Genomic DNA, 53,843 nt, shown 5'->3' on the forward strand with positions numbered 1-53,843 from the left:
TATATATATATATATATATATATATATATATATATTATTCAATCTTTAAATACTTTGATATTATCTCAATAATCATGTACAATAAATTTTAGATATAGATAAATTTAAATATTTGTAGTTAATTCATTTTATAATAGTTAATATTTACTTATATTCTTTAAATTAAATTTATATTTTCATAAAATACCAATGTAATTTAACATTAAATTATTAAAATTTATTATATCTAACATGTTATTAAATGAAATAATTTTAATCATGATTCTGAACTGACTTCATCCCCACTCAGTTAATTCTTGCATACAATTTTAGTCTCCTTTTTTATTTATATCCAATTAATGTATTTAATTAGCAAAACAAGACAAGTACCGGCCAAAGTTGTTTTGTGTGTGTGTGTGTGTAATGATTGTATTTATGCTTCTTCTTTTTTTCATACTGCGGTTGTATGTAAAATAGGGAAAAAGGTATTCAATCAAATATTAACTTTTCGTAGTGCTTATTACAAATTCTATTTTCAATATTTGATAATTGATTTGAAATATTTAAAGTAACAATTTATTATAATGGCATTATGATTTCAAGTTCAAAATTATGATTGAATAAATATGAATTATGTATAATTTAATAATTAATTGTTATAAAATGCTTGATTGCAGAGGCTTAAATTTAGAAAATGAGTAATTTATTAAATCTAAAAGAAAAGTCAAACTATATGTTTAAAAAGGGATGAGTGCATTTATTGTGATTTATATCTTCAATATCAATATGATACATTAACTGGAATTTTGAAATTAAAGTCAATTAAATATCAAATAAAAATGCTTTCAAAAAATCAAATAAAAACAAAAAAATGGGGAAAAAGTAGATGTTTTATAATTTTGAGAATAGATATTTGAATTTTCTGATGTTATAACAAAATAATTAATTATACGAGAAAAAAATTGTTTTGTTTGGTCATTTGATTTATTTACAATGTGCTTGTTATTACAATGTATATTTGTCGAGATAAAGAAACATGTTTATGAATTTAGACATTTCGTATTGATAATTTTTTAAAAAAAAATCACAAATATAATAACAGGGTTACTGCATTTTTTTACTTATCATTAACGGCAAATTCTACTGTGCCTTCAAATTTTAAAGGGTTTATGAATGAAATTGAGTTCGAAATCCTAAAACAGAGTTTTAAATTCAAATTTTGTGAATAATTAAAAAAAAACTCATTAAAAGTTAAGTTTCTCAACAAGTCCAGTAATATTTTACACCAAAATTATGGTAATCTAAACAAACAAAAATCAAATCACTAGAAAAGAACAAGAAAAGACATTCGTGTTACGATGTAAAACTTCAAAAATAACATTTGAATTTACATGCAACACTAAACTAATCTGACTATGGTTGACCGCAATGGAGATGTCATTAGCTTGATTGTATCGAGTTCATATATTTTTTTACCAATGCAAATGTAACAAATCAGTTGACAAAATATTTAATTAGTTATAATACCACAAAGTGAAAACAAATCAAAATGATAAGACAGGAAAAAAAATTTAAAATTATATAAAAAATCATTCACTTATTATAATCAAATTAAACATGTTTAAGTTATTGTCTGCTCACTAAGCATTTCATAAAGGACGTTGCTCTCGCGTTTGATTCATAGAAAAAATAGACTAGGCTTCATCACAGAAATGTAACTTGATATTCAAGTGCCTCTTGGACCCTGTAGATAGAAGGAAGGAGATTCAGGGTACCATGCTTCAATTCAAATCCTTATACATCCTTTAAAAAAAATGCAAAAACTAAAATAAATAAACACTTTTTTTTGCTCGGCAAAATAAATAAACACTGACTAATGAGAGCATCAAACCTCAGGAGTACAATACAAATAATGACCCGGATAAACCATTTCTCACTCAATCCTTGAATCTCTGAAGTAAACACCAAATCAGCTCCTCTTCCTAGCAATTACACAGATACAACACGAGCCTTGTACATGATTATATACGCCATGTGCCAATCACCTACAGACAAAGATGACAGCAAATTTTTTTATTGAATCATCTGTCTGTCTGTCTATCTATCTATCTATATATATATATATATATATATATATATACACACACACACAACAAATTTGAAGTTGATAGAAGTAACAGATATCCTTGTAATTTTCTAATATTAATAAATTGGCTAATCCTTAAAGGGGGGGGGGGGAGGGGGGGAGGGGGGGGGGGGGAATACAAGATATGCATATGCAAATAGGCGATCATGGCATGCTAGGCTCAATTGGGGAGAAAGGAGAAGGGAGAGGGAGAAGTAGTAACAACGATAATTTCATATTATCAATATCGGCAAATTAATTCTGTATATCCTCACCTCCTCCGGATAGTCTAGTTATGTCTTCTTCGAGTTTTGGTTTGGGATTGTCATCGTCAAACTCTATCCATTTCCCTGACAAAAACAAAATCAATATTATTGCTTGGAAGAGACCAGGACAGATAGTCAGATACTACAAACACAAAATTCTGTTTCCTAGAACCAACCATTTTCTTGCTTGACCCAACCAACATAATGTCCTGAATCAGCACTTCTGCCCTTGTGGGTTAATACAGCAACCAAATCATAAATTCCAGTCATCTGTGTTTCCTTTTCACCTATAGACAGAGAATGGAGTAAAAAGCAGAAAGCGGATTGAGAAAACAAAAAAACAAAAAATAAAATAAATAAATGAGTAGGCATAATGTTGCAGGTTTTTACCCTCCTCCATGGGAACTACAGATGGCTCCCCTCCATTCAATGATCCCTGAATCAATAAAAGAAACAAAGTATAAGGGATTTTGTTTATTTACCTGTGGTAGCATCTAGCATGTAGTATATGCAATGGTGATTCAATGGAATAGACTTACTGTAACAAAATGATCATTCCTATTTCCCAGTTTGGCAGCTTTAGGAATGAATGGCAATGTAAATCTAAAAACAAGGTTCAACTTCTCATATACAATATGGATCTCGCTAACCAGTGTCTTAAGAAAACTGGTTAAGAAATCAATAAATCTAAGGTTTATATTGGAAATCATACTGGAAGTGCATTGAAAATCATGGTAGGAGAGCATTAATAATACTTTACAAAAAAATTATTCCTTAACTAGTGTCTGAGAGTATTGGTTAGATGGGATGAAATTACTACTCCATACTTATGCTAGCAAACAACAAGGCAATCATTGAAGGGTATCACAATTACTGCATATCAAGCACGATGTTAAGTTTGGCTGTTTCCTCACCTCAGCATCAGACATTTTTACATCACTTTCCTTCTGAACAGAGCTTTTCTCATTCACTTTCAGACCAAGCTTTTTGCCTTCCTCATTTCTTAGGATCTGAAGGTACAATATCCAAAGTGAGAATATAAACCCACACATTTTACAAACCAAGCACATTTTTCTTACAAACAACCATAAGATTTTCAGGTCAAGACAAAGAGGATACCTGTCTAGGAGCATCCAATTTTTTACGAAGATCATCTGAACAAAAATCATAAACATCCAACTCCAGGGGATAATCTACTTTCTGAGATAACCAAGCACGATGACATTGTCAAATAAACTTTAGAAAGCAAACAAAACTTTCCAAGGATAATTTGTCCAACCCAACAATAACTATCCAAAAACACACACACAAAAAAGACAGTGAGCTCTACCCGCAAAATCTTAGCCTTTTGGTTGGATTCCCTCTTCCAAAAGAAACGGACAAACTGAACAGTCAAGTACCTTGAAAAGGAAAAGGTTGAAAATCATATCACTCATAGCAATTACCAAGGAAGAAATAACACAACAAAGAAACAACCAAACTTCATCTGAACAATTACAAGGCCAATATCTTGAGGTCTAATTTTGTCAAACTCAAACCAATATTTTAATTCTGAATTCTGATACATGAGAAAGATCGCAAGTTATACTATAGAATCTTAACAACTCTTTCAAATAGTTATATAGATATGTAAAATTTCAATTAGTAATTTAAAGAAGATAAAATAAGCTCACAAGTCATGACTAGAATTGTTACTTAACAATATCCACACTTAATCATAGGAATTCCAATGTACATCCAAAATTAGACCGACTCGTTTTCACTATAGACCGGAGAAAGATGGTCTTGACACAGTCAATTTAAAAACCCAGCATTTCTAGTATCTACTATTTAAACCAATTTTCTTTCATAGACTACAAGAAATTATTAAAATTATTATTATGGTTTTGACATTATATTGTGCGGGTGAACAGGGAAAAATTAACACAAAAATAAACAACACAATTGAATCCCACTCACTGTCCCAGTTATTACAGGGGGGAAATTCATTATTGGGCCATTAACAAACACGTTAAGCTTTTGGATGGATTTATTAGATTCTTCACATGGTATCATAACAACTATATGACCAAGCAATTAGGAATTTAATCCCAGACACCTCTGTTCATAAAAGTTCCATTAAATTTCAGCACAAGTACAATGGGCTTATGCATTATCCATGCTTCAAACCCAAATGACAACTGAATTAAGGGATGAATAAGAAATTAAAATTATTCATAAACCAGCACTTGGCAGCTTAAAAATTTGGATTGATTTGGTAGCTAATCTTCAAAATCATTAAATCGAGTCAAGATATAATCTCAAGATATCAAATACATCATTGAGTTAGCATTGAATGGTCTCCTAACAACACCTCAGATGCAAGTTATACTATAAAAAGGTAGCTTGAACTTTGTATAGTTTAAAAACTCCATCTGAAATCGCATGACAACAAAGAAAAAAGGGTCCAGAGAAATTTCATTTCAAAAAAGAGAATATCAACCTTGGCAAGGCATTGATGCGTGATTCCTTCAAGTATGTAGCACTACGGCCCAATACAGGCGAAGCCTTTTCTAACTCAGATTTTAACCCCTACAAAAGTCAACAGGTTAAATAAAAGTTCATAAAAAAGTGTATTCATCATAAGGAATATGCTGTTACACATTAACCACTGAATGAAAATCATTAAACAGTTAATTGTTTCTATATAGGAAAAACTTTACCAATAATTCCTTATTGTAAATTATTAAGTTTAAGTAAATTTCAGCAATCCAACGTATTATTGCACTTTCACTGACATAATAGCATAGTTATACAGCTTTATCAATACAAAATTATAGAGAAATCTTAGGAATGAAATAGTGAAAAGGTTGGAATAGTAGGGAGAAGGATGGACAGATTAACAGAGCATGAAGGATGAAAAAGTTAGGCAAGCAAAACAAAAACATAAAAATGGGGGGTTAGACTTGCAAGGAGAAAACAGCATCCTTAGTAAACAACCCCCAACCCCAAAGGCCCCAACACAAACACACGTGTTGTCAATGGAAATAGAGATGCCTTAGCACTTACATGTTTTATCCCTTCGTGCAAATGGTTCACCTCCTGTGATATGTGGCATTTAAGTGAATAAACAGACTCTGTTTCTGAGCTTTCTTCATTACTCTCTTGACAATGAATCCTAACAAGTTTTTATCAAAATGACTACATTAAACAGGATACAATTTCATGGGCATCAATGAGCATTTTAATAAACTTCAAAAGTAAGTGTGGATTGTCTCTTTTTTTGGTAGTTTTTTTTTTGTGGCAGACTCTCCTTTAATTCATAATAAATTGAACTAACCAGAATTCTCCACAAAGCAAGGACTACAATGCTACACAAGGAAAATGTGCATACATAGAACAAAATTAAAATTTTCTCCAGCCAAGACTGACAGCATGGATGCAAAAATATGCAAAGAGGTTGTTTCCAGATTTGAACCCATGACTAACAAGGCACAACTTTACCTCTATGCCAGGGTCGCCCTCAATTTAAATATGCATTAAATATTTATTTATCAAATATATAATCTAGACTTATAAATATTTTATTAAGCAACCGCATCATACAACAACTAGTTTCTCTTGTAAGTTGATATGCAGCTGTCTTAATTCCTGGTTGCATTTAATTCAAAAACATTGTCAGCAAAAAATTTCTTCTTTAGCATAGTTACCACCATCCCCAGACAGTGAATAAAAAGTTGTCTTTATATTTATATTCCATGAGCTTCCATACTGTAATAAACTAATAGGTTAAATCTCTAAAAACATAATACGTTGATAATATGTCACCGACACAATTTGCTAGAGTAAATAGGCATTTTGGACTCTGACTTTTGACCCATTTTGTAAATTAGTCCCTATCTTTTTGAAATGTAAAAAATAGTCCTGATCTTTGCATAAGTTTTGCAAAATATTCCTTGCCGTTAAATTTAAAAAGTAACGCCGTTAGTGAGGTGCATTGTTGGCAATTTTAGTGACACATAGACTATCCAACGTGGCAAATTGTCCCTGATTGTGACACATAGACTGGACTTTGATGCAAAATTTAAAAAGTTGTCAACTTAAAGCAAAAGCAATCCATTATTGGAATACATAGAAAAAGAGAAGAGCTTATGGTGGAAGGTTGAAGAAAGAGATGAGTGGAACTGGAACATTCTTCTACGGTTCGGTAATTCAGTCGTTGATTCAAGTTCAACAACAACGCTACCATTATCCCCTCTCATCACCTCCATTCACTCCAACGACACCGTTTCTCCGTAAAACGGAACGCTTTGCTTCGAGACAAAGCATCAGCAGCATAGCGAAGAACCGCTTCCCGTTCCCGTCACTCTTTGCCGTCGAAGAAAACAAAGCAACAACAAGATTTCAACATCGAAGAGTCTCTGAGCGAATTGTCACAATTAGCTGACACTGCTGGATTATTGGTTGTTGGTGAAAACTTGGCATCATGTAGAATGTAGATGTATGGAAGTGGAATGTCTGATTTCGAGAACTTTGTGCTCAGAACAATGTTCCTGTGAATTTATGCTTGTTGTAGACTTTGACTAGGTTCTATTTAGCTATTTATAGTGCCTTTAGGATGTTTGCTGATTCCAATTCTACGATAATTGTTGTTCATCATATGTTTTATAGAAAATTGAGCGTTGTCGACATTGATGAGTATTAATGTTGGAAGTGTATTAAGTTTGATTGGATTTGGATGCTATCGTTCTCATTCCCTGCTTAGGTGATTTGAGCTGTTGTGTACTTTTTACTTTAGATCCTTTTGAGCCTACTGCTAATACTTATAAATCTCAGACAGCCGTGCACGCTATAGTGGGATGCTTGCTGTGTTGAATGTTGTAGACACAAAACAAATAATTTATACTATACATATTCCAATGCTAAAAAAATAAAGAATTATGACATTATCTAACGTTAAAGACATTCAAAATAATAAAAAGTCATATCCTAAATGGACTGTCACCATAAAAATGGAAGATGATGGAATTAATTGAAATAAAAAACAGAACAAGAGAAGGAACCAAAGTCTAGTCTCTAGATAAGGGTCAGATTCATTATGGGTCTATCATAGGCAGCCTTACCTTGATGTCATAATGAGCCAAAATCATTTTGTCACTTCTACTTCCAAATAACAATGCAATCACCAAGGTACCTTACAAACATGGGAGAAATGCGGTAGTTAGAAGCAGAGGGAACCCAGAAGTTGGGGGAATCACCGCACCCAGTCCTCCTAGCACTTGAGTTGCAGCTTTAAAGTCCTGAGATTCATTTGGCAGTTATAAATCCAAAGTCCAGACTTCCAGTTGAGCTCATTGCAATTCGTATCAGCCAATGGCTTAGATTTTTCTTTTTCTTTTTTTCTGTGTTTAATTTCAGTTGCTCTCTGGTATAGATGAAGGATTGATTTTTGTAGATTATCATTGGATTTGGGCTGGGTTATTGCCAGATTTGGTGCATCGGATCTCATGATTGCACTGAGTTTGAGCGTGCAAACCATCCATGTTTGCAGATCAAATTTTGAGATTCAAACTTGCAGAACATGCAGAATCACATGTTTGTATTTTGATAATCATGATGACATCGTATATCATAATTTGAACCTAGTATCAGACTGAAGATATTATTGGATGTTTAAAATTAAAGAAATCCTTTATTAACCTGTGTGCTTTCAGATAACAGGATATGATTTTGTTGGATGTTTTAAAATTGAAGAAAGCCTTTATTGTTACTTGTGTGCTTTCAGATGATGGGATAATGTTTCCCATTATTCATTCTCACTTTTAAATAGTATAGCGGCAACTACTTCCAGAACCATATATTAGGAGTACAACTTTCATAATTCATATAGCTGAGTTCAAAAAACTTGCAATCTAGCTGCTAATGGAAATCAAATTCCCTCTGTAGATTTACAACTAATCTATGTTCTCATTATATCCAATATTCCTGTCATGTATGATTCTATAGAAATAGTCAGGCTTCTCAACTAGTTCATCACGGCCATTCTTAATTTTTCCTGAAGCTAAATGTGAACATAATTTCTTGTTTGGTTGAAAGAAAAATACAGTTTGTTTGCTAGAGATGGGTATGGTCATGGTCTATGGACTAATGGAGGTTTTTGTTGTCCTGCATGTGTCCTTGTTATAGTCCATGTATCCTGATTGCACTCTTGCTTGTAATAGTAGCAACCTTTTCTTTGATATTTTCCTCTTTTGAAGCTTCATATACAATGCTATTTTCCAGCTCAGCTGTTTAGTACTTCGTATGTTGATTGATTTCTGTTATTTTCTTTGTATCAGACACCCAAAGGATATCCATATGACAATCTGTGAGTGGAGCTTGGTGGTGAACCATAGGTAGATCCAAGGCAATGATCGGATGGGAAGTTCTTGTTTGATGTATTTTTCTTTTTACGTTTATTTGTACTTTTGTGTAGTTCAAAATAAGGGATCGTGGAGGACTTGCAGAAACCATCTAAAGGAATGGAAGAGTCGTCTCTGGTTGCCAACAATGGAAGAGAAGAGTCGTAGTTCAAAATAAGGGATTGTGGAGGACTTTTTAAATTTTGCATCAAAGTCCAGTCTACGTGTCACAATCTGGGACAATTTGTCACGTTGGATAGTCTATGTGGCACTAAAATTGTCAACAATTTTTTTTTTTGGTCAGCAAAGATAATATATATATATATATGAAAGAAAACCAAGTACCAGAGGTACTGTGATTACAATAAAAACCAGTGGGATGGTTCCCAAGACAGACTACACAGCAGTCTCGGAGGGAACCAAAACTGGAAACAGATTAATATACTAACACTAAGCTATGATTTCTGCCCTCAACTAAGTACAAAACCATCTCTAAGATTAGATGACCATTGGTTGTAATGAACTGCAAAGTCTTTCTCAAAATTTCTAAGCCATGTCCAAAGTAAAAATAGTGCATCCTCCAGCAGTTTGTTGCCATCGTAGGTGCCGTTTGAAAATATAATCTTGTTCCTCAGCTGCCACACAGTCCAGGTTAAAGCCACCCACCATAATCTCCATCTATTACCCCGAATACCTTCCGCCATGTTGTTCACATGTTGGGAGAAATGTTGCCTTGGAAGCTGCGGGAATACACTGAGAATATTCACCCAAGACATAGATTCCCCCCAAATAGGTGTAATTTTGCTGCAATGTAAAAATAGGTGTGCTGTATCCTCGTTCGAGCTCCTGCAGAATGGGCATTGTACGTCACTGATTTCCACATGCCTCCTACGTAAATTTACCTTGGTTGGCAATCTGTCCCGAAGTAATCTCCAAACAAAGACTGCAACTTTAGATGGGATCCTTAACTTCCACACTTCTTCAAAGTCTGCCACATCAGCCCCTTCTGTTATACTTCCCCTCAATGCATAGTAAGCGCTTTTTGCGGAGTATTGGCCACTTGGATCTAGCTGCCAAATCCAATCATCCCTGCTGTTAGGTTGGATCCGGATGCATCCCACCTCATTTAGAAAGCTGTCAGCCATATGTACCTCACTGTCAAACAAGTGTCTCCTCCATTTGAAGTCCCATTCCCATCCTATGTCTGTATGTACTCCCCATATGCTGGATGAGATGATTCTGTTGGCATGAATTGAGATATAGCCTCGGGTATTTGGCTAGTAATGTTGTCTCACCATCTATCCACCTATCCTCCCAAAACTTGATTCGATCACCACATCCCACCTTCCACACTATTCCGTTATGAAGGACCGTCTCTTGTTGCGGATGATGAGTAGCCAATTTCAGATCCCTCCACCAAATAGAATCGTTTGAATCACGTGATGCTTCATCTAAGTTCCTCCAGCCGCCATACTTGGACTCCAACACTCTAGCCCAAAGGTCTGAATGATTTTGAAACAAGCTCCACTTCCATTTGCCAAGCAATGCAAGGTTGAAGCTATTGACGTCCTTAATTCCTAAACCCCCTTTTTCTTTTGGAAGACATACAGTCTCCCATTTGACCCAAGCAATCTTGTTTTGATCATCTCCTCCTCCCCATAGAAATCTGCGCTGGATGCCCTCCAATCTTTCCACCACCCTTCTTGGAATCCTGAAAAATGAAAGAAAATATATAGGAATAGAGGTTAAAACAGATTGTATAAGTGTAACTCTCCCCCCAAACGATATGTGTCTCTGTTTCCACTTTGCAAGCTTCCTCTCACACTTTTTAAGGATAGGATCCCACAGCTGACATCTTCTCGGGTTATCCCCAATGGGGATCCCAAGGTAAACAAACGGAATGGGCAGCAGGCTACAGTTCAAGAAATCAGCTGCATTTCGCTTCCATGAGTCCGACATACCAAAGGATCCAAAACTGCTTTTAGCAAAGTTAATTTTGAGACCCGAGGCAAGTTCAAAGGTCCTCAAAATTGCTTTAATTGCCTTAATGTTTTCCATTGACGCCTCCCCAAAAAATATAGTATCATCTGCATATTGTAACAAACTAACGCTGACTTGTTTGCTCCCCACTAGATACCCTCTAAAAATACTTTTCTCCACAGCTTGTCTCATCAATCCATTTAGTCCCTCAGCAACAATATTAAAGAGAAGAGGCGCTAGTGGGTCACCTTGTCTAAGGCCTCTTTGTGGGGTAAATTCAGCCAATGGACTCCCATTCACTAAAATCGAGACAGACGCAGATGATATGCACCCCTCAATCCATTGAATCCATTTTGGGTGAAACCCCAACCTTCTCAACATGTATTTCAAAAATTCCCAAGAGACTGAGTCATATGCCTTCTCATAATCAACTTTGAACACAAGGCAAGGTTTTTGACTTCTCTTAGCTTCCTCCACCACTTCATTTGCTATAATGACACTGTGTAACAGATGCCTGCCTCCTATAAAAGCGGATTGTCGTTCATCTATTATGAATGGCATCACCTTCTTCAATCTATTTGCCAACAGCTTGCTCACAATCTTATAGACGCAGCCTATTAGTGAAATGGGCCTGTAATCATTCAGAACTTGTGGGTCAGCCTTCTTAGGGATTAATGCAATGAAAGATGCATTACATCCCTTAGGAAAACGACCATTAGCATAGAACTCATCCAGGAAGCGGAGGACATCAGGCTTCATGGTATGCCAAAATTGCTTAATGAACTTAAAATTGAGACCATCAGGACCTGGGCTTTTATCGCTCCCACAGTCCCACACGGCCTTTCTAACTTCCTCCTCTCGAAAACTCCCTATCAACATATCAGTCTGTTGTTGATTAAGGGTTTGAAAGCTAACTCCATCTAGAGTGGGTCTGTGGAGGTCAGGCTCTTGGAATCTGTGTAGGAAAAACGATCTTACCTCCTCCTTCACTTTTTGAGGTTCATCAAACCATACTCCATCAATCATAACTCCTTTCAATAAATTATTCCTACGAGTCGCATTCATCAGCAGATGGAAAAACCTTGAGTTACAATCACCTTCCTTAATCCACCTGGATCTAGCTTTCTGTCTTAGAAGGGACTCGTGTGACTGAGCGGCAATCCACAATGCTTCTTGAAGCTGCTTTCTAGACGAGGCCTCCAAGGGGGATAATTGTCTGTCAATAGAATTTTCTTCCAACCTACTAAGCTCCTCCTGAATCTGCTTGACCTTCTTAAAGGTGTCCCCGAAATGCTCCTTATTCCACTCCTTTAGTCTTCTTTTGAGGCGTTTTATCTTTTCTTTAAGCACATAGCCACCCCACCCTCCAAGCTGCATAGACGTCCAACATTCCTGAACAAATCTTTTAAAGGAGCTGTCCTGAAGCCAACAATCCAAGACCCTAAAAGGTTTAGGTCCCCAATCAATGAACCTTGACCTCAACAAGATAGGGCAATGGTCGGAGAAATTCCTATCCAAGGCGGATTGGGTGGTATCAGGCCATTTAGCAAGCCATTCGTGGGAAACTAAACATCTGTCAAGCTTGCTTTTAGCGGACCCATTCGGTCTAAACCAAGTGAATTTTCTTCCCACCCATGGCGCATCCTCTACCTCCAATTCATCAATCCAATCGTTAAACTCCTTAATGCTAGTATCACCGTCCCCTCTGTGGCAAGTCCCCATCCTCTCTGCTGGATCTCTTACATTGTTGAAGTCACCCAAAATACACCATAGTCCCCCACTGTGTGGAATTCTCAACTGCTTGATAGATTCCCATAATAGTCTTTTATGCTGAATCTGGCATGGTGAATAAATGCAGACTATGTGAACTTGGTGGTCCTCCTTAAGCCATTGACCTCTCAGATACATAAAACCTCCTCCAATGACTTTGTCTTGTAGTTTGAAAGTTTCTTCGCTCCACATACACAATATGCCTCCTGCTGTGTTGTTTGCAGGCTGCGCTTCCCACCTCACATTGCAATCCCCCCACAGTGCTTGATATAAGCTCTTATCGATATTCTCCTTCTTTGTCTCTTGGATACACATCATATCAATGTGTTCTTTCTTGATCATTCTTCGAATTGTAGCCCACTTGACCCCCCTCCCTAGGCCCCTAACATTGTAGGAGATAATGTTCATGGGGTATGACTTCTATCTCCCAATCTCTCCGCCTCCTTCCTATCTCTTTCCTCCATTTCCTTAATTTTAGTAATTACCAATCCCTGCTCTATGTCTGTGGTTGCCCCCAACTCTTGAGCTATGTTCCAAATGTCTGCTGCCTCCTCTAGTTGACTCTTTCCACTCTTATCATTCCCCACTTGCTGTGACATTTGAGAGCAATCTTGTTGAGATATATACCCACTGCAGTCAGCTCCCCTGGTATCCTGATTCCTCACGAGTTGTTGCTGCCTGGTCAGTATTTTTATTTGTGAGTCTGTTTCGTTGGTAGACTCATTTAGGGAGCCCAAATGCTGTTTCTTTTGACACCTCCTCATTCGAGAATATACCCTCCAGGTGCTGCTGGGTTCGTTAGTATATGATTGTGGGCTGTTACTGCTAACTCCATTGTGATTATGGGGGGTATGAATAGAGAGGCCCATACCCCTACTATCCTTTCCCACGTTTGTGTGCACCTCACGTGACTTCCCCACATTCAAAATCTGTACCTCTGCCACATCATCATCTATTATAACTGTTGACTTTTCTCCCTCCTCTGGACTTTCACGACACGTGCCTTCTTTTTGATAAAATGTGGACTCTTTATACTGCCTCTCACCCTTCGCTGCATTTGCTAAATTTCCTTTTTCGTATATGCCCTGCTCCTCCGTGGTCTGACCATCTTTCCTAATGTCCTGCGCCCCTCCCTCTTTGCACCAATCTTGTACTAAGCTTGCAGCCTCTGGACCCTGCTCCTGACGTTCCACCTTGTCGTTGCCCGAGTCTGGTCTTGCGGCCGTTGGTCCCATTATGGGCATATGGGTCTTTACCCGCGGGTTAAAATTGTCAACAATGCACCTCACTAACGGCGTTACTTTTAAATTTAACGGCAAGGACTATTTTGCAAAACTTATGCAAAGATAGGGACTAATTTGAAAAAGAAGTCAAAAGTCAGGGACCAAAATGCCTATTTACTCCAATTTGCTAGGAACTAAATACAAGAGAACACACTTTAGGATGAGAAATCACAAAAATAACACAACAATGAGACGTCTACATGTTAAAATCAAGAAAAGAAAGAATTTACTTGATTTTTCATACATTCAAGGCAAGCCTGTCAAATCACTAGACTAGCTACAAATAGTAGCTAGAACAATGGTACAAATGAGAACAAAAAATTAAGCATAAAGTACTTCGGGGATGTAATTAACATATTGCACATTAGTAGCCAACAATTGGGGAGAAAGTCTTTAGACTGTACCTGCTAATAAGTTCTATGCCAAAGAGTGCCTTCACAGCATCGGGATTTTCACTGAAAATAAAGAACAAAATTTGTTAGATTGAAATTAACATTCTGAATGCAAGGAAGTGGATGAAAAATATTTATCATATAAATCAGGAAAGTTCATAAAACCTAGTAGAGTGTATTTTAAACAAAACTAGATTGACCAAACAGTATGTCAAGAAGAGAGAAGTGAGAAGTGCAGAGAATGGAGATCAAATGTTTAGTAATTCAATTCAAATTTGTCACATTTTTCTAAACAAAAAGTAATAATTGCAAGATACTGCCACAATTGCATCCAGTTACCAAGAAATAGACACTAAGTTACCTAATTCCAAGGGATCTGAGGGACTGAGAGAGAGTGTATAGAAGTTGTGTCCAACATTCTTCAGCATCCTGTTAAGACATGAAAAATAAAATAGATAGGTATACATATTCACTACTAGAGCAATAAAACTAATTCCATAAGGTGGCATGCAACTTAAAAACCTGTTGCATGAAAACTCCATTATGCAGCTGGCCAAATTGAGGATATTTTTTCCGCAATACCTGGCAATCCAGGGCAATATCAGAGCAGTAAGCAACCAATAAAAAAAATACGAAGATAAAACTTTTCAATATACAATGACAGAGAATAGCTATCTTACTCAAATGGCATAAAAGCAGTAAAATAAAAGTGGCAGAGGATACAGATTAACATATTCTTAAACCACATTCTAATAGTGACAAGTCTCCACTTTGGAAGGTAAATTCAGAAGGACATAAATATGTTGGCACAAAAAGGGACATGAATAAATTTTTCAATAACGAACCAACAATATACATCAATCTACATAAATGAAACATTGGGTGGTAGAAGACATTCAGATGGCCAAATAGCACCAAGCCACCAACAGTCAGCAGAGATGGCTGGTTGCCAACACAGGGCTAAGGGGTCACAATAAAGGGTAGACCTAAACTCCATATTGTCGTACTCCTAAGACCTTGTCGAATTGAATTTAAAAGATGCCACAAAAGGACAAAGTAACAAAAACCGATGATAATTTAACTGAATTCCTGAAACCATAAACGTGTGCCAACATATTTATGCCCATTTTTATGCTAACATATTTATGTTCATTCAAAAGGAGGACATAAATATGTTGGCACAAAAACAGGCACGAAAAGAAGTAAAAAAGATAATTGTTATTATAAAATGATGCATTGTTTTCAACTGAATTCCTGAAACCATAAACTTGAGCTAGAATTTTAATTTAATGACAATCTAAAACTACCCCATACTACATGTTACTAAGAAATTTTAAATGTACCATTGTATTGTTTTACTAAACACTATGACATTTCAAAATTCAAAAAAAAATGAAGTCTTCCCACACAAAAACATACCACATCATATAAAAAACAAATTAACAAACATAGATAATAATTAGTTATATAATGAACACTATATAATGTACCATCCAAAATTGCATTGGCGCCACAGGCTTCACACTTTTATCAAGCTCGTTGAACAAGTCACGGGTTGCAATGGTCAACAAATGAGAAGATTGATCGACATCGTTGTTTCGTCCTGAATGTGAATAACTGGTTCCAAGAAAGTTTATGTCAGCCTCAAATGCAGCAAATATAATGTCAATGTGTCTTAGAAAAAACTTACTTAGTCAAAGCTGACTTTAATTCAGGTACGGAATGGAGGCATTGCAATGTTGAATTCATATAACATGTGTTTCCCAAGTTGAAAAGACCAGCAGTATGTCCCTAGGAAAACCAACAGAAAAAAAATTCAAATGCTAAAACAAAAAAAAATTGCATATTCTTCCTCTAGTTATCAATGAGATAAAACTAGCCATTCAATGATAATTAATTAAACTACGTCAGTGTTTCATCCTTTCAAGACCAAATTACTGCCAATTTAAGGACCAAAGTGATGGAAAAATATTGAATTGACATCATGTATACTATTGTTAAGATTATGTTTTGATATTATTCCTGATATTATATTCATTATTTTTTTTCTGCAAAAATAATATTCTATTAATTGAGTACCAGTAGTACTAGAATTACAAACTATATTCATTATTAGAATATTCTATTTTCTATTAATAAGTAATTGATTGATCTTGTAATCAGTACTGATTACCTTTTCCGTATTATAAATAGCATGAGGTGTGGTCTACATTGACACACACACAACTCAGTAAATAACACCGTTATAACTATAAGAACCAAGTTGTTGATGTTTAATGGATGACCAATGCAACGCTATGTATATCTTTAGAGGATCGAGCAGAACCTAGACCCACTGAACACGTTAATCAAGCACTATAGTATCTCCAATCAAAAAAACTTCGATGGACAATACACAAAATATGATATGGACAAGACAATAAAGGTCCATTTAAGCTGTAAAAAATGTGATTTTATAACAGTTTTTTTTTCATAAACTGCTATTTTTTAGCTTCTAAGATAAGCACTGCAACATCTGTTGAGGTATTGCCTTTTTGAGGGTGGGAGCATAAATAATTATTATAAGTTTTTTAAACATATTATTCAATTAAAAAATACTTTTTTCTCTCAAAAGAATACCTAAATCAAGTAAACAGCAATCCTAAGAAAAAGTTAGTGCAGACAGCAGAGTCTGAACACCGCTGCAATAAGCTCATTTTCATGTCCAATGCTAGACCTCACATCAAAGTTCAAAAGTATAGACCATGCAGTGTTTGACATGCTCAAGCTTCTCATCCATCTCCCAAGATGGTCCATTGAAGAAAAAAATGAAGGGAAAGAACAACAAAAATGAAGACAAAGGGAGTATTGTCAATCTGTTTCTCGGATTCAAGAGTTTGTTATTGGCAAGTATTGACTTTTAAACTAAGGAAAAAATTATTTTTCTTCTGTGTTCTATAAATGACTGACAACATAATGAAAAAATACAAGATTATTAGATTATACACCAGTCAAGATGCTTATGACTCATGCCTGTTATTTTAGAGCTACACTTAAAAACACAACTATTTGCAGTTTACCAAGTAACATGTGTGTGTAATTAAGAGTTGAAACTTACAACAGCAACTACTTGTTCTTCTTCTGGAAGATCTTCAACAAAAACAGTTCCCTTCTCAGGAGTCTTCACAACTTCATCAGCTGTACCCATCATCATTAGCTTTTGACCCTGGAAAAGAAGATTATGTAGATCAATTAAATGAAAAGGCATATGGAATATAGTCGAATGGTAATGAAAAACACATTCTAGCACCGCTCAACCTCTTTCACCCCTACTGTTGACCAATCAGCATCATCCTGCATTGTAAGAGGAAATTAAAGGAAGAAAAAAAGAGTTCTGAAACAACTTCATTCCAGCTTATTATTATACAGAAACTTCTTATAAGATCTACTAAGGTCGAGTCACTGATTATTAATAATGAAATATCAAAATCAAATTGGATAAAGCATGGTTAGGCTAAGTTTGGTTATTTCTTACAATATCACTTCAACAATCTACTTACCTTCAAAAGACCACCCTTGACCATAATTTTTTGTCTTTCAGGAGGCACACCAGTCAAATCATACAATTGGCATTTAAAAACATAAGCAGACTGGGTAGTGTCAAGTTCTACATCTTTGAAAATCTCCTTTTGCCATCTTACGCTTACTGCAATGAATGATCAGTTGTACTTGTGAGTACCAGAATAATAAAATCAGATTAAAAAAAAGCAATCGAAAAGGCAACAATACATACAATAGCAGTAAAAGGAACTCCACATTGTATAACAAAACCAGAACCTCCGTATTTATCTTTAAAAAAATCAAATTCAGTTTATCGCTAACATCCTTTAAGAGATGTAAAACAAGGCAATACTTCATGCACAATGAAAAATATTTAAAATTAGAGACCCCACGTAATTTTGTCACTATTCATATAGCATAGTTAGACTTCAAAAGAAGTTAAATGCACCTACGTCTCCACTTTCAAAAGTTCCAAGGATCACGGATAATGATAATAACAAAGTGTAACGAAACACGAAAGTACGAAACTTAAAATCAGCATATCCAAGCCAAGATAACACTGAATCACCCTAGCTTACATAAAATAGATTAATTTCATAAAGGAAGTCACAAATCAAGCTCAACAGCTAACATGTCAGAATTGTCAGAATTGCAAACGAACACAAATTGCTGATTTCCTTAGTACAAACCCTAAATTACCAACGCCGCGTCTCTTGGATAGATTTCGAACACGCAGCAGAAATCAAAAGGAAAGAGCAGCAAATAAAATTCAAATAATAATAATGCATCGAAATAAGGGCGATGAATGCGTAGAGAAGAAAGAAACAGTAACATGTTGAGAATCGAAGCGAGGAGAGAGAAAAGATGTGTGACCTGTGATCATGGTGGTAGTGAGAGGAAGAAAGGAACAAAGAAGAGTTGTGAAGAGGTTGGCTTGAAGAAAGGGCAAAACGAAACGAAAGATATTGAGGCCTTTCCTTCTTTCTGTGTGTTGGGGTTTTATATTTGGGCCGAGGCTGAGAGCGTGAGCGAGAGGAGTGTCTGGCCCACTCATTCGTGTTCACTGCGCCAGCTGACCAACCCAACCCCACGAGCCTTCAACTTCCAGAATATTTTCAATTAATTTATAAAAAAAAAAATAGATGAATTAAATTCCGAAGATTCATCAAATCAGGACAGACTGCCTTAAGGTTCAGAAGAGTACATTGATATACTCAAGATTACCTACTAACAAAATATAAAATTCTAACATTTTTATAAGATATGAATTTGTTTCTTATTAACTAAATAAATATTTAGTAAGATAATTATCATGTTATGAGCACAATATTAAGTATATTTTATAAAATAGATGAGATTTGTTTCATGCAAAATTTTCTTTTGTCCAACGGCATTTGTGATGAGATTGATAAGGTATCAATGAACTTTCTTTGGTCTTGTGGAAATATGAAGGGTTGGAATCTTTGTGAATTGAGACATGGTCACTTCTATGAAGTGCCAAAGTGGTTTAAGGGTGAGGAGTGTTTGTTTTACTAACATATCTCTTATCGGGAAACTTGTGTGGAATCTCCTTACAAAAAAATATGTTTTTGTGGATTCATATTCTTTCTTATAAATATCTTGAGAATAATACTTTATTTAATGCTAAAATGAAACTAGGTGACTCATATATTTGAAGGAGCATTGTGAAAGTGGAAAACAAGTTGCTAGAGGATTTCAAGTTTCAAATTGGTGATGGCACCTCCTTAGTATGGTATAGGGACTGTAGCTTTTTAAGTAATAAAGTTCTTTTATGTTCACTTTTAGAATATTGAGGCTTACTTGCATGATATTGTTCAAAATAACACATGCAACACACTCATCCTCCACAGCACAATACAATCATTTGGAGAAGTGGATTGGATCACAACTCCCCCATTATGGAACAAGTGGGTACGATGTTACTTGTCAAATGGTAGTTACTCTAGTACTACAACTTATAAATGTGTTGTGTCATCTACGACCCACACTTCACCTTATAATAAATGCATTTATATGGGTGTGGAAGCTCCATATTCCAAAGAATATTAGACTTCTTTATTGTCTCGTTCTCCATAAATCACTACCCACAAATTCTTTGAGGCATCATAGGAACATGTCATCTTCTCCCATGTGCAACGATTATTCCCAACATGGATTTGACAATGGAGATTCAATCATTGTTTTGATGCGAACCACTAGAAAATTGGCCAAGTCTTGAGAAAAAAACCTACGTGCTTTATGATATCATCTCATCCTTGCATGACAAGGGTATAAAGGCTCGATCTTATTTGCTTTTTCATTGTTGGTCTTCTCCTAATTTTCATCTGTTGTAACTAAATGTAGACGGTAACTTTTTGTCTTCATCTTTGAGCATTGGGTCGGGGGTGTTTTGTGCAATCATAACTCTTCTTGGATTATGAGGTTCTTCTCCTTTGATGACAAACAAGAAATATAAAAAGTTGAACCGATGTCTATTTTGCATGGGTCATGGATTTTGCAATATTGGTTGTGAAATGGATAATTCACATATCCATGAAACCTTGCAATATAAGGTTTGCCTTCCCTTGCATAAACATGCTTCGTAGGCATTATTTTTTAACTCAGTGGTCTATATCTTGGTATCATGTTATTAGGAAAGCCATTAAGGTGACTCACTTTTTAGCCAAGGTTGGACTGCATGCACCAATCCCAACCTCGTATTTTGGAATTCTCCTTGCCCTCGCCAATGCTAACGTGCTTACAGCATGTATACAAAGAAGTTGATACATGATCATACCAAAATCTTCTAATACCTATGGCAAGGTCTTTAAAGAAAACAAAAACAACTAGAAACACACTAACACAATTGAGAAATCCCATATTAATTATTACATTAAATTAAAATAAAGTTAATTTGATTAACTTTATCAACATGACTGCAAAACTACACAATAACTTGATTATGATAAACACGTACTAATTATGATTCACTTCATAATTAAAATTATCATCTATTTTGGTCGTTTTAATAATGTCATCCTACATTGTCGGTCTCACATCACAATACATATTTTTATGCTAAACTATACAACAAAGCCAAAAAAAAAAGACAAAAAAATCATTTTAATTGAACATCTTACCAAAATAAAAAAATTATTTTTCTTCTTTGTTAATTTTCAACCACTTAATCAACGGACCTTACACTTATACCTCCCTCTCTCTCTCCACATACACATTTAATCATATTTAATGTAACTAATTATATATTATATTTAATAAATATAATAATCTATCTCTATATTCTATCTCTATATAGTAAATGAATAACCTATGGAAGTTACAAATTATCCTATGTTAGTTTTTGACACCTGTCAACAAATTGGACTATTTTAGACATTTACCTGTTGATTATTTCTTACTTTTTTTTTCATTTCTTTTATTTTATATATTTTTTTTCTCTCCGAAGTCCAAACCAAACCTCAACTACCCGTCACTCCGTCAGACCCGTCCCCCTTTTCTCTCTCCCTCACACTTTTTTTTTCTCTCTCTTCCGAGACCACCCTTCCTCGTATCCTCTTTCCATCTCATTTTCTTTTCCCATTTTTTTATAAAAAATCTTCCATTTTTCTAACCTTCACTTTCTTTTATTTTTTATTTTTTTTATTTACACACAGATTTTTATAATAATTGTAAATATTCATTTAATTATATTATATTAATATTTTATGTACTTTATGTAAAACTTTTATATTCTGTAATTTATATTAGGCATATACAACATAAAACAATATTGTATTTATATAATAAGATTACAAATATATTTATATCACATATCATATATATTATAATCATTCCTATATAATATATGTTAGCATTATATTGGTTGAATGATAAAATTGTGTTATTATTTATTGTTCATTAATTTCTATAATTTAATATTATCATATATTTTTCACTTTCTTTTTGTTGATTTAATGTATGGATCTAACTTTGTATAAAAAAATTGTTGATTAATGTTTATATAATAATGTAAAATTTTTATATACCTACATAATAAGATATATTAAAATTGATTGATTAAATATATTTCTATGACATAATAGTTTTAAATGATTCATTAATAATAATATAAACAAAACTTGTTTTAATTTCTTTATTGTAGAGATCATAAATTTTATTCACTGGGAATAACTATTTTCGTGTCAAAATCTATGATAATATGAAAATTAAAATAGTTTGAGGTGAATGGTCTTAATAATTAATTAGTATATATATATATATATATATATATATATATATATATATTTAATTAATTCCAAGTGATAATTAAATATTTATTTGAGATTTCTAAATATACTCATTTTTAAATTATTCTTATGGTATAAGTATCTCTATAAAATATAAGTAAACTTCCTTGAAACTTTTATAATCATTTGATTAAAATTTACACTTTATATCAATCTTTGATTTAACAAAATAATCTAAACTTGAAACTTGGTCATTTATTAAAACCTGAACTATATAATAACATTTGAATCAATTTAATATAATATTATTGGAGGATTAAATAACTCACATTAATAATATTTATTATACAATGCACATATTTTTTTTATACAACTAATAAATATCACATGCTAAAATATCTATTTATATGTTTTCTTTTGAAAAAAATATTTATATAATTTATGCACATATTTATAATATTTTTTATCATCATCATCATCATTATTATTATTATTATTATTATTATTATTATTATTATTATTATTATTATTATTATTATTATCTATCTTTAAACAATTTAATAACAATATACTATTAATTTTTTTTAACAAAATGAGAAAAGTATCATGTTATAACTACAAATGTATCAAGTGTCTTTTATTATATAGGACATAAGCAGGTGTATTGCAAAAAATAATTTGGAAATTTGATTTAATAAAAATATTTTTTTATATTAAATAGAAATAAAAAAACTAATAAAATAAGAGATATTGTACCTACTACGAGTAATACTATTCGTTCTCACTTATTCATTGATATTGTTTCACTACTCATACTTTTCTTACTTTTTTGAATAACAATAATAATGATAATAATAATATTATACATTTTTAATTATACTAAATATAAGTGTTCAATTTATGATGGATCCATGTTAGTCAATTCAAATCTTCAATAATACCAGATAATTAAAATTAAAATTATTAAAAATATATTTTAAAATAATTAACAACTATATCTATTTAATAAAAATTATGCTATTTAAAAAAATTTAAAATAAATTTTAATTTTTATGATAAATAAATTTAAAATTACTACATATTAAAATTATGTCAACAATAAATAGAAAATTTTGAAAATCATATTGTATCATATATTCATATTTATTATTTTTAGATTTTTTAATTTATACTTTTCATATAGAAAAAATAGACTTGAAAATGATAAATAATTTTTTATCATACTTTTTATTTTCCTTATTTCATATTAATTATATAAATGAGAAATTATATAAGTGTAAAATTACTCACTATTGTTATAATTTTTTTTTTCAAAATCATTATTATGATTATGTGATATAAAACTACACCTATATCTTCAATGATTTTAGAGTTAGGTTAACTTTTTTTTTTCTATTTTTCTCTTATTTAAATGTCAATAAATATAGAATATATACTTCATAAGAAAATATTTCATAAATTACTTTAATAAACAATAATATTTGATATTTTTCAATTTTTTAATGATATGCTTAGATTTTCTTAAAAATGCTTATATTTAAATATCTTATGTATTTAATCTATATGCTTATATTTAAATAAACTTGTGCAAAACAAATGTTTGATAAAGTTTAATGTAATTAATGATAAATTTATATTTGTTATTTTTATTTTTAATTTATAAATTTCATATATGTATTATATCATTATTGTTACTTTTCGAGGAAGAACAATAACTTATGATAAGAATCAATAGACTTAGTATTTCATAAGATAACATCCACTCGGTTAAAAATATAATTAATCTCTTTACTTAATTTTAATGTAATTATATTTGCTAAATATTTTTAAAAAGACAAATTTATTTATTTACTTGCATTTTTTAATAATACTAGATACAAATGTAAAGAAATATAATTTGATTAAATTCAGTTCATTGCATGAGTATAAAATCTAATTACTTTATACAAGAAAAACTGATATACTTATATATTAATATAAATACTACATTAATGGTATATTACATTAAATATTGATACTTAGTATAATTATTAATTTCAGTGATACATTCCTTGTAATAATTATAATATTTAATTATATTATACAAATATCGTTATAAATAATTCTATATTATATTCAACAAATATAATATTTACTATTTTATAAGAAATACCTATTTACAATACTATATTAATGATATCAAATATTATATTAGACATTAATACTTAGTACAATTATTAATTTTAATAATCTATTTCTCTGAACAATTATGATATTTAATCATACTATTAATTATATTATTTTAATTAATTCTATATTACATTTAATGATAGCTACTATTATATGAGAAATACTTATTTATTATACATTTATATAAATACTACATTATATATTTAATATACCATGTTAATGTACATTAGTTTACAAACTCATTTGATATAGACATGATGTTTTTTGATAATTTATATGAAGATTACTTGTAAGTAACCTCACACTGCACTGCAAGAGTTAATAAAAATTTACTCAATTAAAGATGTAGACATGGATAATTGATCCATTTGTTCCTTTTAAGAAAATCATGTTGATGTAGTTCAAATCTCGCACATTAATATTTTTTTTGGGTGTTTTTTGTGAAAGAGTGAGATTACAAAGTCCTAAATAAGAAGCAGAAAATCAAGTAAAAAAAATGAATCTCACAAATTAAAGCGTTTGAAAAGATAGATGAAGAATAAAGAAGGAAAAACAAAAATAACCGAGGGAACGAGTCAAAAGTTAAACTCTCCAACTCAAAGGAAAAACAAAATTAGACAAGCACATATAATATATGTTTAATATTTCCTCCCTTAAATTCGTGGTATTTTTCTTTGTTAAAGATACAATTATTGTTATCAGTTTGTCAATACTTATCACTCTTATAATTTGTTTTATTCTGATTCAAAAATTAAAACATGAAAAACTACATAGAAGTTTCACAATTTCAATTAAAAAGTAAACACATGAGAAAATATGCCCCCTCCCCAATCCCAAGCGCAAAAGCAAATTAGGGTACAAGAAAAATAATAACCAACCCATGGGGGTATTTATTACAATATGAAGGATAGAGACCTAGAGAAAAAAGAAAATATAGAGAATTTATTATTAGTTATTGCTGTGGCATTTTTTGTTTTTTTGTTTTTAAAAAAAAATTATAATTAGTATCAGAGTGGAACGTTCCATCATCATCATCTCAAGCATTTCGGAGGCGAAAACAACGCAACCGCAATCCTAACATGTACGGCGGCGCCTCCTCGAAGCTTGGCCGCGGCGCCCCCAACCGCCGCTCCTTTCCCCCTCCTCCGGCGCCGCACCGTTCCTCCGCCCCGGGCGGCCGCCTCTCCCTCGGCTCCTCCGCCCGCAACGCTGCGAAGGAGACGGCGGCGCCGGCGGTAGAGGAGACATTCAGCCTCATCTCCGGCAGTAACCCGCTCGCGTTCTCGATGATCATTCGCCTCGCGCCCGACCTCGTGGAGGAGATCAGGCGCGTGGAGGCACAGGGCGGCACCGCGCGCGTGAAGTTCGGCCCCAATCCACACAATCCCACCGGAAACGTAACGCTTCTCATTTTGTTTTCAACTTTCGATTGGTTTCTGCAAGGTGTTGTTTGTCAAATCGAACTTTAACGCATTTGTTTATTCATTTCTTTTTGTTTTTTTAGTTATGCTCATTTAAGTTTAATTGAAATAAAAAAAAAAGTAGAAAAAAGGTTATGGTAGAAATATTAACTAGACCACTAGGGTAACCGGGAATTCACCATTCAAATCAGAATTTGAATTTGAAAAATTATGCATATTGTGAAATTCATTCACTGAATTTGCTCCATTTTGAACAGTGTTGTTAATTGTAATCTTAGTGCTACTAGGAAGTAGGGACTATTTGTTGAATTGTGTGATTGCAATCATAGTGCTACTAAGTAATTGACATGTAAGCTTATCAAGATTGTTTCTGTTTGGGTGTGAAATCAGGTGATTTTGCCACAGCTCGGTTTGTGTTTACTGCCTTTTGTTTCTGTGTTGTGTTTTTGTTAAGCAATTTCTGATCTGTAGTTTGGAATGTCTGTCTGTTCTGTATTTGTGCCAGATTATTGATGTTGGTGGGAAGGAGTTCAGATTTACCTGGTCGAAGGATGGTGACCTCTGTGATATTTACGAAGAGCACCGGAGTCGCGATGATGGGAATGGCTTGCTTGTTGAATCTGGGTGTGCCTGGCGCAAGCTGAATGTGCAGCGTGTCTTGGATGAGTCAACCAAGAATCATGTCAAAAGACGGTCAGAGGAAGCTGAACGCAAGATGAAGTCTCGCAAGTATGTAGCCATAATTGGGGATATTCCTTACATTTTCTTCCTTTTCAGTGATCTTCTGTCTCTTTCCTGGTTAATTTGTTACTGTTTGCATTTTGTATGCATTTATAAGAAAATGCATACAATGCTTCTGTTAAAAAGATATTTTTAATATATTTGTTCTACAGTATCTGGTGGAGCAATCTCTCAAAGTATTACCTTAGAATTTTCAAAATTTGAAGGTATGCAAAAAAAGTCAATTGATATATTTAGTGTAAAGTAAGTAATATCAGTCATTGCTGACAAAATAATGGTTGATGCTAGCGCACAATTACATGCTGACATGCATGATAAATCATGGATGTGTTGGAATATCAACCATTGATTTTCTCATAAACAGTTGAACTTACTTTACCATTATTTGCTTTAGAGGATCCAAGTCCAAATTTCAAACAACCACTAGGGTAATAATATTGAAGCTGAGTTTTGAAGTCTTGATGGTTAATTTTTGATGATTTTTTTTCTATGGTTGCTACAATTTTTATTTCTTTCAGAATTCTGTCACATATTATTACATAAAAGGAACACATGTAGTATATTATTTGAATTTAGGTACTAAGATGAGTTATGGACTTTTATTAGTTGGTGTTCTTGAATTTGGGTTGTGCTTAACTCAACCCTAATTGTTAGCTCATGAGGCAAGGATTACTCAAGCCTTTATAATCTCTACGGTGTTGTTAAATAGCCATTACAACGGTGCTATAAGGCTATGCGAGCCCAACCCTAAAAGTTAGCTCATGAGGTGAGGATTACTCAAGCCTTTATAAGCTCTATAGTGTTGTTAAATAGCCATTACAATGGCGCTGTAGGATTATGCAAGCCCAACCCTAAAAGTTAGCTCATGAGGCAAAGATTACTTTTTACTTAAGCTTTTATAAGCTATACAGTGTTGTTAAATAGCCGTTACAGCGGTGCTGTAGAGCTATTGCTTGCAAATTCCTCAAATCCACGATTGTGATTCTGTCTGCTATTGCGGCTGCCATGCTTGTGTGGTCATGGCATGCATCCTGCATCCTTTTCTCATCTCTGGCGAGTCTCCAACCAATTGAACTGTTAATATTATGGCATTTTTTATGCATTTTATTTTTATTTGCATACAACTTGATTTTTTATACATATATAATTGATACATATCATATATTTGAACCATTGTGACTTTCTCCATTCCGCAACGCTATCCACTATATGATATAGCAGCTTATTGGTTGTCATTTTCTGTGATCCACAATTGATAACACTGCTTAAGTCACAACTATAGTCAATGTGAGCAGTGTTCTTAATTAGCCGCTATGGCAGCACTATTGCATAGTGGAATTTCTTGGAACCATGTTGTGACTCTGTCCGAAATTGCGACCGCTATCATTGTTGTGTTTGTGGTATGTATCCTGCATCCTCTTGTCATCTCTGGCGTGTCTCCAGCCAATTGAACTTTTGAGTCAATATTATACCGGTTTTTATGTATTTTATTTTTATTAGCATGCAACTTAATTTTGTATACATATATAATGAAATATTGATATATATTGTATATTTCACCCATTATGTGACTTCTGCTATATGCATGTGACAATATCCGCCATATATAGAGGATTATGGGCTGTCTGCCATTTTCCGCAATAGATAACACTGGATGTGAGATTATAGGACTTATTTATTTATTTATTATTATTATTATTATTATCATGACAAGGTAGATTGCATTAAGAAAGCCGCATGGCTAAGTAGATTTTTTTTAATATTGCCCTGGGAAAGCTGCAGGGTTAGGTAGATTTTTTTAGAGTTAGAGGTGGCCCACTATCAAATCTGTGATAGGCTTCGATACCATCTTGAATTTGCTCTAGGTCTAACTAAACCTTAAAAGCTAGTTCATGAGGTGAGAGAGGGAAAGTAATAGGAAGAGGAATTCTTGGGAGTGTACTGATTTTTGGGAGTCTTGAATCCCTGGGATTGAGATAGGATTCATTACTGTCATTTTCATCATATCTTTTCCTCCTGGCTCTGCAATCTTTTTGATTCTTAGTTCAGACCCAAGGATGGGAGTTAATGTTAAACCATATCCGTTTTTATGCCTTTCTGGTACTATTCTATTAATGTCTACTATTTAACATTAAAATATACAACAACAATAACATGCAGTTAAAGCTTTATTTACTTGAAATACGAGGAAAAGTTTTCTGAATATTATCCAGTGATTCAAAATAAACAAGCTCTACTGTTAATATATTGGTTAATCCCAATAAATGAAAAACAGGAATCATGGCAATCCTATATATTCTAATAATTGCAAATACTAATGGGATATGCACGGGAAAGAAAAAATATTCTTTCCTGAATAAGAGTGATAGCGATTTGCATATTTACAACATTTTTTGTAAAGAAAGTAAAGACTTAAATATGTTTTTAGTCCTTCAAATTTGAGTCATTCTCTTTTTAGTCCTCCAAATTCAAAGTTGCATTTTTTTAGTCCTTCAAATCCACAAAATACCCTTTTTAGTCCTTTTGTACGGTGCGAGTCAAACATGGAATAAGAAATTCACTATTTGTAACAACTTTTGACTGCCAAAATTTGTTTTTTTATTTTATATTTTAAAGTACGCTCCCGATGGTTAAAAATTGTCATAATCAAGTCAGAAGAAAAATTAAAAACCCATTAACAACTTTAAAAATTGCTTTAATTTTTTTATTGACTTGATTTTGACAGTTTTAAACCGTCAGAAAATCATACTTTAAAATATAAAATAAAATTATGACGGTAAAAATTGCCAAAAATTGTGAATCTCTTATTTTTTTATTTGACTCACAATTTACAAAAGGACTAAAAAGAGCATTTTGCGGATTTCAGGGACTAAAAAAAGCTACTTTAAATTTGGAGGACTAAATAAAAATGACTCACATTTAAGGGACTAAAAACATAATTAAGCCAAAAGTAAATGAACTGTTGATGACATTATACTCAACCAGTTGGCTATAACAGGGGTTCTTGGTTTGGTATATGCTCTATTTCTTAGCTAATTAGGTTGCTTAGTTTTGGTGTAAATGAATTTTCTTCTTATATTACTTTCCATACAGTGATTGTTTATGGTGTATGAATCCTCCACCCTTTCCCCCCCTCTCTTCTTGTTTTGGCCAGTTGTTCATTTAATTATGTTGTTTACAACAGAGCCATTGTCCTAGAGCCTGGGAACCCATCTATGAAGAGCCAGATAAAGGCATTAGCAGCTGTTGAGGGTAACTTTTCTTTTGTTTCTTCTATTTTATGGATGAATTTTTCCTGTAATATTTGAAGTGTGAAAGTTTCTAATTGCTATTGTCATTGAGATGAGCAACTTGAAATTTCTTTCTTGATATTGGGCATGTTATCTGCTCATCACCACTCTATTTTCTTCTGCCAAAGCCTTCCTGATTTACTGTATTTAGTATAATAATGTTTATATTGAACTATTTTAATGAATAGCCTTATACTTGCCTTGTCCAGCTACACCATGGAAGAATTACAATAAAAAGAAAGAGGCTGCACTTAAGAAAAGGAAAGTGGAAACCCTTCAAGGTGATTAAAATTTGCATCTTTCCAACATATTTTCAGTCAATCTTAAGATGACATTTCTTACCAGTATTGAAATCCTCCTGATAAATTTCTGTTGGCTCATGTAATTCATCTGTAATGTCTTGAACTTTTTTTAAATAGTTGGCGGCCCCCCAAAATCTTCCCATAGATCTGGATTGACTTCAACAAATACTAGTAACAAGGGCAGACATTCCTCTCCTCTTCCGTCTCCACCAGATCATTTTGCTGCTTCATCCTCTCCAATGGGAGCTGTAAATATGTCTAAGAGCTTTGAGGATGCTGTGCCAGCACAAATGACAGGCAAACAAGATACTAATGCTGTTTCTGAGAAAGAAATCCCTACCAGGACAAACAATGCTATGAGGAACACACCAGGAGGCAAGGGAAAAAATGGGTCTAAACCAGTAGATTTGCAGGGCATGCTAATTTCTCTTTTAAAGGATAAACCTAATGGAATGACTTTGAAGGTGTTGTACAAAATCCAGTATATAATTCTTCTTAGGCTTATTTTTAATTTCTCTAACTTTTGATTCATCTAATTTATATTAACTGCTTTCCCCCTTTGATTATAGGCCTTGGAGAAAGCTGTTGGAGACCCACTTCCAAATTCCATGAAGAAAATTGAGCCAATTATAAAAAAAGTAAGTGGTGGGATACTTTTGAGGCTATTATTTTATGATACACCTGTTTCTAATTTTTCCTTTAATGTTGAGCTTCAGATTGCAAAATACCAGGCTCCAGGAAGGTATATTTTGAAACCAGGAGGGGATTTAGAAAGCTTAAATAAACCTCAGACTGAAAGTGGAAGGTACCTTTTATTTTTATATATAACTATACTATGGTATACCAGTACTGCAAGTGGTCACTTTTGTGGATCCCTTCATGCACTTAAGGTGTATTGTCTTTTTTGTACAGTTCTCCTGATGACAATCACAGCCAGATACCTGCTCGTGAAGAGTTTCATGATCAGACATCAGCTCCACAGGAAGGATCTGAAGAAAGAGTCCCAAATATTGATTTGGAGGAAATGGTTAAAGAAAATTCCAAAGTAGAAGAAGAATCAAACACTTTGGAAAAAGTTGATGCCCAACATACTTCACCTGATATCCTTGGTGACAAAAAAGGTTCTGATCATAGTGAAGGGCAAGCAGGAAGCTCCAGTGATAGTGGAAGTGACACTGACAGTGACAGTGACAGCAGCGATAGTGGAAGTGATAGTGGAAGCCACAGTAGGAGCAGAAGCAGAAGTCCTACTGGGACAGGGAGCGGGAGTAGTAGTGACAGTGAAAGTGATGCATCTTCTAGCAGCAAAGAGGGACAGGAGGGATCTGATGAGGAAATAGATATTATGACCAGTGATGATGAAAAAGAGTCAAAACAAAAAACAGAAGTCTCTGACCAAAGGATGCCCTTACCCATTCCAGTAAAATCTCCTGACGGAAGGTCAATGCAGAATGTGGTTGATGAGAAGCAGGATGGCAATGAATCTGATGCAGTTGAAATTGAAAAGGACTTACCTGAGGAACAGGGGACTGAAATGGCTCTACCTCCGGCTACCATTTCTAATAGAGGTGGAAAATATGCAGAAGAGACAAGACCGTTTCCACTTGACTATCAACAGCTCCAGGAACGCCAAAATTATATAGGGAGTTTGTTTGATGAAAGAGAAAATGAAGTTAAAGATAGCTCCAGGCATGAACAGAATGACAGCTCTAATAGGTTTTCCAAAGGTAAACATAAGAGGGGTTCTGATGTGAAGAAGAACATTGAGGAGAAATCAGAACGTGCAAAGAGGTTGAAAGCAGAAAACTTGACCCGTGAACCATTTTCTCCAGGTATAGATGTGCAGACACTGGACAATTCTCGGAACTTGTCTCCTTTCGAATTGACTGAAGACACTGGTAAGGGATCTAATGTACAAGTGTTGAACAGAGCAGAGAGACAGGGGAATTCAAGTGTTGGGTTACAGAAAGGATCCAATCGAGCATTTCCTGGAAAATCTAGTTCAGATTTTCCACAAATAGGTCAAAGGTCATCAGTTCAAACCCCTTCAGAAAACCCTCCCTACCCATTGGAAAAATCAGATAAGCAAGTTGAGAGTGTAAGGCATGGTAAAAAACACTCAGGAAAGGACTTTCATACACGTGAAGCCTCTTCTGTGCAGAAAGATAAATCTAGTAGAGATTCCTTGAATGAAGATATTCATGCCATTGAGAAAAAAGTCCCCAGGAATTCCAGGGATGGTAGTAATGGAAGTAAACAGTCACTATCCATGGATTCTTATTACCAAAAACAAGGTGAAATGGTTGGTAAATTAAAGGAAGGCCGACAAAGTACACAGTCACACTTGGGAACATCACCTAAGGACAACAATCGAATTGGTTTTGATGAATCCCCTGTAACTAATGGGCGAGGTATCTCCCTTCAAAGAGAGCTTTCGGACTTGGAGTTGGGTGAATTCCGTGAGTCCACTCCAGATGAAACTCATGTTGCAAAGCAATTTGAACAAAAAGGTTCATTTAAACTGTTGGAAAACAAAGCAAACACTTCTGAGGATAGGAATTCAGATATTACTAAAGTAAAGCCTTCATTGAAAGCAACTTCAGATTCAGGAAAGCCATCTTCAGCCTTTGTAAATTCTGGTTTTCCCAGTAATTTGGACAACACTAATAAAAAGAATTCGGATAACCATTTTGAAGATTCAACAAAATCTCGTTCTAGAGTTATGCAGGCTCATTTGCAACATTTGAGAGCAGATCATGCAGAAGTTGGATCTCAAAACAAATTGGCAGAAATGAGCAGTAAATATAGAAATAGTGAATCTGGGGTTAGCCAAGATTTTGACTTGGAAGGTCGCAGTGAAAGCAATAGAAGAGTGCCTGCAAATGCATCTAAACCACAAGACAGTAAACGCGGAAACGTTTCCTACCCTGTGAAAGAAATTAAAAGACAAACACCTAATTCAGTGGAAGAGATGGCTGATGGAGGAAAGGATTCTGTTGCAGATAGAAATCATAGCGATCAAAAGAAGAGAGAATCATCTTCAGATGAAAATAGTTGCTCTTATTCAAAGTATGAAAAGGATGAACCTGAGTTGAAGGGACCGATAAGGACTTTCTCCCAGTAAGCTGTTATTCTTAATTTTTTTTTAAAAGCTGTTGTTCCAGTGATTCATGTTGTGTTAGGGTTTTTTTTCCTTTTAAGTTAATCACTTGATTTTTTTGACATCTGATACGTTTTTTTCCTATGCAATGCTAGATATAAAGAATATGTGCAGGAGTTTCAAGATAAATATGATAGTTACTGCTCCTTGAACAAGATTTTGGAGGGATACAGGTAAATGCCCTTACAAATAGAGTTTTATTATTTGTTTGATATTCTGTCTAACATCTCTTACCCATAATCTGCAGGGATGAGTTTCAGAAACTAGGCAACGATTTAGAACACGCTAAAGGCAGGGATATGGATAGATATTATGACATTGTGGAGCAGCTGAAGGAATCCTATCGACGCTGTGGACCGGTATATTCTATTTTGCCCCTCCCCATGCATGCACTATTTGTATAATTGTATGATAGAACCCAAATGTTGGACCAGTAATATTTTAGTGCGTTCTTGTTCTGCATTCAACAGTTTCTCAAAATTTTGTTCATGCTTAAGCTCCTTTTGTCTAATCTTGTCCATTTACCTTTCTGTATTGGATTAAAAAATCTTTGAAAATACTTGTACCGTCTAAATCACATGTACGATAATCTTGAAGGAATTTATGTAGATTGAAAGTGATTGTGCATGATACAATTAATCCTCTAGTTCACGTGGATGTCTAACTCTTAAGCCAGTTCATCTTACATATTCTTCAATAGCAACCTGATATGCATTGACAGCTATGGTAATTGACCGATAATTGTCTGGTTCGACTAGATGCAATTTTGGTTGTGTTTATCGTTAAGCAAATTAGTGATTTAACTTTTTATCAAGAGTTTGTGTTTGGGATATAGGAGTCTTTTTTTAATCTTTTCTCTAAGTGTTTCATGTATTACCTAATTTGTAAAGCTCTGCTCGCATTTAGTATATATCTTCTAAACATGTCTGCATGATGTGAATTGCAGAGGCACAAGAGATTGAAGAAAATATTTGTTGTTCTTCATACGGAATTGGAGGTAATTATTTACATTTTCTCTAACCTTGATCTAGAATTGTTTTCTTAGAGTAAATATACAATTTCATCCTTGAAAGTGCCAACATATATTGATTTGGTCCCTGAATTTTATCCTTGAATTTTATCCTTGAATTTGTATTTTTTATGAGAAATTAGATCTTCCAACTTGAAATTAACTAAATTTGGAGTCTAAATTTGTCAGGAAGTTGACAGATTGAGGGACTAAATTGATAGAGAAGAATAAACTTGTCACAAAGTTAACAGATTCAGGGATTAAGTTGTATTCACATAAACTTAGGGATCAAATTAACATAGATTGCCATTTTTGGAGGCAAAATTGTATACTTACTCTTATTTTTATTAAATGGTCAACTTTTTGTCTTTTCTCATAATTGTTTAGTTGTATTGCTTCTTTCTACATGCTCCTGATGCTTCTTTTTTTTCCCACTTGCAGAATCTCAAGGGAAGGATCAAAGACTTTTCAAACTCGTATAATAAATGATGAAAATACAAGAGTACTATATAGATAAAATTGAAGCCTGTTTATCAAGGTTAAGAACTTTTGGGTGATACATGATGCGCAGTTGAGTAGATGAAATTCTTTTGTAGGTTGGGTGTGCACTAGTTTTTTATACTGTGTCTTGGTAGAGCCATATATTTGTGTATAAATGAAATTTTGTCCATTGCTTTTGCGTATAGGTCTGGCATTTTATTTTATTTTTTGCTTAGCCTGGCCTTCTTTTTGTTTCTATGTCTAGATAAATTGTATATTCTTTAATACCGTTTTACAGATTCACCAAGCTTGAGTCTCAACAGTGCTAGAGAAATTTGGGAATGTGCATTTTAAGTTCACAAGCCAAAGAAATGTCACATTGAAACTTTTACAATGTCACATGATGATTATGGAAAAACTGGTGCCATATAGGGCAAGGAAAGGAAATGGGTACTAGTTAAATGAATTATTCATTTCGTTTTTATTTATAAGACCGAAATTAGAAGCAGTGTTTGATTTTTTTATAACATACAATTCATAATATTTCTTCCATTAATTGTTTTTTTAATTCATTTTTAAAAGAAGTTATTCAATTTAATTGTATTAGTTTGTTTTATTATCCAATCAACTTGCTTTTCAATTCAATTTAATTTTTTATTCATTGTTCAACTTTGATTGGATATAATACTCCTATACTTTAAGAAATTTGGATTGAAGTCATGAAGCAATAAATAAACCTTAAAATACACAATAAGATAAAATATCTAATCCAATTAGCATATTATTATATTCTAAAATTATTCTAAAACATTATTCTAATATTATTATAATATTTCAATTTCAATCATTGAAAAAACACATAGTATTATAACGAAAATGTTTTAACTCGGCTATTTATGTTGTAACTTATTTTGTAATCTGTTAAAATATATTTCTATCCTGTTTTGTTCATTTTGATCATCATAAAAATTTCATATTTTAGGAAATTTTTTAGTCATAATGACTTAATAATCTCTAACTTTTTTTTTTCAAATTATAAGAACAGTTGTTCTTGAGAACCATTTTATATCCATTTTTCTGTTATAATAGATCCACTTCTTTAAAAATTAAGTAATTTTGATTTTATTTATTACAATTGGGAATACTCAATTAGGGAGAGGATATCTTTGTCAAGTTAAAAGATTATTTTTCTTATTTTAAAAATTAGTTTTTAAATAATAAATTTTTTCATATAATAACATACAAATGATTAATATAAGATTTTACCACATTCACATAAGTAAAAAGATTCATGTATCGTGGGTAAAATTAATCTCGAATTCAGTAGATTTAAAAACATTAATTTCTGACTTAGGATAATTTTTTTCATATAATAAATAAAAAATTAAAAACTTTAAATAATAAAAGTTTGAAAAAACATATAAAAATTATTTTACTAAAACAATATTTCTGAAAAAATCAAATTGAAAAAAGAACAAGCCCAGAAAAAAATATTTTTGAAAAAATTATGTTCATGTATGAGTTTAATATTTACACAAGGATAGTATAACTCTTTTTTATACGGTCATCTAATAAATTTTTTTTTACAAAGTCAATATATAATATTTTTTTTCTTCATATATATATATATGTGATTTTTTTTTAATTTCTAAAAAAGCATGCATAAACCAACAAAACTAACTTTACCTCTTGAAAAAAACATCAACTCATTTTAACCGTTCTTAAAAATCGTCGTATCCAAAATTATCTAAAATTAACCATTATTATTATTATTATTATCATCATTTATCAGATCAAATCACGCTCGTGGCAAGAATGTTTGCGTTATGCACATTTGATGGATGATGATGATGATATACACAGAATCCACATCACATCACATAACATAACATCACCATCACATACATGATGATACGTTCATCCTCGTCACTCTTCACTCCCCCCACTTTCTTCGATTTCTGAAATACCTAACAAAACAAACAGTCCCAGAAACAATCATTAAACTCCCAAACTTCGTTTTATTCCCACTCACCACTCACTCTCTAACCTCAATTTTTTCAAATTAAAGTTTCCTCCTTTCACTGCTCCAATCTCCCCCTCTTTGATCTCTCACTTCAACCACGAGATGCTCAAAACTTCCGCTTTTCAAGTTTGCCACTTTCGTTCGAATTCTCGAGGTATTTCAGCTCACCGATCAAATTCAACTTCTGGGTATTTCTGCATATTTAATTATGATTTGTGGGTCGTTGGCAATAAAACTTTTTTTTTTCTTTTTGTGGAGCTGGTGGACTCTGGCTTTATGTATTGTGAGGATTCTGAGGTTTATGATGTGCCTTCGGGTGTAAATGATTGTCAATTCAAATGGTACTTGGTAAATGTTGGGTTGAGGGAAGTTTTGAGGGGGTTTCTTCAATTGAAATGTTGTCTGAGCACTAGAAAGGATATTCATGTTTGGGATTTTTGTTTATTGTGGTTTTGAAGAACTGAAGACTGGCCTAGACAGTGCCACTTTTTTTGTTTCTACTTGAGTGGTAGGTTTGTGTTGTGTGTGTCTAGGCCAATCAATTTTTTTGAAGCTGAATTGTCCAGAAATAAGTTTATCTCGCATGAGTTTTGATTGTTTGTTTGTTCCATTAACTCTTAAAATAGGTAAATTGGTGATTCGATGTATTTGTTTTGACAGAAAGCAAAGTATTTTAAATTTGTGGAGAGGCTTGTAATGCTGAATGTTGTTGCCAACCAGTGGAGTAGGGATGAATTCTGCAATGGATGATATGAATTTGATTCAGCAAACCCAGAGGCATCACTTGGTTGTGAGGGAGATTGGCGAGGAGATTGATTTAGAAATAGGAGCTGGGGAGGATGACCCGTCATTTGGTAACGCTACTCTGATTGGTGCACCAATGCGGGAATCTTCTGTAGAAGAACATGGAGAGAGCAAGCAGACGGGGATGATTTCTCAGCTTCCTAATGATGCTCAAGATATGTCCAAGACCCAACAGGGGAAAAGGAGGAAAAAGGTTGTTAAAAGATGGAGAGAAGAATGGGCAGACACCTATAAATGGGCTTATGTTGATATGAAGGATGGGACACCAAGGATTTTCTGCTCTGTCTGCAGGGAGTACGGCCGGAAGCATAGAAGAAATCCTTATGGGAATGAGGGCAGTCGTAATATGCAGATGAGTGCCCTGGAAGAACACAACAACAGTTTGCTTCACAAAGAGGCTCTTCGTCTTCAAATGGCCTCTAAAGATAAAATTGTGGTCGACAAGCCTGTTTATGTAAAAGGTTGGCCATCTCAGCATGCTTTAATAACTGCCATGTAAAGATAATATTTTTAGTTATTTCAAAAATGTTGATGGTTGTATATTGTGTTTTCTGTTAGTTGAATTGAGCCATTTGTTGTGCTCTTCCCAAATTCGTTTCAATTTATGGTCATAAGTTCATAACAAATATATTGTTCGTTGTGTTGAAAATTCACAAAAGATGCATTTAATCAATTATACAGGATAATAGGAATATGCTTCACAGATGCATTCAACATTTCAATCAATCTTTAGTTATATGAAGTGCACATATTGTGTTATTAGATAAATCTGAACGTAATTGTGAACTATACTACTGCTTTTAGAGTTTGAATTACCACTGATTTGGTAGCATCCTATGGCATACAATCATTTTTATTTGTTCCCTCCACTGGTTTAATGGTTGCTTTGCAAAATTTAGTTTTTGTCCTCACTTTCAAATGCTTGTTATTTTCTTTTGTCATGAATAATATAATATTAATTTGCCATTTTGTTTAGTATTAGAGTATATGATTGTATTTGTAAACTGTAGTTGTATATTGTTAGCTTTAAAACACAGCACATGCACCCTCATTCTGTAAGTTAAGAGAAGTAACCAACAGATCAGTTTAACTGTTTGGTTAGTTAGTGGCCCAATAATTCCCTACACAGTTTCCTATATTTTCAGAGCTGCTCTCAGATAACAGGGTTAATTCATTTTGTTCTAGAAACAAAAATAGACCATTTTCAGATTCTTTCTCTCAACTTTCTCTCTCAGGTTTCTTCTTTAACTCTTATTTTCCTTCAGTTTCTGTTCACATAACACATATACTTCCACATTTAATGCCATTTATAAGGTTTCAAGGTTCACTTAAAATGTCAATGATATGGGCTCAAAGAGGCCATTATTTCTAAAGTGTATGTGGGAAGGGTCTAAAGGTGCAATGCCCCTGACCATAGCCAAAGGGCAGAAATGGGGGGATGGGCAGGGTAAAAAGCGATTACAGAATATGGATCCTTGATTCCTTGGGAGAGTTTAAGCCTCGCAAAGTGCCCGAGAGAGTTCCTGTTACTAATTTCTTCCTCGTTTGTACTGTGAATAGTGCTATATCTCAGGATCTGGTTCTTAATCCCAGACCTGAAGACGTAAACAATTTTGTTACTTTTAGTTCTTATTTCTATCCGTACTTGATACCTAACAGTCAAGATTCAGTTAACATTACTATGGCAAATTTCAGCTCATTGCTCTTGTTCTGTATGATAGAATATCTATTTTACAATTGACATAATCAATTTCTTGAAACAAGTAATCTTTTTTCTTATTAAATGCTTATGTTCTTGGGTATTGTCTGACAATTCTATAATTGAAGTTGCCATGTCAAAAACAGCAGGATCAATTCTTGAAGCTACGCTAAAAAGGGATCCTCATGAGGTTGAATTCATTCAGGCAGTCCAAGAAGCAGTTCAAGCCCTTGAAAGAGTCATAGCAAAAAATTCTCGGTGTGTTTTATTCAAATGGCTATAGTTATATATTTATTTATCCACTGATAACAAAGCCAATGCTTTAGTATTTGAAGCATCTGATTCTCATCAATATTCTCATGTTTCAGTTATATTAACATCATGGAGCGCTTATTGGAACCTGAACGAATGATTGTTTTTCGAGTTTCATGGGTGGATGATAGGGGTGAGACATGTGTGAATCGGGGCTTTAGGGTACAGTTTAACCAGTCAATGGGTCCATGTAGGGGTGGTATTCGTTTTCATCCATCAATGAATTTAAGTGTTGCCAAGTTCCTTGGTTTTGAACAGGTATTATGAGTATTTTTGGATTCACATATGACATTATTTCTTACAAGTAATGACTTAGCTCTTGCAGAATTTAGCCTATTTTAGTGCCATCACATTTTTTTCCATGACTTCGAAACATATTGGTTATTTGTCAACCACAAGAATGCACAGTATGTCTAAAAGATTTTCTTCCTTTTTTTTGGGGTGGGGGGATCTAAGTTACACCCCTGGATCTCTTACGTTTGGGCTGTATGTTACACACTTTTTACATTTCATCACCATGGTGGAACCCACCTTTTTCTTTAATTTTTTTTTTAACATTGATTTGATTTCACTGTTAGTGCTGTATGGCAGTAGTCTGTTTTTTGTTTTTAGAAAGAGAATAAGCACATGAAAAGAGGGGAGGATAAATAAGCAAACATGTGTGCTTACAGTTTCACATACACATGTCCATATTGTGTTGAAGTTAGTTGATAAAAAAATAGATGAGAGAGAGCAAATAAGTGCCAGAATGATAATAAAAAGAAGATGGTGAGAGTATTCAATGGAATAAAGAGGTGAGCAGGGTCAGTGTTGGAGTTCTTTAAAATACTCTCTTAGGGTGGCTTTTGGGATGTCGATATCTTAGATGTCTAAGATCACTTGGTATCAATTATACTAACGTAAGATGCATGTGTTTTTACACATGTGGGTATGCTATATTTGTGCAGTTGATAAGTAAACCATAAAATTTCATATCTGCCTTGTCATAATTCGTGGTAAAAATTTAAAAATGTGAAAATCAATACTAAATGTCATGTTTCTGAAATATTTCCTAATATAAAGATTAAGGAGATCTTTGAAATATTTCTAACATGCCTAGATCTTTTATGGTCTATGTACTTTATGTATGGAAATATAATGATTGGGACAGAAAACCTGTATATCTAAGCCTTTATTTGTTTATATCTGACAAATATACTGAGATTCACATATCAGCAAAAGAATCTGGATTCTGAGCTGCATTTCTGTATTGGACCACTTTATAGTTTATATGACACATCCTTCTCTGCAGACTTTAAAGAATGCCTTATCACCATATAAATTAGGAGGAGCAGCTGGTGGAAGTGATTTTGATCCAAAAGGAAAAAGTGACAATGAGGTGAATTTTCAACTTATTCAATTTGATCTCTACTTTTGTAGTTTTATAATTACTAAATGTTACTTTGATAAGTTGGCAGATTATGCGATTTTGCCAAAGTTTCATGAGTGAAATGTATCGCTACCTGGGGCCTGACAAGGTAACTGAAAGCACATGTTTTAACCTGTTCACATTCAAGGCCTATTTCATGTATTATTCTTGTGATGGATGTCTATTAGGACCTTCCGTCAGAGGAAATGGGTGTTGGTACTCGGGAAATGGGATATCTTTTTGGACAGTATAGGCGTCTCGCAGGTCATTTTCAGGTAATTCATACATTCTCAAATCCTAACAAACTATTTGGTGGAAATATAAATATTTTACCTTTTTTCTTATATATTTTCCCCTGGATGTTTATCCCTCAGATCCGAATTGCTTGGTGCACTTTATATAAAAACATCAATAGAATAAATCCCAATGACCAAGGAAAAAATGAATAGATTGAGCAAACTCTGAGATAACTATGGACCCAACCTAATAGGAAAAAAATGGTTGTTGTTTCAGGTTGTTTTTCTGCCTTTATGTGGTTGGGGATCATTTCTTTACTGTACAAAATGAATGTTGCATATCTTGCATGATATGCATCGTGTATAGTGCTGTGTGTAGCATGTCTAATCAGTTTAGGAACATGAAATTTTGAGATACTGATTATGTTGGCATTTGGGGCAGAAAGGAAAACTATGTTTTGTTTTTTGGGTATTTTTCATATGTATGCCTTACTTATGCAGGGAAGTTTTACAGGGCCAAGGATATTTTGGTCTGGCTCCAGTCTTCGACCTGAAGCCACTGGCTATGGGCTGGTAATTTCAATTTTTAATTCTTACTCTATGTGGATGTATGGTGAGATGTGAAAATATGAGTGATTATGTATGAAATGTGCTCCTGCTCCATGGTAGCCTTCCATTTTCTTTCCTTTTTTTTTGGTATTTCTGTATGAGATATCCTTTTACCGCAGGTCCTATCAATTTCTTGTGCTTATCCTTATTCAACAAAAAAACAAGAGTAATCTCTAAGCATTATTGCATATCAGCCAACTAATCATTTCAGAACAAAAAGCATGTAGCTTGCAAGTCCATTCTGGCCAAGAAGATCATCACAAAATGTTCTCTGCATCTATTTTTTCAAGTAATTAAATTTTTAACAAGTTTGTCATGCTTCTGCAGGTTTTCTTTGCCCAGCTCATGCTTGCTGACATGAATAAAGAACTTAAAGGATTAAGGTTTCTATTCTAATATACACCATTTCTTAAACAGTGTTTCTAATGACTCATTCATTGTTGGTGTTACCTTTCTGACCCTCATTTCTTGTTATAATATCCCTTTGAGGATTAAAATCTTTTCTTTTCAATTTGGTAGAGCTTTCTTTTCTTGAATTCAAAATTCCATTAATATTAGAAACTTGGAAATCTTCAATATCTTCTGTTAACTTATTATATTTTTAAAGACAAATATCTAGTGTGAAATTTGTTGCATCCTAAATTGATTTCACACATTCATGATCCTGGAATACTCTTCGAATTTATAATTTCCTGTAGATGTGTTGTGAGTGGTTCTGGGAAGATCGCAATGCATGTCTTGGAGAAGCTAATTGCTTATGGTGCTCTTCCCATTTCAGTATCAGGTAATTTTGGTTTTTATGAATTGGGTGTGTGTGTGGGGGTGTGGGGGAGGTTCTGCTAAGATGCAGAATAGTTCTAATTGAATCTAGGATTCTCCTATCATTTTTAACCTGGTCCTTTCAAGGAGTCTTGTTTTTTTAACAAAAGCATTTGACAGATTCTAGAGGATATTTGGTTGATGAGGATGGATTTGACTACATGAAAATATCATTTTTGCGAGACATCAAAGCTCAACAAAGAAGTTTACGGTGTGTATCATTTCTGTTGTCTGTTTATGTTTGCTATTATGTATAATTTTACTGTCCTCGTTCATAAATTGACAATATGTAGAGACTATTCAAAGACCTATGCTCGGTCCAAATATTATGATGAAGCAAAACCTTGGAGTGAAAGGTGTGATGTTGCATTTGCCTGTGCTTCACAGAATGAAATTGATCAATCTGATGCCATTAATTTGGTTAATTCTGGTTGCCGTATACTAGTAGAAGGTAGTTGTTCTGCAGGATGCAATATTGGTTTTCTTCCTCCTCTACTTCCTCATATATACTAATGGAAGCTAATTTTTTAATTTCAATCCCAGGTTCAAACATGCCTTGTACCCCTGAGGCAGTTCAGATTCTGAGGAAAGCTAGTGTTCTCATTGCTCCTGCAATGGCTGCCGGTGCTGGAGGGGTGAGATTTGTACTTTATTTTTCCTATGTATATTGTATAGTGTACACATAATCCCACCATAATCAAAACAACAGCGACATTAATGACCTTGGTGATGGTGGTGTACAGCCACTTTCATTTCTAATACTGCCATGATGAAAATGCAAATTCTATCCACCTTAATAGATCTTCTCTTCAACTATGGAAGTTTCAATTTCAACACCAAACATTAGACATGACATTTGGACGGACCTTTCTTTAATCTTCCGTTCCCCTTGCTTGCAGGTTGTGGCTGGAGAACTTGAACTGAATCATGAATGCAGTTTGATGCACTGGTCACCAGAGGACTTTGAATCTAAATTGCAGGTAGTTTTGTGAAATCAATTGCCCTTACAAATCATATAGTTTGCCTTTTAAGAATTGTAAATGGTTGCTAGGTTTATTATTATGTAGTTCTACGTCATGTTCTTATTGACTCTTCCCATCCAAATTGAATTTAACTCATTCTTACTCCCTCCTTTCCTATTTATAAGACCCTTTCAACTAATTTATGCCCCTTTAGAAAAGTAGTTAGTTTAGTTAATCACATTAAATTAGTCAATTATTTGTACTATCATTTCAAAATTACCCGTTTCTTATCTCTCTTTTTACTTAATTACTTCTCATTAATGTTTGGAGAGAAAATAATTAATGGTATGTAGGGAAAAAAATAATTAATGCATGTAGAAGTTAGAAAAATGATCTTATAAAAAGGGACAAACAAATTTCTGAAAAGGTTCTTATAGTTAAGGACGGAGGGAGTATATGTTAGAATAGAATGATACAATTTTCATAAACGAAGTTATGTTTCTTGTGTGCAGAGAAATACATTATAATGTGTGTTTATTTGTGATTTTCTCTTTTTAATTAATAATTTTTCTTCCACACTTCAGTAAGCATCAGCCACATACTGTTTTATAGCAACTTCTGTCTTCAAATTTGCTGTTTCTTTGGGCAGGAAGCAATGAAGCAGACTTATCAGAGAGCTATGAAAGCTGCAACTGATTTTGGTTATCAAAAAGAAAGCCCTGAGTAAGTGCTTTCTTTGGTAGCATTACAAAAATGATGAAAGCTACTAACTTTATATGCTTTACTTTCCAAAATTAATGCTCTCCCAGTAGGCATCCTAATTGACTAGTTCTCCTCTTCTCTTTCATTTTGCCGTCCTACCACAATACAAAATATATGATTTTCCTCTCTGAAGATCTGTCTTGATGTTCTGAGTATTGAGTATGCTAATTTAGAAGAATTATAGTATTGATTAGTTCTCCTCTTTCATTTCTACTTTCTTACAAGACACTTCAGCTACAAGATCTGTCTTGACCAAGTTTATTTTTCAACAAAAGATAGCATTTGTGAGATGCAATGTTTTTTTAATAATAAAAAGAAACTTGGAAAACCTATATTTTCCATCCTTTCATTATCCTTTTTATCCAAAAAAGGTAAAATACATTCTAGTGTAACCTGTCAATGTAATGGCAACTGTAGATTCTTGTGAGTGTAGTTTCCTTGCAATGGATTTGTTTGAATGATTATTCATCTAAATATGCAGTCCTAGTTAATATTTGTATGCTTGCTATGTCAGGGCTCTGGTACATGGAGCAGTCATCTCTGCCTTTCTAACCATTGCTCAAGCCATGACTGATCAAGGCTCTATATAGGGGTTCATATCGCAAAGTTTTGAATGCATCCAAATACTGATGTTAACCAATTAGCACTATGGTTGGAAATCTGCATTCACTGAATAGTCCAGATCATTGTTGATGCTGCAGTGGAAATTGTCAATGATAGGATGACACACTATTGCCAAAGCATATTTCCTTGTAAAATATGTAAAAAAAAAATAGACTTAGAAAAGAAAAATATTTGGAGGACAAATTTTAGTTTCACAACAGAATAGGCATCCTTTAGTATTGCCAAGAAAAAGGAGAAATTGTCCTTGGCTTATTAACCCTGCTTGATGCCTGTTCCAAACTGAAGAAATATTTGAATATTCAGATTTGAAATAAAAGGTTAGTGTTCAATTTGAATATTATGCTTATTGTTTAGAAGTTTTCCTTCGAAAGAGCCTTTAGATATGTATTTTCAAAATTTAATTCGGAGACATTTTCTATATTGAAATTAAAAGTGACCAACCATGCTATTAAATTCATACAAACGTTCTCGTTAAAGGAAAATTCTTACAAATACTCTTGTTGAATAACATCTAAAAATGTTCTCATTTAAAATAGTTATTCTAGCTTTTATATATATATATCTATCTATCTATATATATATATTATTTTTCATTGCTATACATTTCATAAACTTAAAGTATGCGCAAAAGGCATTTAATCCACCTAAACTTGCCAATGGCAATATACTAACTATGAATTCCAAATCTTCTAATCTAATTTCTATATAATATTTTTGTGTCTGAGTTTTTTTAAAAAAAAAATTATGTTCACTACTAAGTTAGCCTATTCAATAATGTTAAAAAAATACTATAAATTAAAGGATATTTTAAAAACAAATTAATTAAAACAATAAAAAAATCTAATCTTTCTCGCATCGAAACAGTGCAATCATTGCAAACAAATATAGCACGTTTGTCCTCCCCGTCTCTTCAATCCGTGCAATCATCATATTCAAGGCCACTGGAACAACACCTTCCAGGCTTCCACTTTTTTATTTTGAAAGATTTTCCTTCCTTGTCATATTCATGCTCGAGAAGGGACCTACTTTAAAAATAAGTCTTAGACACTTTTTTCAATGACTTTTTAAAATACAAATTTAATTGTTGAATCATATAATGCTATAAAATGACTACACTGTTATACATATCAAAGTTTAAATAAAAAGGTATATAATATCATATTTTAGAAGTTTAGTACCAGTAAAAATAAAGTTCATTAATGAAGTATCAATTTTTAAGTTTTATAATATATCTCATAAACTTGATGTCCTTAATGAAAACGTTCCATTTGTTAAGAGATGTTAGTTCAATAAGACTTAGTGTGTTTGACCCAGCTTTTTTTCAGCTTATATTTTCCTTAAAAGGACAAGCAGAGCCAAACATTTTTAGAAATAAACTTGTGCAAGTAGATGCTTATAAAATTACTATACCGATGTATTTTTCTCTTAATCTTATTATCTAAACTATTTTAAGTTTATTTAGTTAGTTGAACATGTTTTATTATATTTTATTCTGTTATTTGTTAAAGAATAAATTAAAAAAACATAAAATTTTAATCCCTTATATCATATTCAATTCATACGAATAAAAAAATTAAAGAAACAAAACATAAGTAATTTAGTGTTTTATTTAATATTTGTAGTCGCTAAAAAAACAGCAAAAGTCAAATAATTAATCCAATCCAAATTGTAAAAATTGGAAAGAATTGAATCAGATTAATATTGTATTCAAATCAATTCAAACCAGATTAAATTTATTGTTAATAAATAATTTATTATTGCTGTTAAAAAAACATTATAATTTATTGTTAAAATATAATCGAATGCCTTTATACCTAAATTGCAAACATCCTTACTTTGAAACCCGCATTATATGTAAATATGGAACTCATTAGCCAGACTTTGTAAGTTGTATATTTGAAAAAGAAAAATGATTTCTTGACACTCGAAAAGTGTAAACACCCAATGAAAGATAAATAATTAATAAAATTGGTGATGTAGTAAAAAAAAATGATGCACTTTTGGAGTGTCAATCAATCAGCATTTTATGGGGAAAAAAAAAACTACCTATGCCTCAGTGAGTTTGCAGTTGTACCTTGGAATTTAATGCAAAAAAAAATGGTAGGGAAGGATGTCTCTTTACAAAGTTAGTGAAACTGTCCTCTCTTATGGGTACCATGGACCAACCATCCGCATTTATAATTAAACTGCAAAGGATCTGGTCCTTCAAAAAAACCTCTAATTAGAAATTGAAGAAAAATATGGTTCAATAGGTGTTACACATTTATATTATAACTAACATTAGATGCAGACATAACCTTGAGCTAAAGTGGGCACGGTAGAATTTTGCCATTTACAAGAAGTTAAAAATAATATGGAACGACAAATGTTCTTCTTACTCAGTTGACGAATTTCAGCCGACCAAACTGGTAACAAATTCCGTAATTCATTCATGATATATAACCATAACCTTAAAGAGAAAATGATAAAACAAAATTTGAGACTATCTCTAAACTTGAATGAATTCAAATTCAGACATCTCCAAACTCGATTTTGAAAGGTCTAAAAGGCAGAAAAGAGTATTCTTAGTTTCTTACAGAATACTTCTGCATAGATACACACGTTCATAATGAAACAAAATCGTCTTATTTCTGCTACTTCAAATTGAGTTGTCTATCCCTAAGTTACTGATTTCATGCAATTCGAGGATGATGATTACAAACAAAAGATATTTCTTTTTATATCAGACAGTGTTTAAGTGAAATACAATATCACACATCAAACACTTCTGCATTGTGCCTTTGATAATATCATAAAACCAAATCCTCCAGTCCTAGAAAGATGGCAGAAACTCCCTCAAAGTCAGCGAGGCAAACTGTAAAACTCTGCCTGATATGCAGCATATTCAATTTAACTAGCTCTCATAGAAGAATGTGTGGATGAATCGGATTTTTCAGCCAGATAATGCTCAAGCATATCCTCCTCTTCATCATCTGGCATGACAAACATAGAACACACATTTCATCATTATATACAAAATAAGTATTTGTTTCAAAGAAACAGCACGTGTGCATAAAGAGGGAAAGAGAGAGGGATACCTTCAAAATCATCTTCATCAAAGTCAATATCTTCCTCGTCCTCCCCTTCAGATTCCTCAGCGACAGCAGCCACACCTTTCTGTGAATGAACAAAAATAGATGGTATAATTTATATGTTCATAAAATTTAAGAAAATTACTGTAAGATGCCAGTAGGAGTGAAATTTTAAGAAACAGGATCCATTAACCAAGAGTGGTTAATTAAGTTGTGGAGTGTTTAAAGCAAGATTCGTTAATAAGGAACCTTGAGCGATTATATTCAACAAACAAGACGCGTTAACCCCTAGTGTGGTTAATCTTAGTGTGAAGTGAACTAAAGGTTACTGTGATAGATTTTACAGCCCACGTGTCCTTTGTAATAATTATCACATTTTTTAATGTCTCATTTAGGAGGCACCATTTACCAAGGAATTTTATAGATATTTTTATAGCCTTCTCATACATTACCAATTCCAAGTTGTGGTTTCTTTTTTAATTTAATTTAATGTTCATTTATTTTAGTTGCTGGTACCAAATTATTTGTTTGGGTTGTTGAACATTTGACACAAAAATACTAATTTAGGATATCAAGGTTAGGAATAACTATAGTAAGGACAAGTAGTACCGCTCTTCCACTTTCAAACCACTGTCTACCACTGAGCTTCTTTTCCTTAGGAGCTGAGAGCACAGACTCTGGCATTAGCCTGCAATCAGAACAAATTGTTTTGGCATCAAAAGAAAAGTTGTTACAACAGGCATTTAGAATAGATCAACTAATTCTTTACTCTATTATGTTATTTGTTACAGTGTTACATTTCAAATTTACAATCCTCCCACCCCTACTCTATTTTTCCTGTCTTCTTCCTGCCATACATGATAAATATGTTTTTAAAACCTCTACCCCCACAGATAATCACTGGTCACACATGTAGAAGATTCATCATACATTTACAGAAAACCCTTGTATCTCAAAATTGTAGATATGAAGAGATTGAGAAAACTAAAAGGAGCTTACTTAGCTCGCTCCAATGCTAGCTCAGCTTCAAACCTTTCTCTCCATGCCAAAAATGTTTCAACAGTAACTGGTTCCCCGTGGGGTATCACTACCTAAAATGTTGGATAGATAAAATTGTCAGACAGCTTTTTCTACACAACTTTCATGGACAAATGTATAAAATCATAAAAAGAATATATTAGAGGAAATACATCTTCATCTTAAAAAGAATCCAGGTAAGGATATCAGAAGAAAACAAACCACCACTGCTACCTTACTCATATGACTACTTAGAACTAAAGGATTATTCTCCAAAATGCAACAGACAAGAAGTAATTGCATATAAAAAATGTATAGTCTATAATTCTATATGCACATCTACCATGCTCAATCTAGTGGAATTACAAAAAGAGGGAACTCTGATAATAAAAAATCTCCCAAGTAGGAACAGTAAACCTATTAGTGGTTATTGAACCCAATATATTCAAGAGAATAACTGCTTCAAACAGTTATTTTCCTTCATAGTAAAAAAATGTATAGTAAGAGAGCGAGCCTTAGCGCAGCTGTAAAGTTACACCTAGGTGACCAATGGTCATGGGTTCAAATCAGGAAACAGTCTCTTTGCATATACAAGAATAAGACTGCGTACAATGGCCCTCCCCCATGCCTTCACATTGTAGGGAGCCTCATGGCACCCCAATAAGTTAGTTTAAGTTATTGGGCTTTGAACTTTGATCGTATTAGTGCTCTTATTCATTATGTTTGACTTGACTATTACCCTTCTCTAATTGCCCCTACTTCTACAAGCTGCTTAAGATGTACAAGCACGTATTTTCTGCTTTCACACAGCTAAACTCTGTTCCTTCCATACACAAACTAAACAACTTTCTGGTAGAGGAAAATACAAGCAGTCAGCACTGGCCTTGCAAGTAAAGCTGTTTTGAACAAAAAATACCAAATATCTAAGCTAAAATGATTAGCTTCACTCATCAAAGCAACAAATACAGATGCAGTCAAGGTACAGGTATTATTGAGAAGATGTAACATTCAGTATCAGTGATCTTGTTAGCATTACTCACTACTAATGAACCATGCATATGAAGTTCAATTACTGGGATAGAGCAATGTCTCTAAAGTATAGGATACAATACAGGAAGAGGATACATTAGCTTAAGTAATTAAAAATATAGTCAACATGTAGTAATAATAATAAATAAATTCAGAACATTTTAGGGATAATATGACTCACAGTTCAATAGTTATTCTTATTTTATTTACCTATGTGGAAGTTCTTTTTTTTAATTTTTTAGTTTATGTTGAAAATGTCTTTAATAGTACTCATAGTGTATTGTATATAGCTCTAATCTTGTTCTACACAATTGTACTACACGTTGTACACAGCCCTTTCTCCCATAAGTCTTAGAAAGAAGTTGCTATCTTTTTCACAGAAGAAATTTTATTAAAAAGGCAAAGAGAATGAAATTACTACATTTTGAGAATATGGGATTCTCAATGGGGAAAAACAGGAAAAATCAAACACACACACACAGAATGTGGGCCTCACTCAATGTCTTAATATGTTTTTGGGAAGGTACTTTGCGATCACAAATAACCCCTAATGTCTTTCTCCATTTTTAGCCATCCTGCTTGCATTAAGAGTTTAACCAAAATTTCAAAAGAAAAATCACAAAATAGATGACAGTCTTACATCCTCTTTGGCTGCCTCTTCTGCTTCAGTACTCCCAACATCATCTTGACAAAACCGGTCAGCCAACCACTCTTTAGCTGAGGTAACAAGTGTGTAGATCATAGCCATACCAAGATTTTCAGATGCCTGTGGAACACAATTTTTGCATCAAAATATCCAATTTCCATAACCTAGCAAGTATCCACAACAAATGTAGAGTTCCATAACCATCACTTGTGCAACATGAAAATGCACATGTAATACTAATACATATTAAATTTAAAGTGGCTATTTAAATGTCTTTCAATCTGTATGACAACCAGTGCAAGAATAGCACAAAGACTAGATATGCTCAAACATTAAACAGCAAAACTGCAAAGTAAAAGACTACCTCTTGTTGAAGATTTTCTTTCAAAATCCTTAGATCTTCAGTAGACATTCCTTGCAAACTGTAAAGTATAGATGAAATATAGGCACATCATAATGTTAGCGTATAATAAATGAATCAAAAATATATGTGATGCACTTGACATTAACGGAACAGACAAATAAATATTATACAATTATAATAGAAATACTGACCTTTTCAAATTTAAAAGTGGAGGTTCATCAGGATATGTTTCTGTGTGTGAAAAGATCAAAGCCAGTTGAGCTGCAACAAAAGTAGCAATTGCATCTTTCATATATGCAGTAAATAATCTCCAAAAGTAAAACAATATGTTAGGAATAAAAACAAGATATTCCAAAATCTAAAGTACATGTTCAGTAAAACTGAACACCAAAATGGAAAAGAAAATAATATAACAAAGAGAAAGAAAAAATAAACCTGGATTAGTTATTGGCCCATCTGCATCGTCATCCTGTTCAAATGAATAATATTTAGATAAATATAAGGGTAGTTTTTTCCCCAAGTTATTTGATAGGTAAGACATCTCAGTTCCCTAAGTATAATTGAACAAGTCAAAGGAGGAGGAAAAGCAATTAAATAAACCCAAACAAGCTACTTTTTTACCAAAAGAAGACATCAATATAATTCCAAATAATTTCAATGAGTGTCAGCACACTACACACTACACACAACAAGAAAATGTGCGTCTCTTCTTCTCAATAACAGAATAAATTCATTACATAGAAAAAGAAAAGTAAACTATCAATCAAAATATATCGAATTATTGATCGCAATAACATAAACACAAATTCTTTCCATCATAAATAAGCTGCATAATAGCAACCATCGTAGTTATCACCATGTTCTGTTACAAACAAACTCTAATAAGAAGTTTAAAAACAAAAAATGCATAACATGAGAAACCACACTAATAGAGGGAGAAACATTTACCTGCGCAACAACCTTTATTTGGAAGCATCGATTGGAAGTACTTAGGCCGCTTTCACCAGAATGTATTTCTAGCATGGAATATCAAACAGAAAATCAGGCCCTTTTATCTTCTCAGTGGAAAAACAAATGACAAGTAAATTGGGATTATATATATATATAGAGAGAGAGAGAGAGAGATTTTAAATGGTATAAAAAAAACAAACCTTTGAACTCATCCATAAGTATAGCTTCTAATGCTTCAATTTCCATATCCTGTTCTTGTTTGTAGTCTGCGTAACACAGCACACATCATCAAATAAGGCTAATGCTATTGGGAATTAATGCACATAACAGAATGATCAATTTACAACCAAAACCATGGAATAAAGTTAAAATATCATGCAATTGCAAACCAAAACACTAAAAAGGGGGGAAAATAGAAAGATTAAGATTAAGAAATCACCCGTCATGGTTGGAAATTGATGCGTATGAGAGAGAGAGAGGATTAGCAAAGCGATGTCACGGAAGTAGCAGTGTGTGTATTGTGCAGGGAAGGGAAGACCTAACCAGTGAAACACTGCTTCTCTTGAAACGGTGCGTTTTTTTAACCAGTAATTCGCCGAATGGTGAACACTAGGGTGTGAGAGCAAGTCATGTCTTCCACCATGGAAGAGTATTATGGCCCATTAGATATATTAATTTTAAATTAGATGGTTGAGATTTTCAATTTGTACTTTTCTTTTATTGCTTTCTTTCCGAATTTACCCATCGGAGCACGAATTTTTGGCATCAGCCGAAGAGAAATCATATATGTTAGAACTAATAAATGATGACGTGAGAGGTATATGAGTTATGGAAGGATTCATAAATAAATAATTAATTAATAATTAAAGATTAAATATAATTGGATTAAATAGAAAAAATTGTTAAAAGGTAATTATTACTTAATAGGAATATTAGTTATAAGAAGGATTAATATACATCATGTAAAATGTGAAATAAGGTCGAGTTTTCTTTAATCTCTAGTCATTATTATAGATAAGCATCGGTATAGAGAAATATATATATTATTTATCTATTATTCGTGAGAATTATAAGTTTCAAGATCTTATTAATTTTCTATAATTATTAATTTAGAAAATCCTTAAAATTTTATACATGTATCAGAGCTTATGATTATGAAATTTATGATTCTCCAATAATGATTTATTTTCTTCCAATTATGCATGAATCTTAATTATAAAATTTAGAATTTTTTTTCTAGCTACAAGTATAAAATTTTGTGATTATTAAAATTGTTTCTTCAATTTGAAAAAAAATACTGGATTAAGAATTATTATGATATATTATAATAAATTAATGGATCACCAAATTGTGACAAGTGATGTTGTCATTATGAATAACATGTCGGTATTTATCAGAATTTCTTTTCAAAACAAGATGCCTTCAATTGCATTGCATTGCATTATCCCATATGCTCATTTTTTTTCCAAATACTATTGTTGAATGTCGCTAAAGGATTTAAAGTTTATTTCTTGGAATTAAATTAACGTGAATGCTTTGAAATTTTCGATAGCAATAAATATGTATATGCTACATATTTGTTTGAACGTATTTGAATACAACAAAAAAAATGTGAATATTATTTTATGGCATGGGATGAAATTAATAAAATGATTATAAATCGTTAACAGTAATAAGGATGTGCAGGTCATCTATTTGATTAGAATTAAATGTTTGATGAATTTGTTAGTCACCAAAGTAGTCAAATTTATAAGGTTATTTAATTTCAAATTAATGATTATTTCAATTACTCATAAAATAATGGATGTTAAATTATATGATTATTGATTTATGGGTAATTGAAATTCATTGTTATAAGGAATTTATGGATCGCTCAAAGGTTTATTAGTTGTTCTTATAATTAATGAATATAATTGTAGGCGATTTGTGTGTATCATTAGTTTTATTTATATATTCAAAGAAAATAGTTACTA

At 33.1% G+C, this 53,843-nt stretch overlaps 4 protein-coding genes across 11 annotated transcripts; 2 read left to right on the top strand and 2 right to left on the bottom strand.

Annotated features, from left to right (window-relative positions):
• Positions 1-1,532: 1,532 nt before the first annotated feature.
• Positions 1,533-18,795, bottom strand: LOC114422329 (ubiquitin carboxyl-terminal hydrolase 6-like). Of its 4 annotated transcripts, none has more exons than XR_003668676.1 (19): positions 18,589-18,795; positions 17,715-17,860; positions 17,473-17,508; positions 17,273-17,380; positions 15,866-15,966; positions 15,666-15,792; positions 14,698-14,757; positions 14,537-14,604; positions 14,188-14,238; positions 5,419-5,527; positions 4,853-4,941; positions 3,701-3,770; positions 3,490-3,570; positions 3,285-3,380; positions 2,761-2,806; positions 2,547-2,657; positions 2,380-2,454; positions 1,871-2,024; positions 1,533-1,723 (listed from the first exon to the last, which is right to left on the bottom strand). XR_003668676.1 is itself a non-coding variant. In XM_028388632.1 (18 exons), exons 1-18 carry the CDS (start codon positions 18,767-18,769, stop codon positions 1,969-1,971), a joined length of 1,611 nt encoding a protein of 536 aa, XP_028244433.1. In that variant the 5' UTR covers positions 18,770-18,795; the 3' UTR covers positions 1,535-1,968. The 4 variants fall into 4 exon arrangements, 2 of the variants coding, with proteins under 2 accessions (XP_028244433.1, XP_028244434.1); XR_003668675.1 differs by having other exon boundaries at positions 1,535-1,782; XM_028388632.1 differs by having other exon boundaries at positions 1,535-2,024.
• A 6,328-nt stretch (positions 18,796-25,123) lies between these two features.
• LOC114422331 (dentin sialophosphoprotein-like) lies at positions 25,124-34,933 on the top strand. Its single transcript, XM_028388634.1, has 12 exons — positions 25,124-25,528; positions 26,058-26,281; positions 29,478-29,545; positions 29,793-29,864; positions 30,003-30,349; positions 30,455-30,523; positions 30,602-30,690; positions 30,798-33,005; positions 33,141-33,218; positions 33,293-33,404; positions 33,992-34,042; positions 34,496-34,933. The coding sequence occupies exons 1-12, from the start codon at positions 25,211-25,213 to the stop codon at positions 34,541-34,543; spliced, it is 3,684 nt and encodes a 1,227-aa protein (XP_028244435.1). The 5' UTR covers positions 25,124-25,210; the 3' UTR covers positions 34,544-34,933.
• Positions 34,934-36,403: 1,470 nt separating this feature from the next.
• LOC114422332 (NADP-specific glutamate dehydrogenase-like) lies at positions 36,404-45,127 on the top strand. Of its 5 annotated transcripts, none has more exons than XM_028388638.1 (16): positions 36,404-36,711; positions 37,218-37,822; positions 39,189-39,318; positions 39,429-39,630; positions 40,664-40,750; positions 40,830-40,889; positions 40,969-41,055; positions 41,518-41,589; positions 41,953-42,008; positions 42,327-42,409; positions 42,565-42,655; positions 42,738-42,895; positions 42,988-43,079; positions 43,344-43,424; positions 44,056-44,129; positions 44,683-45,127. In XM_028388638.1, exons 2-16 carry the CDS (start codon positions 37,261-37,263, stop codon positions 44,756-44,758), a joined length of 1,911 nt encoding a protein of 636 aa, XP_028244439.1. In that variant the 5' UTR covers positions 36,404-36,711; positions 37,218-37,260; the 3' UTR covers positions 44,759-45,127. The 5 variants fall into 5 exon arrangements, with proteins under 5 accessions (XP_028244439.1, XP_028244438.1, XP_028244440.1 ...); XM_028388637.1 differs by having other exon boundaries at positions 36,405-36,711; positions 37,184-37,822; positions 42,324-42,409; XM_028388639.1 differs by having other exon boundaries at positions 36,405-36,711; positions 39,207-39,318; positions 42,324-42,409.
• A 2,127-nt stretch (positions 45,128-47,254) lies between these two features.
• On the bottom strand, positions 47,255-52,467 carry LOC114422333 (RWD domain-containing protein 1-like). The gene is made up of 11 exons (XM_028388641.1): positions 52,310-52,467; positions 52,071-52,136; positions 51,868-51,935; positions 51,355-51,388; positions 51,111-51,180; positions 50,920-50,977; positions 50,550-50,675; positions 48,863-48,954; positions 48,473-48,551; positions 47,870-47,948; positions 47,255-47,764 (listed from the first exon to the last, which is right to left on the bottom strand). The coding sequence occupies exons 1-11, from the start codon at positions 52,314-52,316 to the stop codon at positions 47,682-47,684; spliced, it is 762 nt and encodes a 253-aa protein (XP_028244442.1). The 5' UTR covers positions 52,317-52,467; the 3' UTR covers positions 47,255-47,681.
• Between the last annotated feature and the right edge of the window lie 1,376 nt (positions 52,468-53,843).

The sequence above is a fragment of the Glycine soja genome, chromosome 8, assembly GCF_004193775.1.
Source record: "Glycine soja cultivar W05 chromosome 8, ASM419377v2, whole genome shotgun sequence".
Taxonomy (NCBI): domain Eukaryota; kingdom Viridiplantae; phylum Streptophyta; class Magnoliopsida; order Fabales; family Fabaceae; genus Glycine; species Glycine soja.

Bases quoted from the DNA above. Each gene is read 5' to 3' on its own strand.
- LOC114422329 (XM_028388632.1), bottom strand. From the start codon at position 18,769: ATGAGTGGGCCAGACACTCCTCTCGCTCACGCTCTCAGCCTCGGCCCA. The intron at 14,605-14,697 runs GTTTTTAAGTTG...ATGTCTTAACAG, and splicing joins ATGGAGTTTTCATGCAACAG to GATGCTGAAGAATGTTGGAC. The intron at 2,807-3,284 runs GTGAGGAAACAG...TTATTGATTCAG, and splicing joins TAAAAATGTCTGATGCTGAG to GGATCATTGAATGGAGGGGA.
- LOC114422331 (XM_028388634.1), top strand. From the start codon at position 25,211: ATGTACGGCGGCGCCTCCTCGAAGCTTGGCCGCGGCGCCCCCAACCGC. The intron at 30,350-30,454 runs GTGTTGTACAAA...CTTTGATTATAG, and splicing joins CTAATGGAATGACTTTGAAG to GCCTTGGAGAAAGCTGTTGG. The intron at 30,691-30,797 runs GTACCTTTTATT...TTTTTTGTACAG, and splicing joins CCTCAGACTGAAAGTGGAAG to TTCTCCTGATGACAATCACA.
- LOC114422332 (XM_028388637.1), top strand. From the start codon at position 37,261: ATGTTGTTGCCAACCAGTGGAGTAGGGATGAATTCTGCAATGGATGAT. The intron at 40,751-40,829 runs GTGAATTTTCAA...ATAAGTTGGCAG, and splicing joins AAGGAAAAAGTGACAATGAG to ATTATGCGATTTTGCCAAAG. The intron at 41,056-41,517 runs GTAATTCATACA...TTACTTATGCAG, and splicing joins GTCTCGCAGGTCATTTTCAG to GGAAGTTTTACAGGGCCAAG.
- LOC114422333 (XM_028388641.1), bottom strand. The intron at 51,181-51,354 runs GTTTATTTTTTC...CTTTTGTTGCAG, and splicing joins TGGGCCAATAACTAATCCAG to CTCAACTGGCTTTGATCTTT. The intron at 50,978-51,110 runs GTCAGTATTTCT...TATACTTTACAG, and splicing joins CCACTTTTAAATTTGAAAAG to TTTGCAAGGAATGTCTACTG.